Source organism: Catharus ustulatus, chromosome 8 (genome assembly GCF_009819885.2).
Source record: "Catharus ustulatus isolate bCatUst1 chromosome 8, bCatUst1.pri.v2, whole genome shotgun sequence".
Classification (NCBI taxonomy): Eukaryota; Metazoa; Chordata; class Aves; order Passeriformes; family Turdidae; genus Catharus; species Catharus ustulatus.
In genome coordinates, this window is record NC_046228.1 from 4,423,356 (window position 1) to 4,495,444 (window position 72,089).

Below are 72,089 nucleotides of genomic sequence, written 5' to 3' on the forward strand. Positions count from 1 at the left end.
CCCCTGCCGCTGCCAAACCGCATTCCTGCTCCGCTTTCTCCTGGGCTGGAGCGCGCAGCTTGAGCCGCGGCCAAGCCCCATCTCCGGCTCCTCTCCGCGGTCCCGGCTCCCCGGGGAACCGCGTCCCGAGCCGGCGTGGGGATGATGGGGTCAGGGAACCGTGTCCGGACCATGAGAATGATGGGGCCGGGGAAACCGTGTCCGGACCCATGAGAATGATGGGGCCGGGGAACCGCGTTGCGACCCGGCACGGGGGCGATGGCGGCCGAACCTCCGCGCTTCCCCCCGCATCCCGGGACATTCTCCCGCATCCCGGGACATCCCCCCGCGCATCCTCAACCCTGCCCGCAGGCTCCGCGCTGGATGGCGATGATGGGCGGCTGCCGGAGGCGCTCGGCTCGGCGGCTGGCAGCCCGCAGCTGGCAGTGGCTGGCGTAGGTGACCGCATCGCTGCCGCACACGGGCTCGCTGCTGGTGCACTGGCAGCGCCCCGCCCGCCGCCCGCTTGCGCACCGTGGCCGAGGCGGGGACGGCTCCGGGCGGCACCACGCACTGCAGCCCCTCTCCGCAGGGCGGCCCCGAGCCCCCGCAACGCCTCGCCCTCCTCCGCTCCGCACACCCGGCAGCAGCCGCAGGCGTCCAGCACGGGCCCGCCGGGACAGGCTGCGGGCAGCGCGGGGCAGCGGGAGCGATCGCAGCGCTCGGGGCAGGCGGGGCTGCGGGGCGGCCAGCAGCACGGAGGGCAGCACGCGAGGGGCAGCAGGGCCGCCAGCAGCAGCGTCCATCGCCCGCAGCGGCATCGCGGGCGGCGGCTCCGGGGCGGCGAGGGGCGGCGAGCGCGGTGAGCGGCCGGGGCCGGGCGGGCGCTTTAAGGAGAGACGCGGCGGGGCGGGGCGGTACCGCGGGCACGGCCCCCCCCGGGCTGGGACACCCGCACAGCGCCCCCGGGACCGGGACACCCCCCCGGGACCAGGACATCCCTCCGGGACAGAGACGACCCCACGGAACCACGACATCCCGGGACAGAGACATCCCCCCGGGACAGAGACCATCCCTCGGGACCGCGACATTCCCCCTGGGGACCGCGACATCCCCCGGGACAGAGACATCTCCCCGGGACAGAGGACACCCCCCCGGGGACCGGGACACCCCCCCGGGAACCAGGACATCCCTCCGGGACCGCGACACCCCCTCGGGACAGAGACATCCCCCCGGGACAGAGACACCCCCACAGGACAGAGACCCCATATCCCGGGACCGCGGCACATCCCCCCGGGACAGAGACACCCCTCCAGGACAGAGACATCCCCGGGACAGAAACACCCTCACAGGACAGAGACATTCCCCCGGAACATCCCCCGGGAATCCCCCCCGGGACAGAGACACCCCCGGGTTCGGGACACCCCCGCGGGACAGAGACACCCCCACGGAACCACGGCATCCCCGGGACAGAGACATCCCCCCGGGACAGAGAAACCCCTCCGGGAACCGCGACACAGCCCCGGGACAGACACCCCATCCCCGCCCGAGGTCCGGCGCTGCGGGGAAACTCGGCGGTGAAAGCACAGAAATCGCGACAGGCGATTAAGATCGGGGGAAATGCTGATAACGCGCTGCTGCAAACAGGGGAAGGGGGGTGTGAACGCTTCCCCATCTCAGGAATTACGGGAAAGCAAATCAAAGTCAGCGCTGATCAGGTTCCCAGCTGATAAGGGGATGGGGGAGCGCGGCGCCGGTGCCGCGGTGGAAGGAGTGAAGCGATGTGTAATTTGTGTGTAAATGTGTGCAGATGTCCCCCGGCAATGCCCGGTAAGCCCAGGAGGTCCCGGCTACCCCAGGGACGGGACCCAGGATGCTCCCCACCCTCTGCTCGGCCCCGCGCTTCACCCGAGATGCTCAGAGCCGCAGGGCGAGGTGGATACCAGCGATTAGCAGAAGGTTAATCAACCGAAATAATAATAGGAGGGGAAAAAAATTTAAAAAGGTCGTTTTCCACCATCCCACAGGCAGGCTGATCCCATTTATCCGGCAGCTGGGCACCGGCCAGAGCCTACGGACAGCGGCCTCTCTGCCATCTGCTCTTTGGGCACACACAAGGTGCTCTGAAAGGAGATTTAATTACAACCAAGTGCCCTCCGATGGACAGGGCATCCCTGCCAAAGCTGAGAGGGAACGGTTTAACAGAGCTGGAAAATGCAAAGCCAATTTTTTTTTTTTTAATTACAAGCCGATTAAACTTCTGAACTCACTCCCAATCTATAATTATTCAAGTGTACCTTTATCAGGAGCCGATAACCAAGCAGCTAATGAACTTTACAAGCCATTAGGCAAGAGGAAATGCTGTTAACTGCTAGATGAGCTGCGACCAAGGAGTTGAACTTGTCAGCAGCTACGTTAATACAAGATAATTCAAAATATTTTCCCGCAGAAAAAGTTTAACAACGAGCAGGTAGAAGCAGTGTCCCAAGCATCAGAATTCAAATTGTTCCAGGGAACAACACAAAAACTTATCGAACTTATTAAACTGTTGGTTAGTACCTGAAGCTTGGAAACCAAGTATATTCCAACATTCTCAGTTAAAGTTCTAGTGTGAACTCTTTATATCTGCAGTTTTCCAAAAAACTTCTACGCTTTGCAAGGATGAGATTTCAGGAGAATCTCCTGATTTCAGACCCAAGCAATAAAATTGGACAATTCACAGAAAATTGTCTTAATATTAAAATAATTTGTGTCAACAAGTCCTAAGAAAAAGTCAAGAAGATATTTACAAGTTGAAAATCTTTTAATATTTGTATATACACATACATATCTGTGGATAGATATAACAGCAAAATGTTTCCAAGTAATTAATTATCCATTGCTTATCAACTACTTTTAATAGGCTTTGGCGTTTTATAAGCTTGGTGGGTTTTGTATTTTTGGTTTGGGTTTTGCCCCTATTTGCATAAAGACAAGGAAAGGTGATGAGAGCTTTCTTTAAGGAAAGGTGATGAGTTTTTATTAAGAAACAACCCCTCCCAAACAAAAAACAAACAAACAAAAAACCTCCAAACTCATTTAACAAACCGACAAAAAGACTCACTAAGAAAAAAAGAAGGTTCAGGATAGATCTCATAAACTCCTTGAAAGCAGGAACAAAATACTCAAAGGTAAGTGAATTATTGTGGGGTTTCATCCTCCCCAGCCCAGACAGGCTCTCTGCTCTCCTTTCACATTGCTGTGGTCAGATAAGTTAACTGCTCAAAGCCACTGGAGCCTTATCTCCACAGGCAGGAAAAAAATCACGCACAGAGCACTCTGGGTTCTGCCATCCTCTCTCCATGGATGGTTCTGTCTCTTTTTATCTTTACCTTTGATAGTGGTTGTTCTAGAGAGCAAAGGTGTGCAATTGTTTTCCAGCACTATCAGCTTCAAACTCTTTTTAAAAAGAATGTACATCTTCTATTGAGTTATTAAAAATGTAGTATTTTGTGATATTAATTTATAGTTGTCATGTAGGTACACAAAATCTGAATATAAACGTCTTGCTTTGCAGAATAACTGAGATAAACCTTTGGGGAGGTGAATAAATTAGCTGACTGAAAAATAGATTTGTTAATTATCTGTCTGATCTGTGCAGAAGTGCCTTAGACCTGAGAGACACTGCACACCCCGAAATTATTATTTCATCTCCACTTGACACAGAACTCTTCAGGGCAGCAGACATCAACCACCAGAAAGGCCAAAAGCGTGGTCTGAAAAACACACTCCAGAGCCTCAGTGCTAAAATATCTCATCTCCTACTTTTCAAAAGGAACTGGGTGATAGAGAGCTCCACCTAGAGATCACAAACTAGAAATTCTCCTGGAGGCATGGAAGTCAGGACACTGCTGCCAGGGATGCAGGGATGCTGCAGTGTGACCCCGGAGCACCTGGGCACACACGGAAAGGGGGGAGGGAAGTCAAGGATGAAAAAACTTGGCCAGTACAAAAAACGGTAAAGTCTGTGTCTAGAAGGGTCCCGGCCAGAAAAAGAGGATGAAGGATGTTTGGGAAAGCTGGAATCCCGATGGTCTGAGCAAAACTCCAACATCTTGGGCTTTGCAGAAAGCTTTTCTAGTTTTTTTAATTCTGTTTGCTTCATTATTATCATTATTTGCTTCATGCCTTGATGGTTCCCTCTCAGATTTTCTGGGGGAAAAGTGTGACATCCCTACTACCACCTGCCAAAAACCCACTTTAACATAACAAGAGAAATCACCAAAATCTCAGAGAAAAAACCAAAACCCTTTAAAAAACGAGATCCATTACTACATAGAGAAAAAATGCCACGGCTTTGAAAGAGAATGGCTTCAAACCAGGAATTTAAAACTCCACCTTCTTTTCCCGATATAATCTAGCCCTGGTGCTTGACAAGCATTAACTGCCGGCATAATTTACCAGCTAAATGAAACCATCAGGGTGTCTTTTGTGAAGGCTGACACGAAGCCAAGCGACGTGCCCCAAGAAACAATTGCTAATCTGCAGCGAGTGTGTCTTGTGGTCAGGTGGCATTTCCTTCCTGTCGGAGGGCAAAGCTACCAGCAGGAGCGCACGTAGCACACTGCAAAACTTTGTCATTTACAGAAAACAAACCCAGAGCTCTGCGAGCTCGCAGCTGCCACCCCTCTGTTGAGAGAAGGTGACTCAGGTGTCCCAGTGCCCATCAGGAGAAGGCAGGGCGAGAGTGGTTGGAATTCCTGCAGGATGCGCTCACAGAGCATCCTGATATGCCAAATTCCACTCGTTTGAAATGCAAATCCCTAATTACAGTGGCAAAAAGTGACACTTTGAAGGGCAGTGTTCAACTACTACACCATTAGCCTTCACAAATGAGTACCAGCTTCTTTTCCTCAGGGTTGCACCGAGAATCTCAAGTGAAAAATCCAGGCAGACACAACTCACAGGGCAGGATTCAGGTTTGAGTTTTCCAGAGCTGCCTTCTGTATTTCACTATTTCATTGCACCTCAGAAGGGCTTCAGTAGCTCACTGGCTTGGAACATCAAATAATTTCTACAAAGTTCAGATGACTATTAAGACATCAAATGGAACTGTTAAAAGGTAAAACTACATGTAGCACAGAGGGCTTCACTGCTTAATTTCAACTTTTAGACTAAAATTCCCTATCCAAAATTTCCTCTTCTTTCATTTCTTCTCTCTCTCTCACCTCTATTTAAAATGGAACTGTCAGAACGATAGTAATATTTCAGTTCCATACCTTCAGAGTGTACATATTAGGTAGTTTTTCCATCTATTACAATACTTACTATAAAACATAAAAAATACTAGTCAAAAAAAGTGAAAAAATTTTTTAAAAATTAAAAAAAACAACCCAAAAACCAAAAAACATCCCCGACCTGGAACAGTCCAGTGACCTAACAACTGGAGTTTCCAGATCAGTTTTTAAGTATGAAATACACTTTAAAAGCAAATTAGTGCTAGACTTGACTGATTCTAAAGCTGGAGTGTGACCCCTAGGTGGTGCTGACATCCTAATATTCCACGAGGTTAAGGAATATTCCACTTTGTTAAATTGTGTCCTGGAGCATCACCCCTCACAGCAGGTGCCTCCAGGAATGTGCTCTGCAGTCAGCAGCTCCATTTTCTGGAAATATTTTATTTTATTTTAACACAGTGGGTTTAAATGTGTAGCCACAGAGAACAATTCGATCTCCTCCTCAGTGAAGGGCAGAGTGCACAGCCAGGTGGTGGCAGTGGAATCTGGGAAATTGTGGCCAGTTTGTATTTCAGGAAAGCATCTCTGAGAACCCTTCTGATCCATCAGTATAAAGACAGAAAAATCCACATTACATTTTCTCCCCCTGGGATGTTTTTTCATCAGTATCCCCTGCATAACATGTAAAACTTCCAGAGAAGGAACTCAGAACAGCACAAGAAAATCAGCTCAGTCTGTTCAATTTAATTCTTAGGCTACACAACCTGATTAGATTTGAAAAATTAGAGATGCCATAGCTGGATAAAGGGCAATCTGATCTCTTACATGCTGGAAAAGAATATATTGCTCTGATCAAATATTGTCATGGTGCAAAGAAACTCAACCAGATGTTATTTTAAGTTACCCAAACTGATTTATTGACAATTTAAATGTGACATATTTACAGCATTGTTTCTAAAATAATTTAACAATTTTCATAGATTTATAAAAGTACTGATAAATAGGAGACCCTGACAGTGACCAACCACAAATATTTCCCTATGCTACTGAACTACAACAGTAGTTCATTTCTTTTTTCATTTTTCTCTTTTCCCTCTTTTTGTAAGTCCCATAATGGAGCTGCTTTACCTCCACCCAATGTGTAAAATTGCCAATACCAAAATATAATAAAATGACCATGCAGTGTGAAAGCTGTACCAGAGCAAGTGATTTCAGATGTTAGACTACAGTAAAAATATTACAATGCAAAGTGTCTTCCACACAGAATGTACTTGTGAAAAATAAGCTTTTAAAGAGCTAATGGTTTATTTTTATAGAAATTAAAACCTACAATACTAGTACAGACATTTACAGTAATTTCCAATTCTGTGGCTAGTTTTCACATATATCTAAGTCAAACAAAACCAGTAATTTACAGACACCACTGCCTTAAGACAGTGGTAAGTTAGCTTATGGATAAAAACAAAATAAACCAAAACCGAAAGAAGGTGCTGATATAATTTAAGGTTTTGAAATTAATTATATTCCATTCTCATATGACACCAATTAGTCTGTCTTGGATCAACAAATTGCTGTGGTAAAGCCATCCATATCTCTCGAGCAGGAAGTCAGTTTGGAAGTTGGAGAGAAGATGGACTTTCCTGATATGTATCTTAGGTTCCAGTAGACAAAAAGTCTCACAAAGCTGGACAGTCGGGATCACAGTAAGCAGCAGCATGAGATATTTGTGGGGTTGGGATTAAAGCAAACATTTTTTTTCAAAAATGATGAAAAGTACACACCATCTAATCCAATACTTGAAATGTAAAGGTTCTCCTCGCTGGCATCACTGATGCCCCATAACACAATGCACACAAACAACAAATACTCACTTTTTAAGAACACATATTGCACAGCAGTGGGTGCCACACCAGAACACTGGTACCCCTGGCATAAACCTTGTTTTAAAGAGCTGTTTCAAACTATGCTATCCAGAGCAACTCCAAGCCAACCCTCAAACCCAGTAAGAATGGTCTGTGTACATCACTAACCCAAAAGTGTTTTAACAATGTGAGAGAAAACACAGGCACTTCAGATTCTTAGTGCACCAAAAGTTATAGGCCACGATTGCAGGACTAGGAACAGTTTCAGTACCAATAACAACACAACTAAAGGAGTTCTTCCACTGATCAATACAGGAACAAGAACTGTTCACAAAGCACTGGGAAGGAAATCATTCTCAAAACAGTAACCAAACAATTAACATTGAAACATTTAAGAAAACATAATTGCTGCAAAGCCTAATGTAACACAACATAAACCCTACTTAGTTAAAAAGATCTAAAGTGTCCAAATTCCAAAGTCCAAATTCTCTTCTTCCCCCCTCCAAAACACCACTACATGCAGTCCATGGAAATCCAAATGTGCAAAAAGTTATAATCCACCTTTAGGAGTGCATCAAAAATAGGCTGACTATTCAAAATATTATTTTAGTGGAAATTTTACAGCACCATAACTAGAATTCCAAGGGAGTTCAGAATTCTTGTTCTGATAACAAATCAGTTGACACTGTTGATCCTAAAGAACAGAAGAAACATTTTGTGCATTTCCTGGTATCTGAAAGTCACGGAGAGAAAATGTTCTCATACATGCCTAAAATCTTACTGTAGTTTAAGATGAAATTAAATAATCACATTTGTTGGCAACGAGTTCTCCAAAATAGAGCATTAGTTGTAAATTTAGTAAACCTGCCAGATTAGGAATTAGAAGTTGCTGGTACCTTGCTTACTTGCAGAAGTACTTTTTTTTTCAAATGCATTTTGGGTTGGGTTTTTTTTTTTCCTAAACTGTGCAGTTTGGCCCCTCCCTAGTAAGTGATTTACTATCAGGCTTTGAGAAAATGCCTAAGGTCCATCTCTGACCCTCAGCTGAAAGGCAACACACAAACACATTATATATACCCATGTGTGCACAGGAACACACACACACACATATATATAACAGCAGTGCTCCAGTTGGTTTGCTTTTTTTTTTTTTTTTTCTTGTTCTCATTTCCTGGAATTTTCTTTGGTTCAAAGTCCGAGCAAGGAAATTAAAGGACCGAACAAATGGATCATTCTCCAAACACTTCCATCCCTACACATCACTGACTGGAAGGCTTGCATCATCCAGATCCACAAGGCCAGGATCCTGTTCCTGAGTGCCATTTTTGCTGCGGGGTTCCCAGGGGCCCCGCTCAGTCACTTTGGAAGTTGATTCTCTTGGAGCGACAGCCTGGATCTTGTAGCTCCTTGGTTTGGCCTTGGTAAAAGACTCGTGAAATCCTCGCTTCTCCAAGGCAGGGGGTTTGGGGTGAGGGGCTGGGACCACAGGGCTGCTGTGAGGGGCTGTGGAATGTGAGCTGCCTGCGCCTGGGCCGGCAGCACGGACAGCATGGCCGGGTTCGGGAGAAGGCTCGGGATGCTCCTGGAAAAAGAAGGGAAATGTGTCAGCTGGAGTCGCTGATGACACGTTGGAAAGATGCAGTTTCAGATTTCACACCCAAAAAAAAAAAAAAAAAAAAAAAAAAAAAAAAAATCGAGACAGAAAATACACGAAGCGAAGCATCAGCCACGGCAGCAGGAGGCAGGTGCTTTCTCGAGGCACTGCTTTACTGAGTGTGAGCTCACAGCAGGATGTGACAGCCACATCAGCTGCTGCACTGAATGAAATTATGAAATTCAATTCTTAAATCAAGCACAGCAGCTCTGTAGACTTCATAATATAATCCAGCAAACTGAGGCTCCTCATTTTACTAAGATGTTAAAGAAGATGCACACTTCAAAGGCCATTGAAAGTCACATCTTTCCAAAAGAAAAATGTATTTAGACTTATTCATATAAATCAAGCACTCATATCCTGAATCCTGAAATAATGCACATTTTACTGTTCCCTCTTCTTGGGACACCAAATCTGTCCCATTTCTCCCAAGGACCAAACAAAAATTTTTAAGCTATTAAGATTATACAAAAATTTCCAAGGTTAATGACCTAGAAAAGAAACTGCCACTTGAGCTACTCCTTTAATTCAAGTCACTGTTTTGTGTTTATTATCATTATTCTGCTGACCTTCACATAACTATCAAATTAATCTTCCACCATTTACTTACTGACAGAAACAAGTCCCCAGATTACCCAGGAATGATTCAGTTGTCTGAAGCACAGGCATGGAATGCCATTTGGATGTCCTGGGATAGCCTGACCTCCTGAACAGGAACAAGCAGTTCCTTGGGTTCTGCACTGCATCCATCAGTTCTGTCAGGATGTCTCAAATCCCTGAGCAGTGCTGGGTTTGAAATGTTCTAATCCAATGCTGTGTGGTGCTGCAGTGAACTGTGTGTGCATTAGGAGCTGCAGCTGCTGCCAGTTCTGCCATCACCAATGTTAGTCCAGGAACTAAAGGAGTCTGCCAACCCATGTGCACACACAAATCAAGGCATTCCTCAAGCACATTTGTTAGCCAAAAAAAACCCCAAATCCATCACAGATGTGTGTCCAAGATGCAAATATACATCCTAAATTAAATACTTTTTTTTTTCCACAGTAGTTTTTCAAGTTTCTTTTAGGATGTTATGACATTCTCATGACATGAATTAATAAATTTAATCAAAATGGATTCTGCCAAGTACTACCATATTTCTTTTTATAAACGAGCTTAATGTTATTGGAATGAACCTGTGCAACTTTTTTTTGGACTTGAGTTTGGTGTCCAATTTCACAGAAATATTTCACATCATTTACACTGCCTTATTTCATACCTCACTTGATCCTCCACTTAAGGAGAAACATTTGGTTTAGGAAGACTTATATTCACTGCTTTACCTACTGTTCTTATTAATAATTTTACTTCACCTAACAGGACAAAAGGGATATGAGGACAAGATCTCTGAATTTTTGCTAAGCTGCTCTGAAGGATACTCAGATTTTACTACCCACACTGGCTGTAATTTCACAGTTAAGAGACTGTGCTGCTGCACTACTCCTGAGGTGCCCTGCTTTGAACAGTGTGTTGATTATACATTATTATATAATGCTTCTATGTTTGAACTAATCATTTCATGCAGAGACCTCTTAAGCCATGCAAATCAGGCTACTATAGACCCTTCCAAATCCTAGAGTTACAACGTGCATGTTCTGTGTGCACTCATCTGCATTAGTTTGTGGGCAGCTTAAATTTAATCTTGCTGTTGAGCAGTTTTAAGGCAAATGTAAAGTAAAATGGAAATATGAACTCTCATGCAAATTAGCTTTAGTACTTTCCTATTAAGGTGACATCACATCACTTAAGTTTAAATCTTTACTGTGCTTTGATGTATAAGCAGTGGTTCTGATGTTTTTAATTTCCAATCATTTTTAAAAGCAAGAAAAAACAGTGCAAACCTGTGAGTGAACGATATTATTGATGAGTTAGTTTTCAGTAATGGTAATGACAACAGGTAGCATTATTTTTTTTAGTTTGCTTTATAGTGCAAATTAGTGCCTAGTGCTAGCCCTCTGTTAAGAAGGCAGGTTTCCATGAGAGCCCACATACGTGCTGCATTCACCAGTTCTTGATGTATACCTCTGTATACAAGGATTCGACAGCCTTCTGGCCTGCCGCATCTGGAACACAGTGCAAAGCTAAGATTAGAGTCACCTGGACTTGGGGAGAGAGGACAACAGAGGGAACAAGAAGTGATGCAGACAGTCATAGCTACATTGCTCAGTTAGCCCCACGAGAAAAAAAAAAAACAAAGGGAAAAAAGCGTACAGAAAGAAAAGTTACCTGCGTGTTTTCATTGCCCCCACAAAGAGAAAATTTGTAAGAGGAAGTTTTATTTTAAAAAAAATGAAGCAGTTACCAAAAGTTGGTTTAGAGCTTAGGCTGACTTACCAGAAACATGGTATCAATGCAAATTTATAGTCAAAAGCCAGGTTTGAATTACTAGATTTCAGGTTATGGGGGTAATGTTATATTCAGTTTATTACAAAACATCCCAGAGACAGAAAATTAAAAACACAGCATGCAATACCTGAACTGTGAAATATTCCTGGTGCTACATCTGGACATACTTGGAGACACTGTGACACCAGAGTAACCCACTACTTTCCACCAGTTAAATGACCTTTGTGCTAAACAACTAACACAGTTTAAATGCTAGTAGGTATGAAATGCTGGCATCCACGTGGCTTCAGAAATATTAACACTTGTCACAGTGCCCCAGTTCAATACTGCAAGATGCTGTTCTCACTGCATTTCCAACAGCAAGAGCTAATTCATGTGAGTACAATCTCTTAGTTTAAATTTTCATCTGTATCTGCATGTACAATAAACTACCAGCAACAGATAATCACAATTTTGCAGTGAGAGTTGTTACAAAGAAATTAGGAATATTGTAATTTGATTGCAAAACACAGCAATTAGCAGAAACACTTCACAGGAATTAGAAAGTTTTAATTGAACTCCCAAACTAGTAATAGTGACAGATCACACTGGACTTCTCTAGGTTAGCACTGAATTATCTATGTGTTCAAGACAAACAAGGCACAGAAAGTCACAGGTAGGACTAAAAATAGTACTCCATTAAAAACACAAAGTATTTGATGCCAGTCTGGTTGAAAGTTCATGCAAAGAGGCCACGTTACTACAGGACAGGAGAGAGGAAAGGCAAAAGGAAAAAACCAGGAGTGCATGACACAAGTGAACAGGAGCTACTGGCATCTCCTCGGGCGCAGGGTGACGTACGGAAGCTGCCGATCTGCCCGGTCCCCGCTGGGCCACGATGGCTCCAGAAATGGCCTTGATCCAGCTGTGCATGTCCTCAGGGCTGTCTGCCTGCAGCAACAACACCACCATGGTCAGCAGCAACCCTCAGCCTGCCCACTATCCCACCACCTGCAGCAGCACAACCACCTGACCCTTCATTTCTCAACCCACGCATTTCTTTTTTTTTTACTGTTAAATGTGCACAGCTATATGAAGCAGTAAATAAAATATCCTGAAGATCACACTCTCTGAAAACCATAGCATAGTCAAAGTGAAGAAGTGCTGTTATTTCACTTTTAAAGTGTATTTAACTCTGGCAGTCTCTTGGGTCAGCCCAAAGTTTAAAAAAAGAAATTACCTGCACATAAAAGGTTCGAGAAGTTGTTACAATTTCAAAGAGATTGTCTCTCATCATTATGTCACTGAAAATGAAATACAAAAATAGTTCAAAAGCAAGCACAACTTTTCCACTGTATTTTAACAAGACTGTAGAACTGGCAGAGAATCAGAGCATTTGTTGTCTGACTTTTGCATTTATTTATCACTCTACTATTGGTTTTTTTACTAATTTTAGCCCTAAGACTCTCTAGTTTACCAGTAGCACGTGTACTACTACATGTATTTTTAATATGAACATTTAAAATAATATAATGTTAAATCTAAAAATGTTTATCATACATTTTTAATTGGAACATTCTAAATAATATGTTAAATTTAAAAATATTTGTCATTCTAGTCATATTTCTTAAGTAGCCTGCTAAAGAAAAATAGAAAGATCAGTATATCTCTCAAGTGCTACAAAAGCAATTATTCTTTAGTATTTGGCCATTTGGTAGGAGGGAAACAGCAGGGTGAAGGGTTCTCAGCCAGATTCATCCTACTCATCCTAACATGAGCTAATTCATCCAACTCCTTCTAACATGAATTCATGTCCTCTAAAGGTTTAGAGATTATATAAGAATAGAGACTCCTGAAATTGCTGCCTCAGATCAGACAGCACTCACACATCTCTAACTCTTGGTTCCATGATATTCCCTTGTTCTGCCCTTGTCCAAATTGCAAGTTTGAAACGCACATTAATACAGAACACTCAAAACCCATTCAATGCACACTACAATGTGCTGCCCCATAAAGAACACCCCACATACACAGATCAAGTGAAATTATTGAATAGTTCTCCAAGGAGCAGCCTCGCCATGACCAAGCAGGGAATCCCATCCCATGCAATGACATCAGTGCTTCCCTCCTCACCTCTGCTTGCATTCCTGAACTTTATGGACCTCCTTAAGTGGTATAACCCTGAGAGGTTCCTTTTCCTGAAAAAAGAAACATGTTTTAGTACAGTGTATCTTAACAACTAGAACAGAAAGCCAGAGCCCAGGACAGCAGCAGTTTTCCCATAAATGAGATTTTCAAGGCAGTCACTTATGAAAAAAGTGGTGTCAACCAACATTTCATTTGCTTTTGTAAATATTAAACCAACCATGGCACTTGCAAAGAAGAGGAGCACAAATCAAGAAGTAAAACCTCCCAGAACATTAATTCCATATTATAATGAAGACAACCACCCTGTCCTCTTCCCCTAACCAGATCAGACAACTGACCCTGGCCTCAAGCAGCTCATTTCATTAAAATTTTGATTACATTAATTTGCTATGAAATGCTACCATAGAAGATGCTTTGTTAATTGGACTGCATGACATGGCTTTAAGTAAGATTAACCTCATCCTACACTTAATACAATTAAAAGTACTACAAAGAAACCAGTCCTTAACACCTGCAAAAGAGCAAGTACTCTCTAAGCATTCTGAAATTTTGTTACCATGATGAAAATAAGTGTTAAAGTTTCACAGAACAGGAAAAAAGCGAGAACATTCAAACAGAAACACTTTCACTTTTCCCATGACAACATAATGTCACACATACTATTATTTTCCAGTGGTTGTTGCAGTAAACCACAAACAAACAACAACTTATTTTACCTCCTACTGTGTTTTCTCTAAGCCAAGTTTACAAGACTGCTTCAGTTGGCTGCAACTTCCAGATAAAACAAAAGCTTTCAGCTCTGGAATGACTTCCCCTGCCATTTCTATAACATACTCAGGAGATTTCTGCTGAACAAGCAGCAAATGTCACCATCCTCCAAGAGCAGTCTTCATTAGATCACTTTGCTCTATACCAGATTTAATGTAAAAAGTTCAAAATCCAATGTTTGCAGTTATGGTGTTCCTCTTTTCTCTGCTGTTCTTGGATTCAATCACCCATTAAAATGCATTTTTAAAGTAATACATCAACTGAGACCTGCAAGATCATGTCTGGAGTACAGAAAGCTCTTGGAGAGAAAACCCCAGCTCAGAAATTATCATTTTCTGAGTCTCTATTCCACTCTGCTCCTGTGGACTGACACAGGCTCAAGGAACATGATGAAACACTAAAAGTGCAAGTATTTTCACCATCCTTCTATTATACTCTCCCACAGTTCAATTCTTCACTGGGTTAGAACTTGTTTGTGAGCAATCTGAGCTCAGATTTGTTTTTAAATAAAAATAGAGGGCTTCTTACAGCAATGAGTCAGAATTGTTCTGCTGACAGTTTAACAAAGAAAATGATGCAAGATCAAACCCCTGCTAGTGTTGCAGACACCCTCATTAGAAATGAAATCAAAGTTAACTTCAGAAACAGCCTGAAATTTGGGTTCTTGGCATTTTACATCTGATGTTCGGCCTTTAAACTCAATCCTCCTTAATTTATAATACTCTACAACACAGGTTTCATTCCTTAGGTACAGATTTTCTTACATTTAGTCTCTTTTCCCAAAAAGGAATCCCACATGCAACTGTCTTCAGAATCAGCTATTTAATTTTTAAATGAAGCCTGAAGGCACTTCTGGTCAAAACCAGCCAAAGCCCCAGAGTGACAAGGGAAGAAGAAAGGTCATGAAACTACAAGAAACTCTGCAAATGTTGCTGTTGAGCAGAAAATCAAGAGTTTTTTTGTCCACCTTGGCTGCCCTGGTGAAACAAATGTGTGGGACAAGATCCTATCATCTGGATGATAAAGCATAATTCTGATTTTACGTGAGGAATTGCAAGATTAAAGTTTTGTCTTTCCCACAGTGATCAACTATTTCAACAACAGAATTATATGAGAGTACAAAATGACAAAGCACTAATACAAAGATCAGGGTGACTGTAGAGTAGATTTTATTACTGTTCTACAGTGCCCTACAGGTAGGTTCTCAGATTGAACAGTTGCCCCATTATTTTTATTGTTCTCCCCAATCACAAAAAGTTATTGCAGCAGACTCAAGAGCTGCAGGAGCAGCACAGCATATTTCTCAAGCATATTCCTTCAGATTTTCTTCCAACTATCACTGGAAGATATTGAATTGGAAACTTACCAGTTCAGATTTGAAATATCCTATTGTGTTTTCATCTAATTGAAAGTATCTTCTCTTCCAGTTCTTCATCTGTTAAGGGAAAAGAAAGAATTATTTTTATATTTTATATATAGAGTAAGATATACTTACATGTCATGTATTATGAATATATTGAGTTATAGTTACCATTCTAGTTTTTATTTCTAGTGTGATATTGTATAACTCCTATTTATTCACAACTATACATTTTGAATAATGTCTTCATTGCAGGTTATTATAATTACAAATTTTGCATCTTTAGAGTCCCCAAGATAATTATGTATGACTTTGCACAACTAATAAATTATTTTAAAAACTGAAAAAATCAAAAATTCTTTAAGCTATTGTTTTCTAAGATTTATTCAAACTGCAGAAACTCAGCAGTAGAACTACTCTGTAGGAAAAATTGAAAGACAATACATCACAGGTTTCTAGTTTATTTTTAACTAAAAAAGGGATGTCACAAAAAGAAGCTTCATAATCCAAGATAAAAAGAGTCTGAGAACTCAAAGATGTGTATCTTGCTTAATCTGAACTATCTGTTCCTTCTTCTAGCAGGGTATCACATGAATAGCTCCACTTGTGTTAATCAGTCTGATAAGCTGCACAATTCTTCCTCTGAACTGAAAAATCAGCTTTTTCTAAACATTTTACTGATTTAAAAAACAGGCACTGAACTTCTGTCCCAATTCTGATGTTTTTAATAAGCAAAATAAAGATCTCTACAGAATGCAGAACAGGAGAATTCCCAGCTGCATGCACTAACCATCACATGAAGTCTGTGCACACACTTTGCCTCTAAAATCTTCAACAACACAACACTAAAAAAAGTAACGAAAAGAAGCAATGCAGGTAAAAATTTAGTGCTACTGGAGGATAAATTTTATATTTACTTAATCCTTATTACTGTAAGTAGTAATAAAATCACTGCCAATTGTCTTTTGGTTTTAATAACACTTACCACTGCTCCTTGTTTGACACAGTAGCCAGCTTTGATAATGGCATTATCTGGGGGATGCTTAGCAGCAAAATAAGGAAGGTGGCTTTGTGACCGCTTCAAATAATTCCTGTCAGCCCCTTCACTGCCCTCACTGACTTCTTCTTTCTAGAAAAAAAAAAGCAGGAAACTTCAAAATACTCTCAGGTTTTTGTTTTCTAAAGGTCAAGGAATAACTACAGTAGTTACAATAGGAAATAACTTTATCATCCCATGCTCATAAATCCCATTCCCAATTTGAAAGATAGTTTAACTGATTTCCAGAGACAACTGAGACTCCCCAAGGGCTGAGTCCTTGAAAGTTGCTCTTAGAAACTAAACTAAGAAAGTGCTGAGTATTTTCAAATAATATTCACAAACTCAGTAAAAAAATGGTACAGAATTAAACTCATATATGTATTTAGTGCAAACTTTAGTGTAACATGGGCAAAATATTAGAGGTGACTATAGCAAACAAAAAGTTATTTCTAGGACTACAAGACATCAGAATTCACCAACTTTTTAAATGCATTTTGGGAGCATACATGTCATTTAAAGATATTCATCTAATCTGAAACTATTTTCAGCTCAGGAAATCTTCAGCAACAGATTCAGTTCTATCTTTAGCACTGCACAGATTCGACTTCCACAAGTTTGTCCAGCCTCTCAAACTTTTTTTCCCACTTTTCCTTACAACTTTTTTTTCCCCTTTTTATGTTAAAGGGGCAGAACTTCATCACTTAACACCAACAATTAATTTCACACAGACAAAATTATTACTATCACACTAACAGGTATGTGTGAGCAAAAAAAAATGGTACTCCAGCAATTCTTTAAAATCTTGTATAAAGGGAATAAAATCCTCAGAACCCCCACTCAGTATGAATAAAAGGTGCATATAAAAGTACAGCTTTGTGTGTGAAATAATAACCCACTTGTTTGGAGGGAGTTACCTGAGTGGGTGTAATGATGGGAACACCACCAACAATTTCTGTCCTGTAAGAAACTTGCTTCTTTCCACCTGGGCTCTCAGCTTGACGATTTGCATTATCCATTTGGCAGAGAGGATCAGACTGCTTTGGTACCTGCAGTTGGAATGTGAGAATTGACATCAGCTTCAAGAAAAAAAGGACTAAACTTTAATCAAAAATTTTGAGGCATTTCCAGCAGGATTTAACAAATGGTCATTAATTGTAAAAGATTAAAATTTGCTTACACAAAAATTTGTTGCAATGACTATGCTTTAGTGCTCAAGAGAAAAGTGGTGCCAATAAAGACATTTCAGTGGATGAAATCAGTTGCAATCTTTGCCATAAAGTGCTTCACTTTATCTTCAACAAGCACTGCTGATTAATAGAACTGGTTCTTTATTTTTCATCTGCTTTCAGTTTTAGTAAGAAAGTGGAGACGCCCCAGTGCCTGCAGAGCCAGCACAGCAAGGCCATAAACTGGGACTTTGGTCACACAGGATGTCTGAGCAGTGTGACATTTGTCCTCACGTGTACTTGGCATGAAGCTTGTGCTACTGCCCCCATTAATCACACATATATTGCTAAATTCTGTCCAAAATCACCCTGCCTATTAACTATTAGATAATTCTCTCAAATGTGGAATTAAAGGCATCAAACCTCCACAGGAATTTGATTTCCCTGTAAGTGTTTTGATCTAAAATATTTACCCAGTTTTCTGAGTAAGCTTCTTCAACCTAAGAAATGCACCAACTACAAGATCTCCTTCACCTCTAATATTAATATAGCAAATCTGAAGTGACTTCAACAACAAGAGATCAAATCTCACACCCAAATACTCCACCCAGCAACCTACTGGGTATTTACAGAAGACATCCAAACTCCTTCAGAAAGAAGGACACACAAATTGTCCATCCAAGACAGTGACACATTCAAAACTTGGAACTGAACATCTAGACAAGAAACCAAAGCTACTTTATAGTTTGTGATTCAAGTTCCTGTGCCCAGGACAGCTTATTTTACAAAATGCAGCCTGCAGAGAAGTACAGACAGTGCTGAGAGCAGATGTCAGCCTAGGACAGTGTCCTGCTGGCCACGGTGACTCCATCCCCAGCCAAGCCCAGCACTGCAGGATAAGACACTCATGAGCCTCAGCCTTTCAAGAGCAGGGGCTTGTAGCTACAGCTTTGTGAGCAAGTGCTTCAGCTGTCACAAACTCCTACTGAAAGTGCTGCAGACCAAGCCCACAACCACCTCCTCACACGAAGGCATTTCCAAACAGCACTCAGAAACGGGTACACAGTGTGCTAGGCTGCTGAGGTTCACTCACAGTCATTCTGACATTATCAGCACTCAAGAGGACTAAAACACGCAATGCATCTTGGAGGATTACAATCTGCAGCAAGTAATGCTCATATTAAAATTCATAATTGAGTGATCTTAATTATTTGATTCAATAATTGGCCGTACTTAACACCATACTCGAGTTGTGAACAGATGAGTATTTCAAAGGCTTGTTCCTTCAAAGACAAAATACTAATGATTTCACCAGCCATTTAAAATGCAAGATAAACAGATGATAAACAGCATTCACTCTAAATTGATGCAATTACTTATTTATTCACTTAATTTCCTCAATTGGAAACCCGGTTGTGGTAGGTCCTCCTTACAAAAAACCCAAATGAGAAGGCTTTGTACTTCTAATTTTTTAGAATTTATAAAAATGGTATTGCTAATAATAACTCCAAAGAATGGGCTATATTACAACCATGTAAAGAACTCATGTAATCATCCTTAGATAACCCAAGAATGAGAAAGTCACTGACAACAAACACAGATGCATGCAGCCATGCTCAGAACCCCTTCTTTGTCAGGGGGTGCTCTCAGAAGTGTTCACTGTCATCACTTCCCCAAAACTGGAGAAAACAAAACCATAACTTCTGCCTCCTGAAAAGCCTGAGATAACACGTGGGGGTTTCTATCATGAGATAACTTGTCCTGATACAACCCAGAAAAGTAATTTAACATTTACCAGAAGAACCATCAGTGCTTCTTTGCATGGATGTTACTCAAAATCAGGAGACAGCCTTTGGAGCTTGAGCAATATTTTAGTGACAATTTAAGAAATACCAACTTTTGACAGCAGGTAAAAGCATGTGTATCTTTTCATTGCTTGCTAATGTCTTCTGGGTATTTCAAACAATATTAAGTATGCACAGTTAATTTTAAATTATTAGAAAAAATCCCATGCTGTAATTAAAAAATATTATCTTTTGTCCAATTTCCAAAAAGTAAGTTAAAGTCAAATTTAGGGGGAGTTCTGTTCAGTTTCCCCAAGTTCTGGAAAGTCAAACCAAGACTTGTCTGTGGTGATAGAAACTGGAGGCAAAGGTTACATTTAAGCACCTTGAGACAGTCAGAATGTGAAAGCACTGCTAAATATCAACTCAACCACTTACTGTGATTTTGGTAGCTTTGTTCAGAACATTTACCCATTCAACTAGGTCCTGCTGATCATTGGCTTGTAGAAAGTATTTTCTCATCCCTGCATTCATAACTGTTAAAAACCATTATGAAAAGTTAACAACACTGAAATTGAAGAGCAAACTTAATAACATTATGAAAAGATATGATTACAGATGAAAATTCCATTTGAAGTATTTAAGTGCTCTACTGTGTTTTATTTTAGAAAGTCATCTTAAAACACATAAATCCACTTGACTGCTTTACTCTAAAAAAAATAGTAATTTAAGCTCTCCACTTAAATGGCATCATACAAACTTTGAAAAATTACTTTTCTGACATAGGAATGAAGTCTTGAATTTTATCAAAACATTCTACAGTTCTATTTCCTCTTTCTCATTTCCCAAGCAACAAGTACCTGGGAACTTCTACAATTTCTCCTTTTAATCCTCTGCCCAGAATCTGTTATCCTTTGTGACATTTGAACATGACTATGGTCACTGATTTACTTTTAAATTTTTTTTTAGTTGCTGGAAAAGTCAGTATTAATTACTAAGTATACAATGCACAGGACCAAACAACTTTAAGACAGCTACAACACAAATTTTATTTTACTTTAGTGACTTGGCAGAGGAACATATTTTAATGAGTTTATATCTCTATCTCACAACATCCTTTATTTTAAACAAATTTAAACCTAGAAGGCACATCAAGATTTTTTTTTTTTTTTGTGCAGCAGCAGAAGCTCAAAATTGACTTAAGAGCATTGGCTGACGGTATTTTTAAATTAAATAAATCAACTCTTTCATCAGTAAAATATTTCAATAGTTAAATTTCTTGTCTTCCCAGCTGACAGGCAGGCCACATTTCTGAAAGCAACTCTCATTGCTTATTAATGCCTCAAAAATTTCAGACATCTGAAAAAACAGCTCTCACCTACTCCTCATTAAGCTGCAACATGAAAAAACACAAAAACACCTTATGAGGAAGCCAACATTTCCATCACACTAAAGAAGAAAGTGAATACAAGCTATTTTTTAAACACTACCAGCTGTAGCTGGTACCAGAACTGCAGAACATGATCTTTGTTCCAAATTTCTGAAGAAGGCACTTGGTGCACACAGCACAGGCCAAACTTACCAAAACAGAACTCTGCCTTTGGCCTCAGCTTAGTTGCATCGCTAACCTAGAAGGGAAATTAAGATTATAAATGTCACAAAACAGACATCAAATATCACAAGTGTTATTCTCTTTCAAGTGGGTTAATTCAAAGATTAGCAGCACAGCGAGTTGGTTAAGCTGATAAAGAGAATTAAAACCAAACAAAAATGAAAGACAAACAAGGAAGTGGGAAGATTCAGTATTGACAACAAAAAATGCAAAGGAAGAATGAGAAATGAGCAGAAAGACAAGAAAAGGTGAAGTATTTTTCTCCATTTATTTGTTAATGCAGTATCTGCTACAAATTTAACCATGGAAACTTTCTTAGTTCACAGTTCCCTTTCAGACATATTCAGAACTAACTGCATACACAGTGCAAAAAACTATATATTTTTTAGAAATTTTTCTGTCCTGTCTATTAAAAGTCATCATTACTTGCAAGGTATCACACCCAAAGACATGTGCCCCTTCATAAATAGCCTGTCTTTTCTCCAAGATTAATGGGAATTTAAATACTTATAAAGAACTGAAATGTCAATTTTATGAGCACAAAGAGTTGCTGTTTGAAATCACTAGGAAAAAAAAAACTTAGACAACACAGTAATTAATCTGTTCTTATTTTCACCTGAACCTATTGAAGTGTTTTAACACTTCTCTAATTCAGGAGTATCACAGAAGCAAAGGGAGTAAGCGGCATTTAAATTTGTCTGAAGCTGAGAATTTAATAAGTGCCTCACATATTAATTATCTTACCTTTGAAATATAGGTAAGTTTAATGACCCCAACAGGTGGAGATCCAGAGGGAAGATTCTGAAACAAATCACATATGTTACAAAGTGAAACTAGTTTATTCTCATGCCACTCAGTGTTTATGCATAAAAAGCAAGTAATTCCACAAACAAAAAGAAAATCCTACATATTTTCATAGACAATGCACAATGTATGCTTGAAACAGGATCTAAACTACTTGTTTATTATACACACATCTGCTAACTAAAAACAGAACGACTGCTAGAAACAATACAAACAGTAATTGTTTCAGAGGTTTATGTATTTTACTAGAGGAAAAAGGATTCTTGTGGGTCTGCATCCAGGAAATCCGGAAAGAATACTTTTTCCTTAACAGATGTTGGAGTCTCATGTACTTTGACCAGGCCAGGCGGAAGGGACAAGAAGTGACATTCATCTATTATGTCAGATACTTCAAAGGCCATCTCACATATTTTCCAATCACTTCAGGGATTTAGAAAGGCCTTCACATAGTTATAAAAACTCTGCAGTTCTTCAAAATTACAGCAGTGGAAGAAAATCAAGAAGTTTCAATTTGCTTCTTGCAAGAAACGCTTTCCTTTACGCATGTGAAATAAAAGGCCTAACCCAGGCCTGGGTGTGCACTGCAAATATCATTAAGTCTTAAAACTCCTGAGGAACTGCAGTTTCTCCAGCACTTCAAGATTTTGTCCACATGCCCTGAGTTGCTTCTTTTCACTCATCCAGATCAAATGTTTGTAGTCTCTGTTATTTGCAGAAATTCTTTTTGTCCTCGGTGAGGACTGCTAAATGCTTCTGTTACAAGTCACATCCATCGAGCTGCGCTTCATTTACATTTTGTTTTTGCTGGTTCCTTTGAACAGCAGGCTCATGATTTTTAACTCTGCTGCTCCTGGCAGAAGTGTACATGGATATTCTTGTGGCAGGCAGCTGTCAGCTGACCTGGATCCTATGCTCTCACTGTCTGTGCCCAAACCCTGAGCAATCATCTGTTCTTCCCTCTGCTAGAAAACACAGGGATGCAGGTACATTGGAAAATAAACTTTTATCCAAAGGTTGCTCTCCATCACAATGGATCCAAACCTGCTCACTGACACACCATCCATGCAGGACTGCAACTGCAGATTGCATTAAAAACTGCTTTTCAATGACCGATTCATTGAGGGAAAGGAATATGTAATGCAAGGAGAACCACGCACTGCCACGTAAGGTTAAAGGTGAATTAAATACCAGGGTGTGTGATTTGGCTCATCTGGTTATATTCAACTTATTTACAATTATTTCACTGATATCAATGATTTTTCTTCCCCCAGCTTCCAGGTCCGTAATACAGAACCCCACTTTCCTTTTGTGAATTCGTTAGAAAATGCAAAATTGAGACAAAGCAGGCATCTCCTGCCAGGGACCCCTCACCTGTGGGTTATCCATGTACCACACCAGGCTGTCCTCCCGTGTGTCCAGGATGAAGTACCGCCGCAGGAATTTCCCACTATTCTCATTTTCCTCAATGTCTAGGAAACCACAGATGCGATTCTGGCGATCCACATAAGGCATTTCTGACCCTGGACATCACACTGCACAACAAGAAGCACAGGAGGTAAGCAAAGTTCCTTGTTGCTAATTTTAAGACTGCTCTGTGCCTACCCATGACATTTTGAGCAGTTTCAACCAGCAGCTTCAAGAAGTTTCTACGGAAGGGTAAGTGAAGCGTAGCTGCTCCCCACACTACCAGCACCGAATTTTTAGACAGGATTTTCAAATTTCTTTGAAGCATGTATTTAGATCTAACAGCCTAAGTGTAAAGTTACAATTGATAAGCAGCAGAGGAGCATCAAGATTACCTTTTACAAGAAAGATTCTCCTTCTCAACATGCACAAAATTGAGACAGTGGTGGGGTTACACTTCCTCCTCTGACATCGCCTCTCATGGCCAAGAAAGAATCTTGGTCAGGAGCTCAACTTGGCCAATGCAATTTTTCATATCTTGCTTAGGCACATGCAATAAAAAAGCTTTTCGAAACATTGTTCACATTTCTCTTCTCTCCCACAAAAAGCACTTCATGTCTGTGTCTAAGAAGGCATATTTTCATCTTTACACATTAAATAGGGAAAATGAAGCTGTGTGTGCACCAACAGAGATGTGAACACCCACTGCTCATGGTACTGAGGTCTGAGTGTGCCACGCTTTTATTTTGGCTTTCGTTCTGGGGTGGTTTTTTTGCCTTTTTAGTTTGTTTTGCTTTAAAAAAATTAAATTAAAAGCTGCATTGTGCACACCTATTGCCATTTTACTGTTCACCTTTTTTGGCTCTGCCTTTTGCATTATGGGTTTTGCTTCTTTTATTTTATGGGACGGTCATTTTACTTTAAGAGGCAGCCTTGTAAGACCAAAGATAAATTTGCATACTCATCTAAAAATGGTAAAAATCAGGTTGATGCCAATCTTTCCCAGGGCAGGAAAGAAATGATTCAGTCTTCACATTTTGTTACAAAATTCAGAAATAGTACAGATCCAAAAATACTAATGTAAGACACAGAAGGTTGAACCACTACACATTTTTCATAATTTTTCAACTTCTCCAGCTTTAACTGTGTAGTAACATGGAAGTTTCACTTTAGTATTTCTTTAAATTCTTTACCTTTAATACTTTTTTAGGGTTACTTGATTTAAATACATTTACCTAGATGTACAATGAGACAGACACCTGATAATCATTTGAGCTACTGATACAGCACACCAAAACATGAGGCAGTTTTTCAAGTGCTGTTTTGGGGAGAGAATCAGTGTTTATTTTAGGGACTCAGATACCAGACTTTTGGAGAGGGGATCAATATTCAAACATGTAAATGCATATTTGTATTCACAGCTGTCATTTTACATGACTAATTAAAACACAAGCAAATTTTTGACTCAATCACTTTGAGAAACAGTTTTTTAAAAGTCTATCACCAGCAACAATGGTTTAAATATGCAAAGGTTTATTCTTCAATAAAATTAGAAATTCACTAAGAAAATCTAAATTTTCTTGGTGCGCACCTCACAATTGAAATATCACACATCGAAGTCAAATTCTGCAACCAAATTACAGTTATAAGGGCCACAAAAATAAACACTTGAGCTCTCAGCACAATATCATTATTTTAATAAACATTCATCAGTAATTCAATTGAGGCTCTTGGGATCACTTCATGCTGAAACAACATCTCCCTATAAACACATCTGAAGGCAAGCAAGGGTAGCTGTTCTCTAAATTACAGCTCAAATCTGGCAAAACTTGGCATCATACCTTGTTTACATTTAAATGAATATAAAAATTCCCATTTATCAATATTGTCCTAATTTGTGCCAGCATTTCCAGGACACTCTTTAGGCTTCATACAACAGTTTATGAAGCCCAGAAAAGCCCTGTGCCTAAAAAAAAAGCAAATATTGGTGGTTGGTTTCCTGTCTGAGCAGACTTAAAGCTGTGTTCTCTGCAGATGTGAAAAAAATGAAACAAGGAAAACTTGTTTTTGAAACAAGATACAGATTGATTAAGAATCCTTGAATAAAACCAACTGAATTTTCAAAGCACTCTCCCCCCATAAGAGAATCTATGTTCCAGAAAACCTTTCAAGGAAAATGAAAGGAGGATGCTCATAATGCTCCATTATGAACACACAATTAGTTAAAGTTGAACTACTCCAATACTTGAATTTTTTTTTCTAGGGCAAAAGACAAAACTCAGAAGCTTTTTCTTATTTGTCAGCAAACCAATTCTCACAGAATAAAAAACCCCAAACCTAAATGAATAAAGATTTTCTATTTCAAATTATTACTAGCTAATTTCTAGCCTACAAAATGATACTATTTGCACCTCCTCTGTCCTCTAATGAAAATACAACATAAACTAACACCAATGTAAAAATGTGAATTGTATAACTGCTGTTTACTTCAAATTAGTTAAAAATTCCTCATTGGATTACAGACCTCTACCAGACTGATGGTCTTAAAGAGACAAAAAATCCCCTTTATAATAAATTGAAATATTACACAATATCATACTGTTCTCCATTTTTAAAAGCCTGCTTCCACACATTATACCTTGGCAAGATTCCCCTGTAAATTAATAGCAATTCTATTAAATCTTCATTAATGAACCATAATTTGCAATAAGCATTTAAAAAAAAAAAGAAAAATCAATTTGTGCTTTTCTTCCAGCTACTAAAGGGACTGAACACATGATAAAGCCACCACCATGATCCCTCTCCTGACAAGTCTAGACAGACCCAAAGAGCATTGATGGAATTGCCATGATTCATACAAGGAATTGCAGAACTCTAATTCCTCAGTGCAGGAAATCTGGCTGGAAGACCACCAGCCTAAGAATTTATCAGAACTTCAACTTAAAAATGTCTTCAGAATGTAGATCATGTCTTGCACAGATGAGATTTTTTCATCAAATTATTTGAAGCAATTATGAAGCAAAAATCTCCAAGTCTGTACATTTTACAGCATTACTACAGGCACCCTTAGTTATTTCCTGCAGCAGAACCTGCAGCACAGAACAGTGTATTAACTCTTCTAGAATCAAGCATTATAAAAAGATTATGAATTCTCAGGAAGGCTGCAGGCATCAAACCTGTTACAGATCACATAAAATTTCATTTTATTTTGCCTTCCCTCCCTGCACTGGAGATGTGGGTCAATGCCATAGTGCTACTTCAGGAAAAACATCCGTGGCCCATTTCCTCCTGCTTCTTGCCACCTTCCTCCAGAAACAAAGATGTTCTTGAAAACCCATTTTGTGGTGTATAGTAACACTCTGTAAGAACTCCCAGCTCCTTAAAATTCTTTCCTGGAGGGCTGTGTTATAATCCAAACAGGAGGTGTCACTTATTTTTGAAGCCTTACATCCCTCTTTCCAGCAGCAGGGTGCTAATTTAGGAGGTCCATCCCTCATCAGCCCAGCTTCTCTCAGATTTCCCCGCTCTTTTCCTCTGAGGTACAACACACACTGACATTCCCCAACATTTATATCCCATACTGAGGGCTGCCTGCCCTCCTGGGCACCACTATAAATAAAAATCCCAGATCACCTTCCCCAGTCTCACTGTAAATGCATGACTGCACAAGTAGGACCTGCAGAGGCACATGAGCATCTCCTTTTCACCATTTATAACACATGGCTTAAACTCTCCCACATTAATTCCTATTTTTAGTTTCCTACCAGCACCTGTTCTTGAATTCACCTCCATTACAGACTGGTTGCAGCCTTCATATCTTCAAGTACAAAGTCTAGACAAGACTGAAGTGAGGTGCCAGATAACATTTCTATGGCTCAGTCTCTCCTTTGGCTTGATTTCCACAGGCAGGTACAAACCAGGGACCACTGGCTGACTAAAGCTAGTGGAATTTTGTCTTCATAAAAAGACCATGAAATAGGCTTTGCACTATGACAGGAAAGCTTGATTAAGAAATACAAGAAGGCCACTTAATACCTCTTTATTTTTCCTCAAGCTTACTTTTATTTTTTTAATTTAGGGGAACAGTTCTACTTCCTGCTCTTTAACATTTGGAACTTTGGATTTAACTCACCCCAGGAGATGACTTTGGGGTTCTTTTTCTAACAGCTAGGAAGATTAAGAAACATCCATTACCTACTTACTCATCCCTATGAAATGAAGAACAACATTCATACACCTCCACTTGATAAATATAAAATGATGCCATGAGTCATGCCCAGCCCTCCTCCCCACCTCCCTCTTTAAGCTCTGCTGTTTACAGCAGCTCCAGCACCACAAAGGGAAGGTAAAGCAGCATCCCCAGCGATCTCCAGTCTTTCCTGCACTTCCAGGGACAGATTAATTAGTGAGAGCTCCTGGCTTTTGCCTAGGCAATTACTCTCAGCTTCCTGCTGTAAATCAGCTGCTCCCCAGCTGGTCATCTCCTTTAGTGACCATTTAGTGCCTCCCGAGGGAAGGGATGAGTTCAGACTGTGCTGCTTATCCCCTGAAGAACACAGCAATGAAAGCTTTCCTTCTTGTGCACACCCAGGACAAGGAAAGGGAGCAGGGAGGGGGAAATTCCAACCCTAAGACAAGCAGCTCAGAGCAGCCTCTGAAAACAAGTCACATAAATCTTCCAGAGACAGTAGCTCAAAGCTCTTTTTATTTCCTTGAAAACCTTCCAGCACAAGCAGCCCACCAGAGAGGTAACTTACACTATGAGACAGTACTGCAAATCCCTGCCCACCTCTCATACAACTTCCAAAGTACCAAAAACATAACAAAGAAAACCCCCACAAACAGCTAATCCAGGAGCTGGAGAGGTGACTTGGCTGCAATTCTGACAACAAAAGATAATTCAGAATTGTTGGATTTAAAATACAAGCCCAGCTTTTCAATTTCTCAAAGATCCTCCACTGCCTTATTTTTGTTCTGGAGGGCACAGCAGACATTGGATACTTCTGTTAACAGGGAAGATGTGACTTTGACTTGTCAGCAGCCTATGATCAACTTTTTAACTACATCTAAAGATGAGAATTGGAAGTCTCTAGGATACACTGATCCTTAAATTCAGATTCCCTTTCTAAAGTAGTCAAAAAGGAAAAACCAGCTGCAAAAGGCCAGTATTTACCTGAAAATAATTTCTAAGCAGAAATCAATCTTCCAAATTAAAAAACCTTTAGTACAAGTGGCATTGACCTCTCCTGTCCCTGACCAAACAGTGAGGAATGCCAAAAGATACATCCCTGCCCCCAGTACCTAATCCAGCTTCCAAGCAGACCACAATATAGAAAAATCATTGTTGCAGTGATGAATCATCTGACAAAAGCAGCAGCCTTATCTTGAACTTCAGTCTTACCCAGTGGTGATTCTGTGTTCAAAATGCTGATCTGCTGTTTTCCAGGAACACTTGTTAAATCAGCCTAAGCCAACCACTCCCATCTTTTCCAGTGCACCTCAGCAAGTCAAATGATTGAATTTTATTCAATACTATCGTGTAATGTTACTTTTACCTCAGAAAAAATAATCAGTATGTTGTAAGGGAAATCTGGAGTTCCATGGAAAACGTTCTGAAGTTATCTGAATCCATCATCCATCTGACCTATTTCAGATACTGATCTACAAGTTCCACGATGGAACAGACTGGTACTTCCTCAAAAACTTCGGCAGAAATTTCTCTAAGTGATATTTCCTGTTCTTAACTGAACTATTTTCCTCCATTTTAAGGTATCTGCAAGAGCAGCCAAAGGCTTTGGGATATGATGGAATGAGGAAATGCACTGCACAGGATGCAGAACTCCTCTCTATCACTGATATTTTAAGTCAAAACAAAACAAAAAAAAACCCCTCACCTATTAATGGTTTTTGCCCAGCTAAAACAATTATTTTAATTGTCCCTCTAAATGCACTGAGCTAACACAAATAAAAGGAAGCATCCTGTGCAAGGAGGCCATTACAAAAAAACCCTCTTGAAATGAATCCATTAATAACTTATGAGTGATGAGCAGCTTACAAGGCAATGAAGTAAAATAACAAAGCTAAGAGACAGTGATAGAATATGCTCAATAGCATCAAGCCTTTACAACAGTCAGATACAATGTTCATCACTTTATATTAAGCCTTGAGATAACATAGTTACTCAAAATGAGATATAACCCGAGATAAATACAATAAAACAAAATATAGTTACTCTAATTCACTTTGACTTATAACTCACACAAGCCTTAAAATAAGATCTTAAATGCTTATTAATTTCAGTTACATAATAGTTAAAATCCTTTAAAATGCAAGTTGAGAGTTGATTTATATTTACAATTACTTTAACTTTTTTATTGGCCTTTTCAAAATTTTAAATAAGTGCCATCTACAAAATTCCAAAATAAAACAAATTAGGTCCTTGTTCTTGAAGATGCTTACATGCTTAGCCTATAGAAAGTGTCCATTCATGACAACCAAAACAAATTAAAAATTAAGCAGGAAACAACCTCATTACTTATTAGGATTACTTATTATTACTAGTTAGTCATTAGGAAAAAAAACAAACCCTTGTTTAATTTCAATAATAAACTAATAACTGTTTCATCTAGGCCAAGCACTCCAAGCATTTGAATTCCACACACTCCCAGCTATTTCAAATTCCCATCTAACTCAAACTACAAATCCTGGTGAAGCTTATTTGACTTTAGGAAGTCCAATACAAAAAGAAGCTGAGGCTGGTTGAATAATGAAATTTGCCATTTTTGAGGCAGTCTTGTTGATTTTCTCTCTGAATCCTGGGTATGAACTCAGCAGTACAAATAAACACAGCCCTTCTTCCTGGGAAGTATGTAAGAAATGGAAAGGCCAGCTGCTTAGGAAATTAGCAGTATCTTCAGTTTTCAGAGGATATTCTTGTGCTGTTAAAGAAAGGGCTGCAAATAACTGATTTTTCAGTTCATTTCAATATCAAATAATGAAAATAACATTATCAGGTGAATATTTGGTTTGATCCCTTCTACAAATATAAAAAGATTTAATGAAATCAAAGTACATAAGCAAGTAACTGATTATCAATTTTAATTTTGTAGATTAATTTAGCAAATTCAATGCAGAATGGTTCACTTATATAAAAACTTTAGAAAGGAAAAAAATCATTGCTGTTCAATTTTCACCTTATTTTAATATTTACACTACAGACTGTGCTCATTTTGTTGTATAATCCACTATGTGGGTTAAAATTCCCTCCACTGCAAAGATTTGATACTTCCTCCAGAATCCAGCTCACTTATATCAGTGCTACAGAAGGATTCCCAGAGATTAGGACTAATCTCAGAGCTCTTCAGGCAGTGCAAGAGTAGTGAAAGCTCTTTAGGAAGAACCAGGTTTGTCTCATGTTAGAGAATCAATGTGCATTTACAGAACACACCAGCTCCTGTTTACCGAGGTGGAGGGGGAAATTAAGCTCCCATCAAATGGCAAAGGTTATGGGGCATTACCTCCCCCTCTCCTTTTCTTAATACACCTTAAATAAAGAAAATCAAACCCCACTCTGGCATATTTAACAGAAGTCTCACCTGACACACAGATAAACCCCATAAAGTGAAAGCTTTGTAGCACAGTGCCAGCACATTAACACTTCACTCCAAGCACATCACTCACTGTAATAACCTCCCAGGATTCATTTCCAGCAGCATTCCTCCTTGGAACCAAGCCATGAGCACAGGGAATTGTCCTCAAGTCAGGTACAGCCCATGCCTGGTTGTGGCCTTCTACCTCACCTTCCTCCTCACTTGTGGGATGGCACAACCACCAGTGACTGCCCAGCTGCTGCTCTGCACTGACAAAGATTTTTCTAAAACCATCAGTTAAGGTGTGCAGGGAGAATAACACCCCTCCACCCACAGAATAATCCCAAAAGCACCAGGCAGGCTCCTGGCATTTTGTGGGATTGCTGCCTGACCTACACACAGCGAGGCAGAAACACTCCAGAAGAGTCCCAAATCCTGTGTACATCCAGCAAGCCTGGAAATCCTGGATGTACCATGAGCGTGCAACAGGTTGGTTTTCAACACTCTCTACTGCTGCCTCCCACAAAAAGGCAGCAAATGGACCTCCTGAAGGAATCATGTTCCTCCACCCAAAAATCAGGGCACCAGCACAAAGCAGCAAGACAGTATAGATAAATTACAGCATCTACAACTTGATTTAAGGAAGAAACAAAAGAAAAAGCTTAATGATAAAAAATCAAGATAGCCAGACCCTGAAGTCCTGAATCAGCAGACATATTTTTAACATCCTTTAAGCTACCCAACCTCCCAGCACTGCTGCACACACTGGCATAATCTACCACATATAGGAATAAATTGCCAGCTGAATTATTAGCCCAGCCTAAGTTCCCATTTGTCATTCTCAGCCTCCCTAAAGAGTTAACCAACATATTGAACAACATCTTTTGAAGTGCAGTTTTAAGAGGACTGCTCACTCTTATAACAAACCTGGCATGTAACTGTTTTAGTGCTTAACAGAACACTTAATTAAGTCACTAGTCTGAACAAGTTCCAACACATTTTCTTGGACATGGGATGTAAATGTGGTGGGTACCAAAGCACCCAGGGAGAGCATGCACATCAAAACAATTACATATTAAATGAATTAATTTATCACCTATCTGTCAGTATACAGAGACTGCTCCTGGGAGTGTTGACTCTCAACAACGAAAACATGTTTGCAAAGCTTGATAATTGCTGTCTAGTCTACATTTTCAATTTATAGCAATGACAGTGCCCTATTTTCACCAGAAATATTTTGAATCCAAAATCCTTTTAAGTCTATAACATTACTGCTCATTAGAGGTGGCTGCAAATTCTTTTTTCCCTTTGGGAGAGTGAAGAGGTAGAAAAGCTCAACCTCTTTCACATGAAAAGTCAGTAAATCAGGCCTAATTTAGGAGATTCTGCTTACCATGCCAGCAAAACAAATGAGCTAAATTGATATCCAAAACATCTGGATGCAATGGTTAGCTAGAATTAAAAGCATCTTCCAAAGAAGAGAACAGCTAACAAAGGAACAGAGAGAACTTTGCTACTGTCCCCTGTGTGGCAGAACCATAACATAAAAGATTTACATGTTTGTGTGGGTATTTTAAGCATTGTTTTAAAATTCTGTTAAACAAACAAGGCCATGCAGCGCTCCTAAAAGTTTTAAGGACTTGCTTTCTCTAAATGACACCAGAGACTTCCAGTCAAAACCTTTTTTCCACTGTATTTTCCTGGTTTTCCTCCTCTTGGCTTACCCCTATTTCTTTAACTTGGGCAGTGTCACTCCCAGCACTAGGGAGCTCTGTGCCCCACATCAGCACCTCCCTGGCCACATCCAACCTGACATCCCTGATCACCCCTGTGATGCTGAGCTGCTGCTGCTGCTCAGCACTCTCTGTGTGAGAATGGAGGGACACAGAAGCAGCTTGTCCCAGGCCACACAGGAAGATTTTTGGCAACACAGTGAGCTGAACCTGTTTCCCAAGTCCCAGAGCAGCAACCTCACTATTGAACCACCTTTCTTCTACATAAAATACCTGAAACTATTCAGATTTTAAGGCAAAGGCATATGTTCAAACCTGAAAACTGTTTAAACTGTTGAATGCCACAAATGTCTACCAGACCTGCAACTCCCTACTTGTGCAGATAACATCTGTTAAGAGTAAGTGGCTCATACAGTTCTGCACCAGAAAGCTTAATAAGTTCCTTCTCCAAGATTAAAGAAACACCTACACATTCTAGATGCTTCTGCAAGTCCCTGGAGGGAGAAAATGCTGCTTAGTGCTGAGACAATGAACCAGCTTCCTTCCTCAACAGCAACAAAACCCTGCTGCTTTACCTAGCACTGAGAGGAAAGTGTTATTTATAGAATTGAGCCCCATACCAACACGTACCTAAATATTTCTCACAGTTAGGGTACAGCATGTATCAAGACAACCTTAGACCTATACATTTTCAAAGTCCTAATTTGAAAGATCAGTGTAAGAGCAGAAAAAAATTTGAAGCAGCTCAGCCATATCCCCCATTCCAATTCACATCAGTGATTCTCTGCATTGAAGTACAACCTCAAAGCCTGAACCATTCTTATCACTCAGACCTCTTCAGCAGGTAACTTTTTAATGCAGTTACATTATTTTCATATGTCAGATAAGCTCACTAGGATTATTATATTTAGGTTTCCTATATAATTTTATAAATCATTGACAGCAATGCTTCTAGCCATGTCCCATTGCATTTACTTCAAAATCAAAAGAATACATGTACTGACTGTTCTGTTTCTTTATATAATTTCCTGGTGACTTCTTAAGCACTTGTTCCACACTGCAAAAATGTTTTATGCTAAAGCCAGTCACCTAAATTCCCATTTTGGCACTGAAATAACTTACTATCCTGTATTTTCATGCAATTATACAACTGCACAAGGTTCACTTGGCTCAAAACCCTAGTAAATATTTTCTAAGAGTGTTCCTATTTTTCATAATTATCAGTAAAAAAAAAAAAACCCTGCCAAAACCCATCTTGCAAGACATGCTCTCATATCATCGGCTATTGTTTATCTAAACACTGATGGAGAGCTGGATACATCCAAAAGCACAGCAGAGCATGCGAGGAAAATTCTCATTAGAACATGTACTCACTCCCCAACACTGCTGGTTTGCTGCACTTTGGAGGAACTGCATTTACTATGATAACTGTCAGCTTAAATAACCAGGAACAGTCAGTAATAAAGACATCGATGGAATTCTAAATCTACTAAAATAGATTAAGAATTTTGCAGGCCTGGCAGTTTGGGCAACATCCAACACTGCACTGGAGACTGTGTTACAAGCAGAGATCTGTTCTCATTTCAGTAATGTCCTCAAGTTCTTTCTAATCTGTTACAGTCAATAAAAACTGACTTCTGCACTTCCTCTCTTGTACACCAACTCTCTGACATGCAGTCAGCCTTTATTTGAGCTGAGATAGCTCTGCTGCCCTCTGGAACAAGCCCCAGCTACCTGCAAAAAAAAAAAAAAAAAGGCCTTTTCCTGCATTCAAGTTTCTTCCTCATGCACATGCCTTCTGTCTTCTGTCACTCAGCTACTACTGCTGAGGAAAAATAAATACAGGAGGAGAGAAGGAGGAAGAGGGAAAGGATGAAGATGCTGCCTATTTTCTTTATACACTGATTCTTCTTTGCCTGTTCTCTGATCTGTATGAAAGCATCTGCTCCTCTGAAACATCTCAGCACTGCACTACAGCTGCCAGTGACACACTGTGCATCTCTTGCTTTAATTTCACCCTTTAAATCCAGAACTACGCAATGGAACATGAGGCCAAATGTAGTTTTAAAGCAGAGAAATAGCTCAAGAAAATAGATATCTTTAGAACTTATGAACTAGGAATTAAATCTTCTGCACTTGAAAAATCAAATCACAACATTTGATAACTGCAAATAGAACTCAGTGAGTCACACAGAGGTTTATATTTTATGCAAAGCTGACTCCAGCAGTGTAGCACTCAGTGATAACCAGGACACATAAAGCCTCCATGTATTATTTCTGAATTATCACTTTCTGCATCAGTGCTTATCTATCCCTGAATTAAAAGACTCTCCTCCAAATATCAGCCAGGCCCAGCATCTCTCCCTACCACAAAGAGATTTCAGCCCACCTCTAACACTTCCTCATGTGACAAACGGGAAAACTGCACTTCTCCACTTCTGTGCTTGCTTCACAAACCTGACAGTTTCATGTATTGTTACTGCTGTGACTCTCTCAACTAAAAATAACAAGCAGGAGGAAACAAGACTGAATGTATCTAAAATGCAAGTTCACTGTTCCATAAGACAGAGCAACTCATGAGACAGCAACCAAAGTTACCACACACACTTCCAGCTCAGTTAGGATTGTGTTTGTGCTGCACCAAAATGAATGCAGCCCAAATACACATTAAAAAAGAACCACCAGAACACAAAACCCAGCAAATCCTGTTGATTTGGTTCCAACAGTGAGAAGCAGCTCCTCATACATCACAGGCCCCAAAACTGCATGAGCAAATACGGCCCTGTCCTGCAGGGTCATGGATGGGGTTCGGTAAGGAGAGAAAATTTATCTTTATAGACATTACAGTCTTTGTCAGAAAAGCAAGGAATTTGTCAGAAGGCGTCAAAGAAGTTGATGCTGTTCAGCTTGTTCTATGCCTAATAATCTCTTTAAAAGTACTCTGCTTTGAGAAGGTGACGCATGCAGAGATGTATCTCCTAAGAATCTAAAAAAAAAAGAAAATATTATACCTCTCAGTTTTACTGGAGTAACACCACTCTGCTGATGCCTAACTCAGGTGCTCAGTGTAACAAAGTAATAACTGTTTCCTCACTTGAAGACTGCTCATTCTGCTTGATTATAAACACAACACACTGCTTAATGAAAATTAGACATTTTTCTTACAGAAGGCCTCAAAGCAGCAGCCTGCCAAAGAGAAAATTGCCGTCCTCTTGATCTTAATTTTGCAAACATTTGATGCAGTAACAACATAATGCCTTTTATGAAGGTCATGCATTAGTTCCTCCCAAGGGAGCTGCACAACACATAGAGAATTTAAGTCTGTGTTAAGTTTAGCAGCATGTCAAATGCCTATCTGGAATTTTTACAGGTGATAAAAACTGCGCCTATAACAACAGTGGTTACAGTTTAACATTCATTTATAGCCAAGTTATCCATTTAAAGACACTCGGGTTCAGCAAATAACCAGCCCCGCTCGCAGCTAAGGCAGAGCCGAGCGTGCCAGAGCCTCCCCGCACAACCTGCGCCTGCCAAAGCAGAGACACCCGCGGCACACCCGGCTGTCCCCGCCGCACCGAGCCCTCCTCGGGAGAGCCCACAGCCGAGCCGAGCTGAGGGAGGCTGCTCGGGGAGCCCGGAGCCCATCCCCGCGGGCTCTGCCCGATAACATCGCTCCTTGCCGGCGTGCTCGCACAGCGGCGGCCGCGGAGCGCGGGGAGAGCGGAGCGTGACGAGCAATGAGATCACCCCAGCCCTTACCTCTGGGGCTGTGACAGCGCCCTGCCTGCGCCACCGCGGCTCCGCACCCCGCGCACCCCCGCGCCGCCGAGCGCCTTCCAGGGAAAACGGAAAGGAAAAAAGGAGGGACGGGGAGCAGGACGGTGCCCTGCGCGGTCACACACCGGGCAAGCGCGGAAGGAAGGGCATCACCCAGGGCGGGCCGGGCCCCGCCCCGCGGCACTTACTGGAGTGGTGGCAGTGCGGGAGCGCCGTGAGGAGAGCCGGGCGCTCCCCGGGCCCGCTCCCGGAGCCGCTCCCGAGCCCCGCACCGGGAACGGGCTGGTCCCGCCGCCGCCTCCGTCCGCACCGCCGGCACCCGCACTGCGCACGCGCCGCCGCCCCACCGCCCGCGCCGCCCCGCGGCATGATGGGACATGTAGTGCGGCTGGGGGACAGGGGCGGGGCGCGGGGCATGATGGGAGTTGTAGTCCGATTGCTGGGGTTTTAACCTCGTGTTCAATGGGAAGGCCACAGCAGGGAGGAAAATGTTGTATGTTGTGAATAAATTCTTCGCTGTGAGGGTGGGGAGGCCCTGGCGCAGAGAAGCTGTGTCTGCCCCATCCCTGGCAGTGTCCAAGGCCAGGTTGGACAGCTTGGAGCAGCCTGCCCTGCCCATGGCAGGATGAGCTTTGAGCCCCTTCCAACCCAAACTCTTTTGTCATCTCTGATTCTATGAACTGGCATTCACCAGCCACGTGATGTTTAACAGGCCAAGTGCCAGATTCTGCACCTGGGATAGTTCATCCCTGGTTGTATGGGCAGATTCTGGAATGACACTGGGGGTCCTGGCCGATGGCAAATTAAACACGAATATGAGTCAGCAGTGCCCTTAGAACACACAGCACAGTTGGCTTCCCTTACTCAAGGACATCCTGCAGCTAACAAGCTGTAAGGATGTAGTAAATCACGATGTTGATACAGGTCTGTGTATACTTTGCTAATGTGGCAAAAACCTTGAGGTCTGTGTATCCCACAGCTGGACTGGGCTACCTGAGCCTCCTTCACCTGCCTTTTGCCATCGGTCCTAGTAGCAAATAAAAATTTCCCTTAATGATGTTTAACCAGTTTTACCAGGAAGTTTCTTCTTTTCTAAGCAGATTTTAAATTTATACTGAAAAACTTTGCGTCTTCTGAAATAACAGAAATTTCTTTCCCTTGCTTAAAGCAGCAATATCTCTAATTATGGAAATCATTTGAACTCCGCCGCTGTCTGTAAATGCATCTTTGTTTGAAGCTGGCATGTAACAACCACACTTCACAGTGAAACAAAAGCTGTAATCAGAGCACAACAATAAAAGCTGAAGTCAGCCGCAAACAATGCCACACCATTCCCATGGCAACTTTTCCCTATCAAACCCCGGAGAGGTCACACACTCTGCAGCTGCACCAGCCAGAAGCTTTTTCAGTTTGGACTTCATTCACAATTATTCTTACTTTGATTTTTTTTTTTGGTGATTTTTCACTTAACAGAATTTTACTGGAGTGACATTTCTCATCCTGGCAGAACTGTTGGAACTGTGGCAGCTGTTAAATGACTGCAGGATGTGTCCTGCCATCACACTGCACGTGGGAGAGCCTTTTACAAAACTGTAAAGTTGTACACCCTTTTTGCACTCAGAAAAACCATGCAATCAAAAGCCATTCCACAACACACGAAAACTACAGCAGCCTGCAGTCTGATATGCCTTAACTTGCAAATATTTTCTCCAGCCTCCCACACAGGGTTTGAAGAGCCATGTATTCTGACAGCAGGACTCGGGAAAGGCTAAAGAGATGATTACATTTAAAAGGAGGAGTGTATTTTATTGGAATTTGGTAGCAAACCTCATATTGTACCTCACCATAGTTTCTGTCATGGAACACTATTTGCTTTTGGGATGCCCCATTTCTCCCAATTTAGTGAGGAAACAATCAGGTATGTAAGGAGTTATCTTTGCTTAAACTGAGACACAAACACTTTAATATAGACTTAATCTGTCATTTGTGCTCTTCACAAAAGTATTCTCATGAAATTCACATGTGGGGAACCAAAAGATGAAGAGTTGTGAATCTTTGATGTAAAGACACAAATACAGCAATCTCTAATGCCTCAGTTTAAAGCAAAACTTGCTTTCAGTAGAAATCTTCTCATAGTTCTGGTGTTAATGAATTGTAATGGTACAGAGGCTACTTAAAGCTCAGCTGAGCTCCCTGACTTTGAAATTTTCATTATTTTCAGTATTCCTCTCTGTGGAATGTGCAAATGCAACAGTTGGAAGTGATTGTGATGACAAACAGGTGAATTCTGGGTGTGAAGTCCCTGGGTGACCCAGGGGCTTTCCTATTCTGCATGCAGAGATCACAAAGGACAGAATCTGTGTTTTACCTACCCTGCCTAAAAATATTCAAGCACAAAGTCTGCACTGGCTTCTTCTCCATGCAATGCCACTGACTTCAGTGTAGGAATTGGTTCAGAGCCCAGTATATTCCAGCAGAATTATGAGGCAGACACTTATTTCCTCCCCAGTTGTCTCTATTCATAGTTTTCAAGAGCTGGCAGGTATCCCCACAACAGTCTTCTTGTCTAGCAAAAAATGTTGGCAGGCCCCTGCTGTGCCAGTCCTTTACTCAGAACCTGCTTGTGATTCTCATCACTGAAACAGGTAGGAGGGTTTGGACAGCAATTCCTGCTGGGATTTCAGTTATTCAGAATACAGACTATAATGAACAGCATTTGGTGAGTGACCTGCAGCAATATACACCCTTAAAAAACAAGTGTTTATTTCACAAGGTGTAGAAACTCCCAGTGGAACAGTAGTACCAGAGGAGCAGCATGTATCTATCCATATAAATGCAAACATACAAATAGGAATATGCAAATCACCTACATATCTTGTAAATATAAATACACAACTTGCATGTCTTGGCAAAGAAGCAGAAATATCCAAAAATGCTGAAATACAATTTTCGAATTGTTTTTTCATTATGGATAATTTTACCCAGCAGAGGAAGTTCAGCAACTTTATAGATATGCAGAAATAAAGAGCTATGAACAAAACCTCACTTCATTGCTCTAAAGAAATTAATTCGGCCTGGGACAAAACGGTTTTGTTAAAACTAACAGTTATGTTGCCGTGGAAAACAGGAAAAAAGCCTGGCCAGTGAATTACTGAGTGCAGAGCAAAATGCTGTCACTATATTCTGTTTTTATGGGTTCAGTATTGCAAATTCCATCCACATGCAGTATGCCTCCTGTGCACTATTTTAAGAGGGGTGTTGCTGACCTCAATGGGACTGCTCTCCTTAGAGGCTGTGACCAGCAAGGTCATTACTCTGCTGACACCTTCAGAGTTAGCAACCAAGGAAAGCTTTTCAGTCATTAAACTGCATCCCAGAGGATAAATGTCTGAGTTTTACTGTAGTGGCATGGGGATAATTAGGTAGTATTTATTACCTAATTAAATTATTTGCCATAACGGAGAGAGAGGGACCAAAAATTCTCCAGCCAGTGTGACCTGGGGGAGAACAACCCTTGCTATTTCAGTGTTTCCAGTTCTGTGACTAAAACACATGAGAGCAAGACAGACTCTGAGGAATGAAGTTGTCCTATGCACCTCAGGAGCAGACCTTGCTTATGGCCAGTTTCTGAAGCTGGAGAAAATTCCTGATTGCAGGTAATGAGGGAAAACCATCCTCTGCATCCCTGCAGGTGATCAGCTAAAGCCCTGCCGAAGGTTTCCCTCCAGCCAGTGCCTTTCAGCAGAGCTCTGCATGTGATGGGCACCTTGGGGCAACACAGACCAAACCTCTCCATGCCTCCCATGGGAAGGAGAGGAGCAGGAGCATTGAAATCCCTGCACGTATGAGCAGATAGTTTAATTCAAAAGCTGCTTTCATGTGCATTTTAAAGCTAAAACTTCATCTGTTCTGATGAAACGATTTTGACAGAGCTTGGAAATTTAATCTCACATGGAGGTTGAATTCGTTCAGCTTCAGCTGCCAGTCACTGGATCTTGTTATTAGTTTGATATTGAAGTAGAAAAGCACCCTGATGTAGCTGCTGTGGATAAGCACTGATGCACAGGGATGAAGTAATTTCCCAGCCTTTTAAATACTCTGTTTCCCTGAAAGCCATATTTAAACACTTGGAGTTCGTTAGGAGTTTAATAGTCTTATGTTGCAGTTGTTTTCCTCATTCCTATGTGCATAGCATTATACTAAAATACATATGGTGATTCCTCATTTTCTCCCAAACAGGGAATTTTTATTTTGCTTACATCTTTCTAGATATAAAGTTTATTAGCAAAAAACCCAAAAAGCCCTTTTCCCCCCTTTTGTCTGTTTTAACCTAAAACCATTCCACATTTAAAAAAAAAAAGTGAATTGTCTTTAAATTACAGTGTCCCTGCAATAAAAAGATTGAAATGCTTTCATTTCATTTCAAAGCTTAAAAGATGAGAGCTTAATCTTCTTCAGAAAAGGGCGTATTCTGCACTGAAATATATGCAAAGTGCCTGGGGGGCTTTCAGCTCACACTGCTGCAGTCAGGTCAGGACAGTGCCTTGCTGCTGTCATTGGGCAGGATGGGAGGCAGAGGCTCACTATTTTGTGTGTTTTATTTGTTTAATATTTCACTATGCACTGTGTTACAGAGGTGATTTACATTTATATTAGCCAGTACAGTGCAGGGTAAAGCTGGGGGTTGAAGCTGCTCTCATTTGTGCTTTTACCAGGAGCTATAACATTATACTTTGCTCCAAGTCCCAGTCCTCAAAGGACTGGGGCTGGAGATTGTACTGGATGTGCCTTTTAAATTGTTATGAGCCATGATTGGAGTTGTATTTCACAGGGACTGCTACAGCAGGAACAACCTGGAGCAGGGGAAGAGAAGCCTTGCAAGAAGCAGTTGCAGGACAGCAGTGACCTGACCTGGGCTGGCTTTGTGCACAGGAACTCCCTCCAGGCTCTCCTGTCCTGAGTGACCACCAGAACAGATGCAGCCCTAAGCCATGCACCAAATCAATTCAACAGAATTGTTTTTACCCTTTGGATCCTCTCCCCTGTCTCTCTGGTGGGGCTTGGTCGGTGGCTGGGGTTAAACCACAACAGAGTGGAAGTAAAAAAAAGCTTTATTCAGTTATAGCAGGATCCCAAAGTATGTGGCAATGCCCTACCCTTCTGACTTGGCTGTGGCTGGTATTTCCCAGGCTGGGAATCCCTTGGTGGTGGCACTCTGGGTTTCTCCACCTGGTCAAAGCAGTGTCCCAGGTGGTGACAGTCCCACTGCTGCTGCCACCAGCCCTCAGCCCCTCCCTGGTACCCACCTAGGGATGTATCCCATGGGGATGCCCACACAGGGCTTTTCACAGGGAGAACAGCTCTGCAGGGGGAGATCCAAGCAGCAGTGTCTAAAATGTGGTCACATCAGAGGAGGAATTACAGTGACTCTCAGTGCAAGGTAAAAATTGCCACACAGGACCAGCACAACCTCAGCTGATAATTTCAGATTTTTCTAAGATTTTCCCATCCCACTCTTGCCCTGGCAGGTGCTATGCCAGTTCAGGTATCACCTGGAACTCTGAGCTGGCACAGAGGAAGAATTCAAGCCCAAAACTCCAGAGAAAACACCTTGGCTCATCCACTGGCAGGTGATTGTGTCACCCACACAGCCATTAACAAAATGTTCAAGAGCTGGAGTGTATGGAGCTCTGACTAACAGCTAGCATTGTAACTTTTTAGCTTATAAAATAAAGTAAGTTATTAATAAAGATTTATCAAAAATATAAGGATATCTCTATAGAATCCACCATATTACATTACACAACTTGAAGCAGATAGCCAAAAAAACCACCAAACCCAAAACTCAACTCTTTACCTACATTTAAAAAGGAAAATAGAAATATTTGTTATCATTTCAGAGTAGCTAGAAGGAATGCAAAAATCTTTGAATGTTTAGATTGAGGAAATATGTGAAACAATGAGGTTCTGGAGACATTCCCAAATGACTTTTTAGCCTTTTTACCCTTCCCAGGCTGTTCCAGTGCTGTTCTACACCTCCTTCAGAGAAATTATTTTTTAATCTCTTAGACTGGTTTCTGAGCAGAAAAACTGAGCTCCCTTCAGCACGAATAATTCCTGTTTCTTGGGTGAAATTCCTGTCACCCTTTTTGGACAACCCCCATTTTTCCTATCTCGTGGTTTCTGAAGAGCTCCCAGGAGCTCCCAGTGTTATTTGCTTTTTATACCTCCCTGTGAATCATCCTAAAAGCTCTGCTGTCTTCAGTAGCATTCCTTTTTTATTTACATTGGAGGAAAGATTAAAATTGACCATTGGAATTAAAACAACTCAAAATCTGATCCCAAATTTCAGTGTCTGTAACTTCCAACTGCTGTGATTTTCACTGAAAAAAGGGAAGCTTAGGGAAGCCACAGCCTTTGCACATGGTGCACATTACACAAAGGGTTTCTGCTTGTAAATCAATTGTGAATACTTTGTCATCAAAAACTACCCAAATTGAGTCTTACCAATGTAAAAACTTCTGTCTTCATTACATTCTCTCTTGTATTTATACTTTTTAAAATCAGTGTAAGATAAGGCTCTCTTAGTGTGTTCTTATGGTAATGGGTGCAGTTAAGATGATCTATAAAATCCCCTGCTGCCAACAGTTTCTATCCAGAATCCACCCTGGATTTATCACTGATGGAGGGAAACCAGAACCAGCTCCAGCCCTGCTGAGGTGGGGAGCAGGATTTTACATGGAGACAGCAGCCCCTGTGCCTGGGGCACAACCAGGACCTGCTACAGGGCGTGAAGGCAAGCCTGACCTCTCCTTTTGGACCCCAAGGATGCTTTAGGAGACAACAAACTTCCTCTGGACCCCTTTTCCCAAGCCCTGCTGCCATCAGTACACTCAGGGCTGAGCATGGATGAAATCGAACTGCTGCTGAAAATTATTTCAGCGCCGCTTCAGATATTGCTCCAGCATGTCTGGCTTTTCAGCATTTCCTTGCTCTCCACAGATTTTCCACTCCTGCTAGAACCAGCTCCACAGGTTGTGGCAGTAGCTCGGGGGGGTTGTGCAAACAGCAGCACTGCCAGGTCAGCTGCACCTCTGCTCAGCCGGTGACAGCGCTGGCGGCTGCTCCCTGCCATCTGTCATCCCCAGGGGACAGATGTTGACAGCTGTTCTCATGCCAAATGCTGCCTTTGCCATCCAGCTACTGTGCTCATCCAGCCATAACATTTATCTAAGTTAGCCTGGTGGATTTGTATTTCAAAGGTAGAGACCCATTTTCCGTGGTAAGGGGGTTGGATTTTTGTTTCTCCTGATATCTGGAATGACATTTCTGGGAGGTGCATGGGGCTGTTCTGTGGCATTTTAGGGTCTTTTAATGTGATTCTGTAGATAGCTAAGCTATGAAATGCACAATTTAATTTTTTAGTGCAATTCTGATAATAATGAAAATATTGCTGCTTCTGTCAGTCCTACTTTTCTTGGCAAAAAACCCCACAGAACTGACTTATCCTTTAGATTATTCTGTAGGTTCATCACACCTAAAAATCCTTTTGGGCTGTTCTGTGCCATTTTAGGATTTTTTTATTATTATTCTGTAGATAGGTAAGCTATGAAATACATAATTGTATTTTTTAGTGCAATTCTGATATTAATAATGAAAATATTGCTGCTTCTGTCAGTCCTGCTTTGTCTTGGAAAAAAAACCCCACAGAACTGACTTATCCTTCAGATCATTCAGTAGGTTCATCACACCTTAGAAACCTTTACAAGTGTCTGTAGTGGCATGAGGCATGTGCCTGAGTGGGAATGACTTCACTTCTAGGAAAAATACCTCTGCAGATGTTAAATAATGTCTTATGAACCACTAACACAAGGATTAATTAAGTTTAGTAAGGATAGAGCTGGTTCACTGTTAAAAAAATGAAATAAATATTGATGGCAATTAAGAGGCATAGCTTCCTTTTTACAGGGATTAATTGAGTTACAGTTTTGTTAAAAGCATCCTTCAGTTTTGTTAAAAGCAGTATGAACTCAGTGTATCTCATGGTCCTGTTTGGAATTAATTATTAACCAGCAAGAGTAATCAAAATCATCAAATAAATTTGTCTCTCTCCATTAAAAGCATATCAGGGTGGTTTGCAGTGGCAAACCACTGCCAGGACTGACATTTCTGAGGGAAAAAAAGAGTGGCCAAAACAAGGATAAAATAGAGCAGCTGGTTTTTTGTGTCTGGGGGAGAACAGAGCAGAATCTTTGCTGGGGAGAGCCCCAAGCTGTGCTGGGCACAAACCTGCCCTTTAGGGAAGAGCCCTACAGGATTCCCTTGTGCAGTTGCAAGTTTATCTTTGGGTCCATACATTGTTTTACAGCTTTAGGGACACATTTTTATTTTTATTTTTATTTTTAGGATACAGTTTTTGGATAAAAATACATCCCAAAGTCTTACCAGCAAACAGTTCCCTTGTTTGTAGCTTGAAGTTAAACTGTAGTTTTTTTAATTTTGCACATTTTTCCTTTGAGAAATCAGGAATGGTATTTTCTGGAATTTCAGCATTGCCTCTCCTGGGTGCAGGCTGTGGAGGTGGCTCCCTGACCTGCAGGAGTGGTGGGAACCCCCCTGGACCAGTGCCTGTCTGCTGGGGCAGCATCCTCCTCTTGTTATGGAGCCATCCAGGCAGTTCCTGACTCCTGTGTCCTTAATTTGAGTTCTTTAAATGAAGACACTCCTGTGGATGCTATAAAATTGCAGTTTGAGAGATCAAGGAGCAGTGGGGCGTTATAAAGCCAATTCAGTCCACAAAATGCAAGATCAGTGATAAGGAAGAACAAAGCACAAAAGGGAAAAAAAAGGCAGAAATCATGGCTAACAATTCTATGAGTAACCCACTCACTCCTCTGCAATGATTAAACATTAAACTCCCACAAGCTAAGCAAACAAAAAAGAAAAAATCATCTAAATTCCCCCAAGGCTTTTGTCTTTTGTAGCAAGGTTTGAACTTGAGGGTAAGTGCAGCTGCATCCTCCTGTGAGCTCCCTGTGCCCTGGGGGTGCCCTGGGGATGAGGTGTGTGCCCAGGGGGGTCTGTACAGGGCTGTTTGTGTTGGGGTGTCCCTGGCCAGGCTGGCCTCAGGTTGGGGTGATGAGCACTCTGTGATAAAGCTCCTGCACCCTCCCTACAGATGCAGCAGGGTGTCAGAGTTTCTGTCCCCTGCTCCACCTCACCTGCATGAATTCAAGTCCAAAGAGGCAGAATTGCACCTCTTTATTTTCCCTACAAAGGAAAAATCTGTGTTTGCCTCTCCTTAGCTGTAATAACCCAGCAGCTTGTCCTCCTCTAGCTCCACTTTACTCACCAGCAGACCCCAGGCACACGCAGACTGCCTGTAGCATGAAATTTGCCTTTTGCTACTTATCACCTCTCAGCAACTTTAATTGCTCCAGCTAACTTCAAAAAGCAGAAGGAGATTTTCAAATCATCCCAGCTTACAAAGCAGGGAACTCAATTTACTTCTGCAGAGCCGCCTTGCCGAAACAAAGACCACAAAAGTAGCGCTCTCCTAGGTGGACCCAACCACTGCTTTATCAAAGAAAGAACAGAGCAGCCAGCTTCCCACACGGCTCCCTGGAGCCCAGCTTCCCTGGGGAATGCAGCACAAGCAAGCACAGGCACGCCAGGGCGAGCAGCAGGCAAACAAACCTTCCTTTGCAGGGTCCCACAAAGCTCTTGCTTAACGCAAAGCTCGGCTTTCCACCTCCGCTTTGCGCTGCTGGAGGTAAATGGGGTCAGCAGAAATTGCTGAGGTTGGGATTCAGGGTTTTGTTTTTGTCCTGTGGGCAGCACAGGATGGTAGGGGATGAATTCCCATCAGGGAAAGCTCTGAGGTGGTGTTATCCCAGGGGCAAAGGGGATTGAAATTCCCAGTTGTTCACAGTGAGACTTTCCCACTGGAGCATGTCCCCACTGCCTGAGCAGCAGCGAAGCCCAGGAGGGTCTGGGGCCAGAGTGAGAACTATGATATGATCCCAAGAGCTACAATATGATTTTGGATATGTAAAGCAGGCAAACAGAGGTACTGTGCCTGCACATTTGTTCACAAACACAGCAGCTTTGTGAAAACACCAGGATTCATCCAGACACACCAAAGGTCAGATGTGCAAAAAGAATTCCTGTTTGCAAAATTGGAAGAACATCCCTCTCCTGCAACTCAACTCTGTACACCATCACTTGGAAGGGAGTGAGGCATCTGAAATCAAATTTGGAAGTATGCTATCCTACATGATTATTTATTCAAAGCTCTGGCCAAAACAATAAGATGCTCACAGTCTACACCTGGCTGGAATAAATGGGGCTTTATCCTGGGGGCTGTTCCTCAGCAGAACTAAAGATAAGGCTGGGCACTTGCATCTGGCTGAATTATCATGTCTAGTAAGTTAATTCAGCCATGTGAAAGGCTGGAAGACTTAAAATACTTGTGAGGGGATTTTTTTTAATGTTTGCAATAGGCTATGGGCCTGTTTGTATCTGGGGAATATGATACAGTGAATGAGAAGTGGCATATTAAGCTCAGCTGCTTCAACAAATGCACGTGTAAATAACAGTGGTGGATTAAGGACTTAGTTTAAAGAGTAGAAATGTAGAGCTCTAAGGGAGTTAAAGAGTTGAACAGAGGAAAGCTAAATGAAAACTGTAAAATCAGGGAGGAAAGGAGGAGAAAGGAGAAGGAAAAACAAAGAAAACTAAACCAAACAAAACAAACAAAAAAAGAAAGGAAATTATGGAGTAGACATAAAAACAGAGGAGATCACCAGGAAGAAAACAAAAACAGAGACTGGCCTGTCCCCTCTCAACTGGTGATTGTGAAATGAGAAAGCTTCAGTGGAACCTAAAGCGGTCACTGGAGTTCATCTCCTGTAAGGCCAGCACGGCGTGCCCAGAGATACAGAAAACGGTGAGTGCTGCTGCTGTAATCTGTTTTCTTTCATTTGATGAAGGTCATGACTTTGATATTTTCCACCAGACTGGCCCGATTTGGGTGTCGGGCTGTTTGTTTGTTTACAGATGGAGAAATGTTTCCGACATCTGTCTGCATTCTCCCAGCAGCTACCTCATGCTTCTTGCAACTTCCCAGCCTTGCCCATGGCCTGTTCTTGGAAGGTTAGTTTAGTTTGTGTTGGTTAGAACACCCTTTAGCTGAACTCACTTAACACAACACCACACTGAGCACTGTCTTTGCCTTTATGTAATGTTTTGCTAATTTTAACAAACAGGCTGAGTGGTAGGAGCCGCTGGGGTTGCTGAAGAGCCATGGAGAGATTAGTCAGTCAGATATTTCTGGAAACGTCTAGATTTCTAGAAATACAGATGAAATCATACCGAGATCAGAGCACAGCTGTGCAGAGAAGAGGCAACTCATTTTTCAGCTCCATTGTCAAGCCCAAATTAGTCCAGTGCTGGTTGGAGAAGTGGTGTGGTCACTGGGTTTTACAGCACCTTGAGCAGAGAGCTGTGAAATGGGCACAGGCTGGTCCTGGAACTGGGGGTTAATGAGTCCCCTGAGCCCTTGGAGCAGCTCCTGTCTCACCCCTGTGTGCATCACACAGCAGGGTCAACCTGCATCCCATTTCCTGGGACATCCCTTGGGGTTACCTGGTGCAGGAAACCAAACTAGTTTGGGAAATAGGCAGAAACCACAAAGTCAACGTCTCAAGTGGAAATCTTGTGAAAAGCCAAGTTGTTCTCTGTGCAGCCAAGTCATCAGGCTTACAGAGCTGTGTCTGGCCCTCATTCCCACCCCCTGTGGGGCTCCCAGCTCCTTCCCACGTCCTCCTGGCCATCCCCTGGGGCTGGGGTCAGCTGCCCAGTGGGCAGGACAGCAGCCAAGGAGCACGTGTCCTCCCCACCAGTGTCCAAACGCACGTCCCTCCTTCCCTACCTCTGCTGATTTTTATCATATGGGCAGCCATCTCCTTGGGTTTCTCAGGCTCTTTCAGATTTGATTTTAATTAGCCAGCAGGCTCTGAATTCTGACAAAATGTACTTTACCCTTAACTCCACTTTTTAGATTTCTGTGTAAGAAAATGTGAAAATCAATGTGTATGAACTTGGAAGATTATTACCTGTGCAGTTTATCTACTAATGGCTATTCCTAAATGTTTTACACTTCCTACAGTATATCAATGCTATAACTGTGCAGCTTATTGAACAGGGCTTTCACTGAACTATCCCTAGGAACAGTTTACACTTAAACACTCAACCAGCCATTACCTAAAGCTTTTACAGAAATGATTACCATAAATTTCTTTTCAAAATTGTGATTTACTGCAAGCATACTGGCATTTTTTTTTTAGCAAGCAAGAAAAATAAACTTTATGCTGTAGAAATGTGCACATGGTCGTTTGCAGGCTGGCTCCTGACCTCAGAATTACTATGAAACATGTATTTCAAATACTGAGAAACTCGAGAGTAAATGTATTTACAGGAATGAAAGGCTGACCAGAATGATAAATGAATCAGGCTTAATCAGAAACAAACAGTGACCTATTCATAGCTCTTTCAAAAAGGCAAGAATTTTGCAGATGTTGTTGGGTCAAGTTATATAAAAAACCAGTTTATAACAAGCAGAATGTGTGTGCTGAAGTCAAGGGAAGTCTTCACAGACACATGTTTTTCCCATAGCTACGTGACTTTATTCCCCAGCGGCATGGTTTCATTTTGATACACGCTGCTTTTCATCTCTGACCAGGGCACCATCCCCGTGGTGCAGGGATTGCTGCAGAGTGCAGTGACAGCTTGGAGAGACATGAGAAACTGAAGATTTAGCTTTAGCTCCCTTGAGACATCCCAACCCATGCAGTGGGAGCTGTGCCCAAACCTGTGCCGGGAACCTGTGCCGTGGGCAGGGCGGGGGTGATGCTGCACTGCCCGGATTTTGGGCAAGGTCAGATGTTACTCTGACATATCCACCAGGGCCCCTGGGGTCCTCACAATGTGTGGGAAACACTTTCTTGGACAGCAGCTCAAGCTCTCATGGGCAAGGCTTCTCCTGGCTGCGAGGGAAGTTTTGAGAGCCTGATGTTTAGAGTCCAGCAGGACTAAGGAGCTCATCAGGAGCTGGAGCCCATTTTTCTCCTGTCTCAAGTGGTGGGAGAGTCAGGCAAAGGGCTGCAATTCAGCTGGGGAAGAGCCAAAATGAGCTTTTAAAGGGCTCATGAGCTGACACTGATTTGCCTGTGAAAACCCTGAGCATCTGCACTGAAGCCCAGAAGACCAGAACCCATTCACTGGCCTGGAGCCCAGCACACGCTCCATTAAACCACATTTCATTTCTTCTAAATAAATAATCAGCCTCCTTTATGGCACCATAATATATCTGAGGTAGTGTCTCTGCTGCTATTAAAGTAGAAGAAGAGGGGAAGGAGATGGATAGCCAACGTTTCATGTGATGAAAGGCAGAATTAATCATAACCCAAGTACAGGATGGCAGTGCTGCATCAGTTCTGGCCTGAGCCTGCCTCTCTGTGTATCACCTTGTTGCACAATATTTCATGAAACACAGAAATGTTGAAATAGAGTCATCCTGGAATGAACTGATTCTCCCCAAATTGTGGATCTGATGGCATTAAAGAAGATCCCTCACTGTGTTTTGTCCCCTCTGGGGTTGCATGGGTGGCTGCAGAAGGTCAGACCTGCAGGGTCCAGAGGCTGCCAAGATTGTGCACTGAAATTTAAAGTGCAGAAGTAGGGTAGGACAAAGGAACATAGGCTGGAGGGTCAGAAAGGGCACAGAGCAGTGTGTAAACTCAGAAGGATTCACAGAAACGTCTGCACAACTGATCTAGAATAAGCTCATTCATGGTTCATGCAAAATTAGAACCCACTTGGAAAATATTATTCAAACAAATTAGAAAACATGTGTGGATCTGCAGGAAATCTGAGGGGTGAACATCCCTAAACTTTCTTTTCCTATAGACTAGAGCTCGCTTTTGCCATCTAACCTCATGCCTTAATACAGGGGAAAATTGCCAATTTTCATCAAGGTAATGGAAATGAGCTGCTGATTGAATCTACCCTTCCAAAGATCATGACAGGAGGAGAGGCTGCAGTTGCTTATTTTCACTCTGTGGCAAACATGATTAATGGGCTAAATGGATCAGTCCTGGTCTTGTTTCACCATCTCCAGCAGGTGCTAAAATCACTTCACTGAGGGAGGAAACACCAGGGCTGACTCCAGGAAGAAGAAAAGCATGGCATGGCTTGGAAGGGGTGCTAACCATGTTTCACCACCCACACCCAGACCTGAACCAGGATCCATATTGAAGAAATCAATCTGGTTTTTAGTAATTTAAGATCCTCAGATGACTTCTGGCTAAACATTTGGCTTGGAAAAACATCTGCAATTTCATGGCTGTGAACTTCTAGCAAAAAGACATTTTCTTTTTTAATGTGGAAGGGGCAGCTCTGAGCACTTTGTTTTCCTGCTGTGAAGCAGACAGTTTTTATCTCTATCTGAAATCTAAGCTTTGCAGACAAGGTGAAAAGAGATGTGTTTGACTCCTGTGTAACTATTCAAAAGTCCCGACACAGACGAACCACAGACGTTGTCTCTTAAATAACTTCTTGCAAAAGCTGTGCAGGCGATTCACAGGTCTTCACAGGAACTTGGTATTTTGCTGGGGAGCATAATCTTTTCTAATACTGTTAATTTTAATAAGCCCTTTCTTGTCTGGTGGTTAAACCACAGGTCTACAAGTCACAACACAGGCGTGTCGTTCCTGCTCTTCCTCAGCCTCGTGTCTCACCTCCAGCGAGACACAATTGCTTTGTTACATTTTTCTCAACCTTGAACCCCAAAACTGCAAGATATTTGCCCATCAGTTTTGCTTCACTGAAATAGCATTTGCAGAGCACTTTGAGTTGTCCAAGGAGAGACATTATTTATTAGTGTAATTTCTGATTTCGGCTACGCCCACGCAACCTGCTCGTTCGTGTGGAACGGCGTCATTTCTCTGACTTCCTTTCTGTGCAAAGGCTCGGTGTTATCTGCGTTAGGAAGTGTGATTAAGGAAAGAACTATGCTTCTTTTCAAAGGTTTTTTTTTTAGATAGATCAGCTTAACATGTGCTTTTCCCTTCACAGAAGCAGTTTTGCTTTTTTTCCCTCTAAGCTGAAAATCCTGCAACAGTGAGCTACGATGCTGAGATAACAATGAGCATTTTCTGTGATGGCTTGAGTCCACGTGCCACCAACATTTTCCTTGAGGTGTTAAACCTCTCCTTTCAACACCAACGTCAGTAAAATTCAAGGGAACTCCAGCAGTTAGAACTGAACTTTGGCTGGAACAATTCTTGTGGAGGCTGTGCATGCTCAGGCATCACTTATAGGAAGGACTGGCACTGACATATGAATATCTTATTTACAGAATCTGTGCTAATGAACTCTCTAGCTAGCTGTGACCCTTGAAACACTCTGCAGCTTCCAGAAAGTGCAAACTGAGTTAATGGTCGTGTGTGGACGTGAAGATCAGTGGGTAAAGGCTGAAGAAATCTAGCAAAACCCCCTGTCAGCAGCCTGTTGATTCAGCTCTTTAAACAAGCTGCTGGATGTTGATGTAGGGTTTTGAAGTCTTGTGTGCTGACAGGCCCTTGTATTTGCCTACTGATGGCAAAGGCATTGTATTTGTCATCAACTGCACAGCAATAATTGGAGACAGCATTTTTGTCACAGACTCAATAGGTGTTGCAACAAGCCTGGTGTGTTGCCTCTGTGTCTGTTTGCCACATTTTAAAATCCATGGACTATGCTTATTTTTTCTTCCCTAATATGTTATATCAGAGTCCAAGCTGTTTTATGAGCAGTAAGCATTTGCTTACCACAAATACCACATCAGCATCCAGACATAGCAAGAATAACTGTGGCTGAGTCCATCCTTTCCCAAATGCCTGTTGCAGGAGGACTGTGTCACTCCGGATTTGGGTGAGCTGGTCAGCACTCATCTGTGTGTCTGATTCCTCGAAGAGATAACTAATAAAATTCAGGCAAAAACCTCTGATGTGTGTGGGAAAACCAATGGCCTGAATATTGCTTGTGTCAACTGGTAATTGCAATTCAGGTTGGGAGATTGCAGCCCCTGGTTATGTGCAGCCTTTTTCAAATATAAACAGAGATAAAGTTCTCTGAGATTTTCAGGAAGAGTCAAAATACTGAGTTTCATGTCAAGGTTTGGACAACACATTTGATTTCCCTCCCATTTTCACTGTTAGTTCAAATAAATGGGATGCTCTGGAGTTTTGACCTGGAATCATGGAATTCTGTGAAATTGCCTGCTGGAGGTTAAAATAGGATGTGTTTCTGTGAAAAGTAAAGAGATTCCCATGGTAGGGATGGCCATCCCTACAGCAGCAGTGGAAAACAGGCCAGAGAGGACCTGGCAAGCACTTTCTTTGGCATCCCAAATGAGGGATGCTTGCCCCAAGGCTGGACCAGTGCTCACACCCCACCCAGGCTTGGCCCTGCAAATGCAAATTATTAAATGTTTGGGTGAGGAGGAAAATCAATTTTTCTTCAAAATCTCCTCCACACTGCCTTGGTGTTCAGTTCTGAGGGCATTTTCCAAGCTGCTCCTGCACCAGCCCAGCCCTGGAAGCACAAAGGGAGAGCTCAGGCTGAGCCTGGTGAAGCACCAGCAGTTCTGGAAACCCCCAAGCAGCAGCAGCAGCAGCAGCCAGGCAGCACAACCTGTGTGCTGCAAAAAAAACCCCTATTCACCACCATCCCCAATATTATTAATCAGCCCACAGTTTGCTCAGACAGGAAATTGTTACTGACCACTTTAATTTTACTAAACAAATGAAACCACCCCATTACTCATTCAAATCTAATAAACCGCAGCACACAGAGGAGGAAGTGAGCACTTCAAAATGGCTTGGAGAAAAGTTCTCACTTTGTTTTGCCATTTAATTAAAGCCAGGCTCTTTACAGGAAAGGGCATAATTAAATGGCAGCATGTGTACCATGATAATTTTCTTCATTGGCATCTCAACATGCAGCTTGCTACTGAAGGCAGACTCTTCACACTCCCAGAGCCTCACCTGCTCCTCAGGAAGAAAAATACTCTGGGTACCAGCACAGCTCTCCTCTTCATGCCTTGCTGGATGATACAGGGCTTCATTAGGATGGTGCCAATGAAATAAATTTCCTTATTGCTTAATGTCTGCAGATGCTCAGAAAGCAACTTCCTGAAGATGGGCCCTGCAAATCACCTTGGCAGCTGTCGGTTTTATCAATGCCTCGGCATTTCTCGATCATCAGGTCTTCAAAACACAAACAAAATAGTCCAGCTTTAATATTTGCAGTCCCAGCACTGGTTCAATATGTGATGTGATTTGTGTGCATATGTAAATATTGTCTTTGCAGTCAGAAGGCAGACAAAGCATGAATGTACTTGTACCACAGAGAGGTATTGCTGTAATTGTTTGCCTTTCTTCTCAACATCAAATTACTGCTTTAAATGAAGGGAATTTCACAAACAGGCAGAAATGCCATTTTTGTTATGGGAATTTTACTTACTCCAGCTGCATTATGAAGTTTAACCTGAAAGAAGAGCTCATAAATGGGAATTATTCCTTTGTGGTGTTTTGGCTCCTAAAAGGTGATTAAAGAAAACACAGATGATCTCAATAAAGGGCAAATATCACGAAGAAACTTAACACCCAGCGTGTTTTTGTAGCACTGCAAAGGCCATGAAGGCATTTTCAAGCACACACGAGTTTGTTCCTGTCTGTACAACACCCACTCTTGGGCACTGTTGGCGCTTGGCACCTTCACACTCAGGGGATGGACAGTGTTTGCTGGAAGCTCCTTGCCAGTTTTTTTTGGTGTCTCACCTGCTTTGCCCTAGACAATCCTTAATCCAATGCAAACAGGAGTAAAGTCAACAGGAAGATGTATTAAAGAAGCCTGCATACTGAATAAATCCCCTGTTAGTCACCATCAGAATGAACTGCTGTGTGATAAATCCTTTTTGTTGCTGTGCTCCAGTCCCATGCATGGACAATGAAACCAGCCCCTCTTCCCTTCCCCATCACACATGTGCTGCAAAATGGGATTCAATCTCCTCTCCTTGACATTCTTCAAAAGGTTCTCCCTACCACTCTCATTAGTCTTACTTAATTTGTTTTGCTCTATGGAAGGAATTACAGATTTGCCATCCTAGAGAACAGCTGACATTTTTACAGGAAAAGAAGTACGTGATTCATAATTTTCCAGAAATCTGCACATTACATATGAAGCACATCAGCACCTTCTGAGAAGCAGGATAGATCTTGAAACTTGTACTGGATTGTTTCTGTTTGTTTGATGTACCTGTTCAAACAACAAATCTCACAGCCAACAATGAAAAATATCTGTGGCCTCTTGTGCCATCATCATTCAGCTGAAAGGAAAGTGGTTGCACCTTTTTGAAGAAAATTATTTTAAACAGTGCCATTTGCAATGGCATTTTCCAGTGGTGTAGAGGACTGTGGAAGATCCAAGGAGGAGGAATTTTGGGAGCTGTAGGATAGACCTTTTTCCTAAACCAGAACATGCACAACAAATTCATAATGGAATTCTGATTCAGTGTTCATTTCTGCTTGTCTTGTGGGGTTTTGTGGGGTTTCTTCCCTTTCCTTTTAAGAAACAACATCCTCAGCTTGTCTCACCAGGAGCCATGGGGAGAGATAAATGCTGTGATGAAACCAGACTGTCACAACAAAGGTGCTGAGGAAAGCTGGCAAGAAATGCTATGGAAAAGTGCCATGGTCAAGGGGAATTCAGCTCCATCTTTCTTGTCATTTTGAGAGGTGAACTTGCACATGTTGTACAGAGCAGAAAAAGCTCTGAGATACTGGAAAAAATATTAATAATTCAATTCAGTGAGCATTTTATGTCAGTGAACATAATCTCAGGGGGAATAGCTGGATGTTTTGAATAATGTACTCCTCAGAAATCTTCAGAAACTCAAAAAATTATTTATGAAGTGCATGTGAGGACAACAGTGGTCTATCCACTACGCTAAAAATGTCTTTCTTTCTGTCCTCTACTCACAGGTACCTTACATCCCAAAAGGTGTACCAAAAAAATATTATGTATGTGCAACAGGGAAGCAAAAGCTTTTCAGGGCAGAGGTTGTTTCTCACACCCTTCTGGCCTTTAGCAGAGCAGGATTTCAAGGTGTTTTTTAGGATGTAATCCCTGCCTGGAGCACTGCATCCAACCCTGGACCCTCACTGGAGCAGAGGTGACCAGAGGGATGGAACAGTTCTGCTGTAAGGAAAGCTGAGACAATTGAGATTGTTCATCCTGGAGAAGAGAAGGCTCCAGGGAGAGCTCAGAGCCCCTTCCAGGGTTCCAAGAGAGCTGGAGAGGGACTGGGGACAGGGGATGGAGGGGAACGGTTCCCACTGCCACAGGGCAAGGATGGATGGGATTTGGGAATAATTCTTCCCTGTGAGGTTGGTGAGGCCCTGGCACAGGGTGCCCAGAGAAGCTGTGGCTGTTCCATCCCTGGAAATGTCCAAGGCCAGGTTGGACAGGGCTTGGAAAAACCTGGAATAGTGAAAGGTGTCCCTGCCCATGAATTATTAAAGTCCCTTCCAACCCAAACCATTCTGTGATTACAAAAAGCAGCAATTTGAGATTTAAGGAACAACCTCCCCCATTTTCTATTTCTGTTCTGGAAGTGATCCCTCCAGCTCCCTGCAGCCTGAGGCACTGGAATAATTCATCCTTCAAGGAGCTCTTCAAGAGCCACCTGCCCATCCCAACGCCACCCCCAGCCCCGTGCTCCCACCCACAGCACTGCTGGGACACTGCTATTTCCTGCTCTGGAGCTGCACATTGCTATTGCTTCCTCTGGAAGAACAATCCTGCAGTGAGTAAACAGCAGCCTTCACAGGGAGATTCCTCTGCAGGGCCGTTTCCCTTGGCTCACCACAGCCCTGGAAGTCCCCGGCTGGCTGTGCCACCGAGGCGGCTCCTGGCTGGTTTTTCCCTACAGATCCCACTTCCAGAGAGCTGCAACCCTCCTCTCCAGGGCTGGTTTCCTCCCATGCAGGCTTTTGTGGCATCCCTGGGCTGCAGGCTGGCCCTTAGAACCCTTAGAATGACAAATTCCCTGCAAGAGCTGCCCAGCAGCACAGGGATGTCACAAAAGCAGTACAAATCCCTTTGTTGTACAAGTGCTGAGGCTCTTCTTTCTCCCCCAGCGCCTTCCCAGAAGTTATGTGAAAGGATGGCAGAGCTTTATTAAACAAATAAAACCCCAAAACACCGAGCCCTAACTTTCAGAGCATTTTTAGAATCCTTTCCAGTGTTCCTCATCCTTCATGTTTGCTCCCAGCACTGTTTAAACAGTTTGTGTTTGCTTAGGCAAAGCTGGATTTATACCCCAGATCAGTAAATAAACCTGTTAGTGTCAGCTTTCCTACACATACTGCTACCTGAGTACTGCAAAACACAGCAAGCAGGAGAAAACGACATGTGCACAAAGAAAAGTGGTGTTTTAAAGGAAAAAGAGCAGGAATTATAGCTTTGTTTGATGTACAGAACAGTCACGCAGGCAGTCCTGGCTGCTCAGCTCCAGGATTTAGATTTAGAACTGTCTCTCTAAGCAAAATGATGTCCAAGCAAAAAATGTTAGGGTGGATGATAAAATATGAATCCAGAAAGTCTGTGGGTTAGATTTCACTGAGCTTTGGCTGCAGTTGCTGGATGGAGGAGCTCTGTCTCCTCTGGCTTAGACATTACATAGCAAAGCTTGTAATTTTTCATCTCCTCTGGAATGCAATTTTGCAACAAATACCGATTCTAACTACTAGGTGCAGAGGAATTTTTTTTTTAACATAAACTTTTACCTTGTCCACCTGGGTTCAGAGCAGGTGAGAGTTGGAAGGAAGGTTCCCCCCTACCCAGGGGGAGGCACAGAGGGGAGCTGGGCTGCACACAGACCTGGCACTGGCACTTAAATCCTTCCATCTGAAAACAGGGGCTGCTAAGGTTTAAATCACAAACACACAATAAAACCCACTTGAAACGAGTCCATGTAAACGAAGGGATTGAAAAACAGCAATGTATCTCTGTCCTATTTCCCTTTCCAGGAAGGAACATCTCTTGGGTAACCTAAAAACAAAACAAAGTAGCAGAAAACTTTATTTAACCTCCAGCTAATTTCCTATCCGGGTTAAATTTAGCAGGTTGGATTTTGTTTGGTGGATGTGCCTCCCACCACAGTAAATTCAGAGGGATGTTGCTATTCCCCTAAAGCCACTGTTGAAGTGCTCTGGTTAAAACTGGCTGATTTAATTCCACATCACAGCATAAATTTTTAACACGAAATGTCACTCTCTGTTTAAACCCAGCAGCACAGGGGGCTGGTGGAGCTGGTGGCTGAATTCTGCTCCCTGGAAAAGCCCAGCCACCCACACAGCAAACAGCTGCTGGGAGCTGCCTTCCAGCCACCTCTGCCTCTCAGAGAGCACAGGAGGACAAAAACATTATCCTGAAAGCTTCTCCACGCATGTTTTGAACAGACAGTCCTTAATTGAAGGAAGATCAAGTCAGGGACCAGCCCAAAACACTCAGATTATTTTTCCATGAGTCAAGGGTTATACTCAAAACAAAAATTAGCCTACAAATACCAAGGCCAGGCTGGTGCACTGAGCATTTCCCAGCACAGGTCACTGCTGCCAGCCTCCTGCTGCAGAGAAAAAACCCTCTGACAAACTGCTTGGAAAGTTTTTCAAACTTTATTCACTCTGTCTGTCTTTGCCTTTCTAAAACCTTTAATTTTAGGGCCTGCAATTATTTGCACATTTGAGGTGTAGAAATTGTGGAAGGAGCATAAAGGCATAAAAAAATACATTTAGAAACTCTCTAAAACTGACAGCAAGAGTTTCTGCTGTGTGTTTGGGGAAGCTGGAGACCAGAACAAGGTGCTTCTCTTACCTAACTGAGAATTGCATTGTCTTCGTGGTGAGAATCTTTCCAGGTTACCAAATGTCACAGAAACTATGACTAAGAAGTGTCTGCTGCTCACCTCAATCCTGACATACTGGAGGAAGAAGAGGAAGGGAAGAAATTATTTTTAAGCAAGTGAATTAAAAAAAAAAATCACAAGAACTTGTACAAATAAAAAGCAACACCTTTATTAAAGCAGTGCTTGAAGTTAATGTTTGAGCAGACAGTGTCTTTGATCCCATCAAAGTGAAATGATTGAAAGGGAATGACAAATGCAGCACAGACTGGCTGGAAAAGGTGATTTCAGGATGCTTCCCTGCACCACATCCCCCCAAGACCCACGAGAGCCCTGGTCCAGCCCTGTGCATGCAGAGCTCCTCTGGCTGATTGGTTTTCCAGCCTGGCATCCAAGGTCTCTGTTTCGTTACAAGCCAGAATCTGAATGCTTGAAATGACATAAAAAACCTTTGTGTGCTCCCAAACGCAGTGGCAGAGGCTGCAGCCCTGTTTCCCTGCTGTGCTGGGAGGAGCAGCACCTGCACAGCACTGGGAAGGGGCATCTTGCTCTTGGCAGATCTGTCTCTTTTTCTTTGCTTTTTCACCTCCTTGTTTGTGGGCAGAAAATAAAATTAAATTGCATAAACTCCCCTTGTTAAAATGGACCCTTATTTTCTTCATGAACTAAAAGATATATTTGAGATTTTACTACTCACACTAATGAACTGGAGGTAAATGAAAAGAAAGCTCTCTTACACATAATTTAGTCTTCTGTAATCATTAACACTCTTCCCTGAGCCCAGAGTTGATTCTCTTTGACATTTTTTGTGGGATTTACAAACCCATTTATCCTCTGTTGGACAAATGAGACAGTGCCAGATGCGAGCCAGGGCTGAAGATGATTTAAGATTGTTTCCACTCTTACAGCAGCAGTTTCTCCTTCTGTCTCTAGCATTAACAAATAAACACAATTACAGGCAGGGCAACAACAAGAAGTTGCTTACTGGTGTGAAACAAAGCAGCAAACTTTTAGGAAGAAAGAAGGAAAAAATAGTTTTGCAGTAATGGTTGTATTTTTCATCTGGTGACGCTCAGCTCTGGCAGAGATCTGTGAAAATTGATTCAGGGCTGGTTTTCAGAGTCCAGTGCAGGTGGTGTCAACTTTTTTTTTTTTAAAGAAAAGCTATGTATAATGAATAATACATAACCAAGCTTTTGTTGAGTAATTATTAATAGGAAGCACACCATCTGAGATAAAGGAGGCTCTCAGCTGGCAGAAGGTGGTAGGGATCACCACAACACTAAGGGCCATCCGTGGGGCTTGCTTGGCACTCAGCAGAACAGGAAATGTATTTTCCCTGCTATTTCCCAGAATAGTTGAGACTGGAGCAAATCACCATCCTCAGAAGGCAGGAGAAAAAAAAACCCTATTTCTGATGCAACTTCCCATGTTTTCAATCAGCATTTTCCCTAAGTTGCCTTTTGGTGATGCATTTAAAAGTAATGTAAACACTCTGATGCAAAGGGTAGGCATATATTAAAAATCCACAAACAAATATAAATATGTATTTATAAATATATTATCTATATATATTTATGGGTTGGCTGAACAGAGCCACTGGATGAAATGGAAAAGAAAGATTAATTATTTGCTTTTTCAAGTAGCTGTGCATTGGTGGGCTCTGGAAACACAGGTACTACTTTGCAAAGGGCTGATTGGAAATGAGAAATGAGCTCCAACTCCATCAGTATCTCCTCCCCCAGGCTGTGAAAGGTCACAGTTGGCTGAGCTCCATTGTAGCTCCCCTCAGAAAGTGGTGAAGGAATTCAGAAGTTGTTTTTCCCACCAAAAATAAAAAAAGAAAAAGAAAGGGGGAAAAAAGGAACAATTGTACACCATTTCCATTTTCTGAAGAGGAAATGGTGATTTGTCTCAGCCATTGCATGGGAATTCAGCAGCCTTTGGTATCAAAGGAGTTAAACAGCAGGTTGGCTTCAAATCTTTAAACCAGGTTGCTTGAATTGCTTTTTTCCATGGTAAATAAGCATGAATTCTTCCTAGCACCTTCTCTGTTTGAGGTGCACCCTGCCTCTGGCTTGGCTGCTTTTTATTGAATCCCTCCTCAGGTCTCGCACAAATAATGTGCCACACCTGAAAGGTGCTGGAAAATCTCAGCTAAGGAAAAGGAGTAAGGAATGCACTGAAGTGCTGTGAAATTCCATCTCCTGAGCAGACATGAGTTCCAAGGCAGTTCATTGTGTCCTGTGGGCTCCCTCATCCTGTGGGTCCTGGTGGAAAGCCAAATGAGGATCCAGCAAATGGATTTTTCACTGTGACCTTTTAAATCATCTCAACAGCGTGGCTGCCCCTGGAAGAGCCCCAGATCCTCCTTTGTTGTGAACCAGCCTCTCCAAACCATGCTGCAAAATTTCCCTCTGGGTCTCGTGTCCAAACACAAACCCATTCTGTCTCCTCAGCATGAAATTCTGTGTCACAGCTGTGCTCTGGGTGAATCTTGGCCGTTTTTTAGATTTTTTTGTACGTGCCACCTGCGTGCTTCCCTCCCTGCAGAGGATGGAGCTTGTCTGGGCACGACCCAGCTGGGTTTCCTGTGACACTTGGATGGTTTGAGCTAATCAATTCCTCACCCAGGCACCAGTTATCAATGGGCTGCTTTCTGGAGAGCTCTGATTCACAGCTCCAGAGCTGTCAATAACTCATCCTAATCAGGTCAGCTAAGGCTGCATGTCCAATAAACAAAATGCTGCCTGCCCCTGGATCCTCTGAGAGAGCCCAGGCAGCACCTGAGCAGAGCAGGGGGACACTTTGGATGCTCATTTCCCTCTGTCCTTCTTCCCCAGGGGGATAATTCAGAGGAGCTGAATCTTCACACCTCAAATTCATATAAAATTAAATTATTAATAAATGATGTTCACTGGGTAAGAGTGAGATGGGAATCATGACAAACCTGATGGTGACACTCAGTATCACAACTTTGAAAAGCTGTTTTCAACAGCACATTGCAAGATGCAGTTGCCAACAAGAAGACAGAACATGCAGACACCTCATTTTTGCATGGTTTTCCACTCTGCATCAGCAATGTGATGACAGAAATGGTTCTTGTAACTATTTATTTAAGGCTTTATTATAATACTCATGCCAGAGGGCCCTGGATTAAGATGAATTGGAAGTTTTAATCCTGTCATTTCATTGTTTTTGTGGACCTGACTTGGCGTTTGCTCGTGGGCAAGTGCTGGCTTTACAAAGAAAACTGTGTGAAAAGTCTGTATTTTTTCACTGCACTAACAATGGACAAAACCCCAGCTCACAGGAGCAATATATATCTACTGTTCTGCACATTGTTCATGCCCTGAAAAGGAAGAGGAACGGGGCTGGGCTCCTCCAGAAATGAGACAGAAATGCCATTGAGGTCTCGTTTCCTGCGCAGGGGCTTGGAGAGCTCCGGCAGCCAGGCTGGGGCAGAGCTGTGTCAGGGCTTGTGAGAGCTGCTGCACCTCCTGAGATCACTCATCCAGGGTGAAGAGGGCTAAAAATGGGTCTGATTTCATCAGGGTAAAAGCCCTAACAGCTGGGGACTGTCCCTTGGGGTGGAGCAGGGATCCCCCCATCCCCACCCTGTGAAGAGTGGGAGCGAAGCCTCAGGACACCCAGAACAGCCTCAGTGGGTCTGAACATTCAGAGAACATTCAGACACGTCCAGGGGTGGCCAACAGGCCTCTGGCCACCAGCAGCACAACATGTGCCCAGCTGGGCTTCAACCCTGCTGAAGTAATTGTTTAAAGTAGGCACAGCCAAGCAGAAACTGGAAAATGTTAGAGCTGTTTTAGGTGCTGGTTGTACACACTGCCACTCACTCTCATTAATCAGGCTCCAGAAGTGATGGATGGCTTCAAATGTTGTTGCTTGTGAGTGAAAGTTTAGGGGCTCTGGTTGTTTGACACTGGCTTTGTGCCATTTGAGGTTTTTAGGGTGGTGCACACTGATCCAGCTGGGTGTGGGGCTTTCAAACCCATTCTTCATCCCAACTAAAAATCATGGATTTGTGGAAAAAAAAATATTGCAATTTAGCAACACTGGGTGTATATTGGGTGGCTTTTATGGGACAAGAAGGCATTGGCAGCTTCTCCTTTCTCCTGTGTGCTTGAGTGGAGCATGGAGAGGCAGCTTCACCTCTCTGTGGTTGCCAGAATATCAGTGAAATAGGAAACACCAGCTGCACTGGAAAACCCCTCCTCATTTCCAGAAGCTATCCTGGGATAGCAACATGGATGATGTTCATTGCAACCAAAAGAAAACATTATGAACAATATTTTTGTTTGTATATGCTTTTAAAAATATATTGTGGCCTTTTCTGGGAAATTACTTTCCTCATCTCTTCTTCCTCCTCCTTCCCTTTCACCTGAAGTGATGGACACCATAAAAGAAATTTCTTGATTCCAGATGTTTTCCATTTCCTGCAGCTGAAATTGAAATCATTGCCCTCTTCATAAATATCTACCAGGGATGGAGATGCACTGCTTAAGAACTTTCTGCAACTGCTTTGGTTCGAAACAAATAAATCAGAAGGATTTGAGGAGGTAGCCAGCATTTTCTAATTTGTTTCTACTGGCAAAAGTGAACTTACTTCCAAACAAATTTGGTGGCAGCATCTGCTTTATAATGACCTAAATGTCTAAATCTAACTTTAGAGAGGGATTTGCAGCAGGTTCAAGTGAGGCTTTCAGGGTTTTATTTTCACTCCTTTAATCAAAGAGCTGGCCCATGGGGTTTGTGTGGCTGCTGATTTTGGGATCCCTGGAAGGATCCTGATCCCAGCAGAGCTGCTGTGAGTGGATCAAGAGCCCCACATGTCCAGAAGAGCTCAGTGCAACCACAAAGGGTTGGACACACCAAAGGATGGCTCTGGTGAGAGAGGGTGTGACTCAAAATCCCACCTGACAGCACTGGATTAAAATGGGCAAAGTGGGTGTTTTACAAACTTTCAGCTGTTGTATGGTCCAGATCCTGCCTCTGTGGCTGGGCCTAGTGCACAGGACTGCTCTGTTTTTATAGATGTATTTATGATTTTTGCATCCAGGCTGAATAGATGTTGAAAGGAATGTTTTACTATGTTCCATCATACACACATTAAAAAATATAAATGCATAAACAATATCATGTTTCTGAACTGCATGAGAAAATATGCTCTTTAGGGGTATTTTAAATATTTAAGATGCCATTCTGGAATAAAATTAGTCACATTAATAATCCTAATAAAATGTAAGATCAGTGTCCAGAGATGTAAGGGATTATTACTGTATTTGATGTAAAGAAACAATTGAAGAGCATGTAAATGCCTTCTGTCCCATGCAGCTTTGGCCTTTTAGGTATTTTATTGCAGGATTTTCTTTTCTCTTAAAGTTAGTGGTAAAAACACATCTCAGGTCAAAATAGTAAATAGTGAATCACCCACAAATTCAGCTCATTTCCTATCTCTCACTGAAAAATGTTGATTCCAGGCATGGGAGCAGAACTTTGAGCCAAACAGTAATTTCTTTATGGTGTGGATGACTCATAGGAAAGAATGCCTCATGGGGATAGCAGGAGAAAAAACTAAAGAAGAAGAAAAAAAAAAAAAAGTAAACTTTCTTTAAAGAAACAGGCAATCAAGCAAAGGGCCAAAGGTCAGAAAAAGCCCTCAGCTGTTTTTGTGATGCTCCTGTGATCCTCTCTGTGCCCTCCAGCTGCTCTGCCCTGAAATGCCATGGTTTGTCCCCAGCAGCTCCAGGCAGGGGGGCAGATCTGGAGGGGAAAGGTGTGAGAGCCATGGGCAGCACAGGGCCAGGCTGAGCCCAGCCCCATCCGTGGGTGAGAGACCCCAAATCTGGATTAATATTTTACCAGACACTGGGCTGAACCCAGCCCCATCCTTGGGATAGAGACCCCAAATCTGGATTAACATTTTACCACACACTGGGCTGAGCCCAGCCCCATCCTTGGGTTAGAGACCCCCAAATCTGGATTAACATTTTACCAGACACTGGGCTGAGCCCAGCCCCATCCGTGGCTTAGAGACCCCCAAATCTGGATTAATATTCTACCAGACACTGGGAGTGGGGGTTTTCTCCCCAACACTGCTCCTGGGAGCTGACCCTGCACGTTTTGTGGCAGATCCCTGGTGGGAGAACGATGCAGAGCCAGCCAGGTACCTCACTTTTGGGGAGGGTTTAATGTTTTTAATGTTCAATCCTCTTTGGTAACTCTACTTCAATGTCTATTTTGCTTATCATGTTTTCCTTATTCACAAATGTGAATAAAAGCAGTTTGACCTCCTCCATAAGTTGCTTTGTGATCTCTTGATGGGCCTTTAATTATTTCAAATATTCCTTGCCCTTCCTGGGAAATGTCTCCTCCCTCAGGCAGGTTTATCCAGTGGGGTGAATTGATATTCATCAAGCACATTTCATGAAGGCTGATTGAGAAATGAAACAGAGTTTCAGCTCAGCTTCCAGCAGCAATATCTCATCTCATTGCCATTCCTTCTTTTTTTTTCCACAGTGATAATGAATGATTAATTTCAACAAGCATTACTATCTGCATTTACATAATTATTTATGTGCAATTAAAACATCTTACCTCCTGTTCCAGAGCCAATATCACGTGTTCAGGAGTACAAAACAAGATCATGATGCAACATTAAAGTGTAGGGGAGCTCCTTCCTGTGGGGTAACCATGTGCTTCTTTCATGTCACAAATTTAAAGCCATGCTCAGGACCAATTAATTTCAGTCTGTAAAGACTAAGAAAATGATTTGTGTTATCTCAGTACAGATCATTACCCCCTCCCACGCATTTTAGGAGCTTTCAAAAAAATGTGATTCAGGTTCCAGCAAGATATAATTTGAGGCCTGAGGCAAATTTCCTCTTCAGCACCTCTCCTTCATAGGGATGCTGCAGCAAATGGACTGACATTTATGTACTGATTGCTATAAGAAATAAACCAGATTTCTCTGATTTTCCATGAACACCTAAAATATGAAATAGAAACGTGCCCTTTGGAAGAATTATTTAAGAGCTAATTCTTGGCAGTGTAGGAAAATGCATTACAAAATTAAAGTTTTTATTAAAAAAAAAAAAAAAGCTTGAATTGGAATTGAATTCATTTCTTTCCACTCCAATTCACTTCTTCAGCTGCTAAAATATAGTAGTTTCAGGAGTTGGATTTATCCCTAGGAGCTGTTTCCAGAAGGTGAAATTCACAGAGTATAAATAATCTGCAGGAAGAAAAGAGTTGTTAACAACAGATTGGCATAAATTATTTATTCCTATTACCAGGCCAGGCAGAGCTCTGCCCTGTGACAGTTTCCAACCACAGCATGTTGGGAAGCACCAGGTGGGGACTCAGAGCTTCCACAAACATTTGGGAAATAATAAGACTGTAAATCCGGAGTGACCTTTGCTGCTGGGATGGAGAGGAGATCAAAGGGCTGATTTCCCTCTGCCTGGTCCCAGGCCAGGGCTGAACCCTCTGAGCTGCACTTGGTGCTGGCCACGACCTTCTCCAGCCCTGAGCAGCTCCTCACAGAGCACAGGTGAGAGCCCAGTGCTTTCCCTGGCTTGTCCTGTTTTTATCTGGGTTTGGGGAGGTGATGCTGCTGGAAGACACAGCAGGAGCAGGATAACAAAGCTCTCATTTCAGAAAGCACTGCAGCCCTGTCCCTTGCACCACATCCTGGTGCCCCCAGCAGCTCTGGCAGCTCACTGCCCCTGTCCTGCATTACAGCTTGCAGGGGACTGAAACGCTTGAGCTGAGTCCAGGAGCTGTTTATCGAATGTCCTTATCAAAATGATAAATGCAATAGGTCCATGCTGGGCCTTCCTAACTAGAAGCACACCAAACTTCCTCACTGATTGTGTTGTCTTTCAACATCAGAAATAATTTCTCTTTTGTACAGATCTGCCTGATTTACAGGGAGGGGAGAAAGGGCAGATTATTTACTCATTAGGGGGCAAACAGGTGGAATAGGGATACCCACACCATGACTTCCCATAGGTGTGAGGATTTTGGATCAGCCAGGGACCACCAGCAGCTGGAGTAGTGCAGGCTGTGGGTCACCCATTTTGGCACAGGTAGGATGGAGGGAAATGTGGAACAGAGGTCCTGAAACAACCTGGGGCTGCAGGAGAGGGAGCACAGGGAGCTCTGTGCTCCTTATCCAGCACTGACCAGGGGACAGAGCCCAGGATCCCTCCTGAACCTCAGCAGCTCTCCCAAGCCAGAGGATGGAAATTGTCCCTGGCTGTCCATAGGGGAAAACCCTGCAGGGACAAGGTGCTGAGGAGGCTCTGAAGGTGATCAAACAGGGATCCACTGCCACGAGTGTTTGTGATGACAGCTGGGAAGGAAAATGTCCCGGTTTTCCAGTGGAAAAGGCGACGTCAGAAGTCAGGAAAGCTCATTCTGATGTGCAGGAGCCCAACAGGAACAGCTGTGATTTTCTGGTTTTCTCAACACTTGATATGGAAATTGGAAAACTTGGTTTGGGAAGGACAAGACAATCAGTGTGACAGGTAAGTAACACCCCAAGAGCCTGAAAGGAATGGCAGCCCCTGCAGAGGGAGGTGCACAACAGGCTGAGGGCGATGGTGCAGATGTGTCCTGCTGAATTAAACATCTGTGCTGGGTTTGCTTGTGATTACAGCAACCCACACTCGGTGCCTGTGGGATACCCACACCCCTGAGCACAGCAAAACAGCACAGCAAGGAGAGAGGGGATGAGTGAAGCATCCAACTCTGATTCAGCCCTCACTGAGGCACCCCCGAGATCAATGAGCATCTCTACTACAGTTCTGTTAAAGTTTTGCAGCCTACTCTTTCATTCTGAGTTAATTAACAGTAATGAGAGTATTACATGGATTAGGGGGTGGCTCTTGTTTAGCAGAGCATCGACTTTGTTCGTCTATCAGGACTATTCTCATTTTACTTTCAGATCCTCATTAGATATTAAAAGCAGGAACCTGCAGGGGAAAAGCCCTTCATCACATTTCTACTAAGTCAGTGTTTGTGTGTGTAGGCTATGGTACTCTCTAATTATTTCTAACTTTCATTAAATTTGAGGTTTCTTTCTTATTAAAACATAATTAACTGGATGGGATGCTTAATATCAAAAAATTGCAGTGCAGCTGAAGGTGGAAGAGCTTAGGAACAAAAGTGGGGAGGCGAGACTGTCAATATTTTGAACCTTCTGACAAATCCCCAGACTGTTTCATTTTAAAAGGGCAGCAACAACAAACCTTCCAGAAAATTTGCTTTCATGTTTTCGTGCCCATCGTCATTTCTTTGCTGTTTGTTTGTTTTAAAGTGCTCTGCTCCACTGGTGGCCATGGTATGCTGGGTTACAACACAGTGTTTCCAGACACGGAAGAATGTTTATATATCTGTGGGGAAACATTTAGCTATCTTTTAAAAATAAGCTATTTATGTATCTGGGTGTCAAAGACTGATGTTCAGTTCAGAGCCTTGTCCCATCAGCCTTCCCTCTGCTCTGGGTCACTGTGGTCATATTTACAGGGTAGATCTGGAGTTATTTTTTTATGGTTGTCCCCGTAGCAGGAAGACACATGAACTTCAGAGCCTTCATAGCAAGTAAACTCTTAAACATGCCAATATCACATAGGATATTTGCAGAGTTTGAAAAAGATCTGGATAAAATAGCTGAACGAAAAGAAGATTTAATATTATTTTAGGTGATTTTATTACAGTCTGTGTTCAGTGTAAGAATTCTTACTTAGAGCACAATGCGTTACACTGGTTTTACATATTGATTTATTTTTTATTTTTTTATTTTTTTGGGCCATTTCACAGTGTATTTGCCTGATTCTGCTTTCTCCACTGGCATAAAGATGAAGCCATTCTGAGTAAGAGAAAAACCAGAGCTCAACTAGTCCAGCCGGCAGCCTGGTGTCTCTGCAGAAAGCAGAAATCCCAAAAAGGAGCAGGACAAAGCTCACAAGTCTGTACCCATCCCATGGGAAAGGCTGGTGTGTGCTCCCAGTGCTGCTCCTGAACTTCCCAACTGCATCCCCAGGGATCTCTGTCCTGGGGCAGGGAATGGGAATGGAATGGGAATGGGGATGGGGATGGGAATGGGGATGGGAATGGAATGGGAGTGGGAATGGAATGGGAATGGGAATGGGAATGGGAATGGGAATGGAAATGGGAATGGGGATGGAATGGGAATGGGAATGGAATGGGAATGGGAATGGGGATGGAATGGGAATGGGAATGGGAATGGAATGGGGATGGGAATGGGAATGGAATGGGAATGGAATGGGAATGGGAATGGGGTCTGGCACACTGGGAGAACTGGCAAGGGAGCTGATTTCACCTCTGCAGAGTGACAGCACAAGGGGGAATAGCTTTAAGCCGAAAGAGAAGATGTTTAGGTTGGATGTTAGGAAGGAATTGTTCCCTGGGAGGGTGGCAGGCCCTGCCACAGGGTGCCCAGAGAAGCTGGGGCTGTCCCTGGATCTGGGAAGTGTCCAAGGCCAGGTTTGGCTTTGAGCAGCCTGGGATAATGAAAGTGTCCCTGCCCAATTCAGGGGGTTGGAAAAAGATGATCTTTAAGGTCCCTTCCAGCCCAAACCATTCTCTGATTCTATGAATAAAAACAAACCTGCAGACAGATGGTTTGGGAAACAGATTTTTGATTTAACTTTTATAAGAGTGTTTGTAAGGTGACCCGAGGACAGCACAAAAAGCTTTGTGAGGTTATTTTTATTGTGGATGTTATCACATCCTCCTAAAAAACCGTGAACACCTACAAATTTATGCTAGTATTTATTTTCATTTAGTGTAGAAATGCAGCGTACACGGGGATCTATCTCCCTAATTCAGCCCCAGTTTGAACTGGAGGATTTTTCAGGCTGGCTCCCCTCGGGCTGGCGATGCCTGTGATGATTCCTCAGCCCAAATTCGTTTTTGCCGGACTCACAGACACGGCGGATGCAGCAGGAAGCGCTTTTGGGAGGACGGTAAAGGAATGTCACCCCTAAAGAAGGGGGAGCCGCCGTCCTGTCCCGGCTGGGCACGGAGCACGGGGGCTCTGAGGAGCTGGGGTGGGATGGGGCCGCCTTTGGTTCGGGCTGCTCGCTGATCAAACACAGCGGAGCGGTTCGTAAAGACCGGGTACCATCTGCTGGCGGGCGGGAGCAGTGCGGGAGAGGGATCGGGATGGAGAGGGGATGGGGATGGGGATGGAGAGGGGATGGGGATGGAGAGGGGATGGAGATGGAGAGGGGATGGAGATGGAGAGGGGATGGGGATGGAGAGGGGATGGGGATGGAGAGGGGACGGGGATGGAGAGGGGAGGGGGATGGAGAGGGGATGGAGAGGGGATGGGGATGGAGAGGGGATGGGGATGGAGAGGGGATGGAGAGGGGATGGGATGGAGAGGGGATGGGGATGGAGAGGGGAGGGGGATGGAGAGGGGAGAGGGACTGGGAACATCGACTGGGACAGGGATGGAGGAGGGACAGGGGTTGGGAGCATCATCCTGGACTGGAACAAGGACAGGGACGGGACAGGGATGGAGCAGACATGGATACAGCAAGGACAGGGGCTGTGAACATCCTCCAGGACTGGAGCAGGGACAGGGATGGAGCAGGGACAGGGGCTGTGAACATCATCTGGGATTGGAGCAGGGACAGGGATGGAGCAGGGACGGGGCTGGGAGCATCACCCAGGTCTCAGAGCATTGCTCACTGCCAGTGGGAGCTTAACAAACAAAATCCTGGTGTCAGGCTGGGTTCATCACATCATTCATGCCCATAAAATTCAAACCCCACAGAGAGTAAATTAATTGTCTGAAAAATTCTACAAAAGAGATGGAGCACTTTTTGCAAGGGCATGGAATGACAGGACAAGGGGAAAGGCATTAAAATGACAGAGGGCAGATTTAGATGGGATATTAGGAAGGAATTGTTCCCTGGGAGGGTGGGCAGGCCCTGGCACAGGGTACCAGAGCAGCTGTGGCTGCCCCTGGATCCCTGGCAGTGCCCAAGGCCAGGTTGGACATTGGGGCTTGGAGCACCCTGGGGCAGCAGAAGCCCAGTTTATACCAACTAACACAATAAAGCCATGTACACAGATGCTCTATACAACTCAATGCATGCAGATGTTTTTTCCATGAGCTCTGGGGTGTCCATCAGCAGTTGGGAAGTTCCTGAACCAGTCCTCAATTCAGCCACTTTGAGACCTCCCACCCCAGGGAATGTCCCCAGGCCTCAGAACTGTCTGGCCATCAGATACAGATACAGCTTTGCAAACCCCAGATTTGTTGAAACCTGTGATGCAGAAGAAAACAATATTTTTTAAGCATATAGAAAGGAATATCTCAATTTTGTAACCCAAAGAAGTGAGTCTAAAAGGCTGTTTAATTCCAACAGTTAAACTGGAGCGGGGTGAGGACTCTGGCTGCTCACAGCTGTTTGCCAACAGAACATTCTCTGGCCTTTTCTTTGAGGAAAGCTCAAAAGATCTTTTCACATTAACAGTCCCCAGAATGGGTGTTAAGTTTCCTATTATTGTAAGAACAGCCTGGGAATCTCGGTGCCCTGCGTGGGAGCCAGATGCCCGGCCAAGCACAGGCAGCAGCTGGGGAACAGTTGAGAAGTGCCCAAGAACTGCTGCCAACTGCCAGAGAGAAAAAATTCCCAAGGAAAAAGGAGTCAAAAGGAATTTGGAGTTGAGTTGGGGTGACAGAAATATGAATAAGTGATTATTTTAGTATATGGAATGGTGAAAAATGTGGGGGAAATGTGTTTTAGTGATTCTGAGGGATAGCAAGAGAGGAGCTGGGGAGAGGGAAGAGCTGCAGAGCTCCAGAACAGGACAGCTGCAATGCCCTCCATAATCCTGGGAAAACAGGAGGTGTGAGCTGGGAGTGAGGTCTGGATGGATTCCACATCCTCAGAGGAAAGGGTCGTTGATTTTTGTATAGCCTTGTTTCAAAAATACAATTTGGTTTTGTCAGTGTTTATTCCCTCAATGTCATTTTTATCAGCCAGAGGAGGTCGCACACTCCAGGTCTGTTGGGTGATTCCAGCCTGGAGAACATCAGGCAGCTGTGAAGGAACTTAATGAACCAAAAAGAAGTGACTCTGATCATCCTAATCAGTCAGGTCTCCATTGCTGATTGATAACTTGCTCCATCAAAGGAACAAATCACATGCACAAATTAAATGCAATTTAAGGACACTTAAATATTAACAGAAGGGGGCTGCAGATGAAATTGCAGAGGCTTTGAATCTTAATTTTCAAAATTACTGTCAATCACTGTCATTGCTGTCATTATTTTGGATGTGCAAAGCCAAGTTTTTCAAACAAGAAAGATGAATTAATTGTGTACAAATAAAGGTGTATATTCCTGTCTGTAAGAGAAGCTTGGCTGCTGCTTGCCAAGAGGTTTTTGTACTCTGATAATCCAAGAAAAACAAGAAGTTTAAATATTTCTGCATTGCTTTTAGTTTAAATAGCCAGCCAAAAGGATTCTTTCATGCCTGGGGCTGATATTTGTTTTCGTGTGCTGCAGCAAGATAATAGAGACAATTTTTTGCTGTTCTCTCATTCTGGAGATGCTGTGGGTGAGGAAAAAAGGAAAAGGAAAAGGAAAAGGAAAAGGAAATCTGTGACAGATTCTTTCCTCTATGGCCCTGCTGTTCTTCAGGCCAGCAAGGAGTTCTGCAGATGCTCTCCTGATAAGCTATGCAAAAATAGGCTCATTCTCAAACTAACCCAGGCATTAAGATAAGCTGAGAGTCTAAAGCTTTATCTGAATCT

General features: G+C 42.6%; 1 protein-coding gene across 5 annotated transcripts; it reads right to left on the minus strand.

Moving 5' to 3' along the window:
- Positions 1–6,852: 6,852 nt before the first annotated feature.
- LOC116999568 (pleckstrin homology domain-containing family A member 1) lies at positions 6,853–36,569 on the minus strand. 5 transcript variants are annotated; one of them, XM_033066396.2, is made up of 13 exons: positions 36,448–36,569; positions 23,128–23,288; positions 21,697–21,753; positions 20,923–20,968; positions 19,779–19,876; positions 17,305–17,436; positions 16,337–16,480; positions 15,358–15,426; positions 13,209–13,273; positions 12,316–12,379; positions 11,937–12,026; positions 10,773–10,847; positions 6,853–8,639 (listed from the first exon to the last, which is right to left on the minus strand). In XM_033066396.2, exons 2-13 carry the CDS (start codon positions 23,266–23,268, stop codon positions 8,310–8,312), a joined length of 1,311 nt encoding a protein of 436 aa, XP_032922287.1. In that variant the 5' UTR covers positions 23,269–23,288; positions 36,448–36,569; the 3' UTR covers positions 6,853–8,309. The 5 variants fall into 5 exon arrangements, with proteins under 5 accessions (XP_032922287.1, XP_032922283.1, XP_032922284.1 ...); XM_033066395.2 differs by having other exon boundaries at positions 8,324–8,639; positions 10,773–10,813; XM_033066394.2 differs by having other exon boundaries at positions 8,324–8,639; positions 10,743–10,813.
- Positions 36,570–72,089: the final 35,520 nt, after the last annotated feature.

What these genes read in the sequence shown, in the direction of transcription:
- LOC116999568 (XM_033066396.2), bottom strand. Translation starts at nt 23,268, where the DNA reads ATGCCTTATGTGGATCGCCAGAATCGCATCTGTGGTTTCCTAGACATT. An exon ending in CCATCATTACACCCACTCAG is followed by an intron (nt 16,481 to 17,304) that starts GTAACTCCCTCC and finishes TTTTTTTTCTAG; the next exon opens with AAAGAAGAAGTCAGTGAGGG. An exon ending in CGGGCAGATCGGCAGCTTCC is followed by an intron (nt 10,848 to 11,936) that starts GTACGTCACCCT and finishes CCCCAAGTCCAG; the next exon opens with GTGACTCTAATCTTAGCTTT.